At 34.4% G+C, this 72,089-nt stretch overlaps 2 protein-coding genes and 2 long non-coding RNA genes across 7 annotated transcripts; 2 read left to right on the top strand and 2 right to left on the bottom strand.

Moving 5' to 3' along the window:
• Positions 1-23,996: 23,996 nt before the first annotated feature.
• Positions 23,997-24,872, bottom strand: LOC145002929 (succinate dehydrogenase assembly factor 2, mitochondrial-like). Its single transcript, XM_078962105.1, has 5 exons — positions 24,863-24,872; positions 24,747-24,792; positions 24,539-24,665; positions 24,383-24,451; positions 23,997-24,257 (listed from the first exon to the last, which is right to left on the bottom strand). The coding sequence occupies exons 1-5, from the start codon at positions 24,870-24,872 to the stop codon at positions 24,219-24,221; spliced, it is 291 nt and encodes a 96-aa protein (XP_078818231.1). The 3' UTR covers positions 23,997-24,218.
• Positions 24,873-25,915: 1,043 nt separating this feature from the next.
• LOC145002928 (uncharacterized) lies at positions 25,916-26,362 on the top strand. Its single transcript, XM_078962104.1, has 2 exons — positions 25,916-26,050; positions 26,111-26,362. Exons 1-2 carry the CDS (start codon positions 25,916-25,918, stop codon positions 26,360-26,362), a joined length of 387 nt encoding a protein of 128 aa, XP_078818230.1.
• A 6,602-nt stretch (positions 26,363-32,964) lies between these two features.
• LOC145000607 (uncharacterized) lies at positions 32,965-52,676 on the bottom strand. 3 transcript variants are annotated; one of them, XR_013661312.1, is made up of 4 exons: positions 52,483-52,676; positions 52,292-52,369; positions 34,340-34,424; positions 33,925-34,246 (listed from the first exon to the last, which is right to left on the bottom strand). It is a non-coding gene; the product is annotated as an uncharacterized LOC145000607 (long non-coding RNA). The 3 variants fall into 3 exon arrangements; XR_013661314.1 differs by lacking the exons at positions 33,925-34,246; positions 34,340-34,424 and adding an exon at positions 32,965-33,501; XR_013661313.1 differs by lacking the exon at positions 34,340-34,424.
• A 6,015-nt stretch (positions 52,677-58,691) lies between these two features.
• Positions 58,692-60,972, top strand: LOC145001423 (uncharacterized). 2 transcript variants are annotated; one of them, XR_013661565.1, is made up of 5 exons: positions 58,692-59,000; positions 59,753-59,842; positions 59,946-60,198; positions 60,313-60,384; positions 60,691-60,972. It is a non-coding gene; the product is annotated as an uncharacterized LOC145001423 (long non-coding RNA). The 2 variants fall into 2 exon arrangements; XR_013661564.1 differs by having other exon boundaries at positions 59,946-60,384.
• Positions 60,973-72,089: the final 11,117 nt, after the last annotated feature.

Raw genomic sequence — 72,089 nt, 5'->3', positions numbered from 1 at the left:
GTGACAGGTACGACTATACGAGAAAAGTCTTTAATGAATCTCCGGTAATATCCCGCGAGACCTAAGAAACTTCGAATTTCGGAAGCATTACAGGGCACTTCCCAATTTTGAATGGCTTCGATTTTGATAGGATCTATGGATACACCGTCTCTAGAAATAACATGGCCAAGAAATTGAACTTGACGAAGCCAAAATTCACATTTCGAGAATTTAGCATAAAGTTTCTCCTTTCGAAGAAGTTCTAAGATTTCACGAATATGAACGGCATGATCAACTTCAGACTTGGAATAGATTAGAATATCATCAATGAATACGATGGTAGACTTATCGAGCATTGGGTGGCATACTCGATTCATCATATCCATGAATACAGCAGGAGCATTTGTCAAACCGAATGGCATGACAAGGAATTCGAAATGCCCATAACGAGTACGGAAAGCAATCTTCGGTACATCTTGCTCTTGTACTTTCAAGTGATGATAGTCATGTAACATCTGGAATCCTAGGTATATTATTTTAATATTTTATTTTGGAATTTGTGAAGGAACTCGACGAGTTGATGCTTAGACTCACCGAGTAGGGTCGCGGTTGATCATCCGGGTTCGCGTTGGACTCGGCGAGTCCACGTTGTTTAATGAAACCCTAATTCTCCGGGGTTGGAGCTTATTTAAAGGCCCTTATGGCTGTCCATTGCGGCTACCACACCCCAAAGAGAGTCTTAGATCGCTTGTGAAGAGAAGAGAGGCCATTGTTAATCAATTGTTGATAAAATTTGAAGGAAAAGGTGACCAAGGCAAAAGAAGGCTGAAGGAAGTGCAAAGCTGGTGTCTTCAGAGATCAAAGGCTTCATATTAAGGTATTCCTTCGGACCTTCTCCAGTGTTGGGTGTTGATTCATAGAGTTTGAGTTTTGTTGTGGCCTTTAGAAGAAGAATATGTAGAGTATTTAGTCCCCTCTCGAGTTTGTGTTTGGATCTGGACTCAAAGGGGTCCAGAGACTTCAGCCCATGAAGCTTTATGCGTCTTTGTGGGGTGATTGGACTTACGTTGCCATTTTTGGGACTAAATCACTATTTGATGCCATTATGTGTGTGTGTGTGTGTATATATATATATATATATATATATATATATATATAAGCATCAAGTTTCGAGCTTTACATGATTATATTGCTTGGGAAGGTCAGATCTATGGATTTAAGGAACATATCTGACCTCAGGAGGTCAATAGAACTTGTGCATGGCATGTACTCGCCGAGTTGTTCTTGGGACTCGGCAAGTTGAGTCGGGGTAGCCTCGCGATTCTTACCTGGGAACTCGTCGAGTAAAGGGAGGGACTCGACGTGTTAAATGGGACTAAAAGAGTTAAGTAGACACAGGTGGACTCGCCGAGTTGCCCAAGTGCACTCGTCGAGTCGGGTTAAAGTTTGACCGTTGACTTCGGTTGACTTTTAGGGTTTGGTAAACAACGAGGGCCTTTGAGCCAAAGGAGGGGTAAAATGGTCTTTCACCCTTCTGAGGGAACTTAGAGAAAGTAGAGTTTAGTTCTGAGAGTTATATTTATGAGAATATTTCTTTATGTGTTTAGGAGGAGGCTAGATCGTATTTCTACCGAGTCAGTGATTTACCGAGATATCAGAGGTGAGTCTTCTTACTATAATGTACCTGGAAGGGTACCTATGTGTGACCGGAAGGTCGGATATGCTATAAGATATATGTATTGTATGTGATTAGTTACCCGTTTTGTATGTTCTATGTATGCTATGCTTGTAATGGGCCGGAAGGCATTATGATGTTGACCGGAAGTTCAGGGAGTTATGGACCGGAAGGTCGACACGGGTAGGACCGGAAGGTTTAACAAATTTGGGGGGAAGTCCCCTGAGACACATGGACAGGAAGGTCATGGCCTGGAAGGGCGTATGTGTGTAAGTGGTATATTGGGGAACTCACTAAGCATTTATGCTTACAACTGTTGTGTTATGTGTTTCAGTACTAGCGAGGACCATGGGAAGGTGGCGGCATGATCTATACACACCGACGGAAGATTTATTTTATGATCTTGGGATGTAATTTTATTACGATGATATTTTCTAAACATGAGATTTGAGAATATTGAATGATGGTTTATGTTGTTTGAAAAATGAAAAATTGTTTTGAAAATATACGTTGTTACAAGTCAGATCTCAAATCAATCTTTGAGAAATAGCTAACACCCTGAAGTTGATCAAACAAATCATCGATGCGAGGTAGCGGGTACTTGTTCTTGATAGTCACCTTATTCAGCTCACGATAATCAATGCACATTCGCATGGATCTGTCCTTCTTCTTGACAAACAATATTGGAGCACCCAGGGAGAGGTACTTGGTCGAATAAAGCCTTTTTTCAAGTAATTCCTGTAGTTGGATCATCATTTCTTTCATCTCAGCTGGTGCAAGATGATAAGGAGTCTTTGAAATTGGAGCAGCACCAAGCACAAGGTCAATTCGGAATTCTACTTTTCTGTTCGAAGGAAGTCCAGGTAGATCATTGGGGAAAACATCAGGATATTCGTTAACAATGGGAATATCATTTACAGTTTTATTCTCCTTTCTTGAGATGTCAACTGTATAGGCTAGATAGATAGGACAACCTTTCGATATGAATTTACGAGCTTTGAGGAAAGAGATTATTTTTAAGATCCTTTGTTCACCATAGACATGAATAGAATCTTCCCCTTCAATAGGAATGCGTACCATCTTTTCGTAACACAAGAGTTCTGCATGGTTCTTTGACAACCAATCCATGCCGAGAATAATGTCGAAGTTGGGCAAGGATTTAGGGATTAGGTTAGCAAGAAAATTATAGCCTTCAATTTCTATGACTCAATCCCTATAGATTTTATTAGCACGTAATGATATACTTCCCGCAGTATCTACATGAAATGGTTACGCAAGTGCATAGCAAGCAGTTTGAAAAGAATGCGCAAATTCATAAGATATGAAAGAATCTGAGGAACCAGAATCAAATAAGATGTGAGCAGGTCTAGAGTTGACAAGAAATGTACCCATCACAACATTCGGGTCCTCACGTGCTTCCTCTGTGGTAATTTGGAATGCACGACCCTTAGCTTTTGGCACCTCCTCCATTTTAGTTGGAGTACTCTTTGGTTGTTGGATAGAGATTTGACTTCTCACCGGTTGTTGAATAGAAGCTTGACTTCCCGTCACTTGGCTGGTAAGAGAAAGGCAAAAACGCTTCTTGTGGCCAATAATGTGACAACCCAAGTTGTTTCGTTACATTTCCCGTCACCATTAACGAAATATCCCACTGTATAAAAGTTCCGTTAATTAGCAGTCGTCAAATTTAATATATATATATATATATATATATATATATATATATATATATATATATCCCAATTAATTACATTTAAAATGCCGTTAAGTCGTGATGAAAGGGAAGAAAAACACAGGACACACATTTCCATTTATTTGGAAAATGTCAAGTGTTATTATTACGACCACTAAATCAGGTGCAACCAAAAGCCCCGTTTAACGGCAGTATTGGGTAGAATTCCACTGAGCCCCGACTGAAAACCCTATGTAAGGGTGAGTGGAGTCCATTGGAGACTTTTTACGCTCTCTCTCTATACTCTCTCTTTAGACTCGTTTTAGCCCCGAATCCGTAACCAAACGCTTCCAAATTGTAAGTCCGCTTACCCTAGCTTATTCTAAACATATTGAATCATGTTTATAGCCCAAAAATTGGACTTAGAAGCTATGGAAAAGGAGTTTACGGCCTAAGCACCTCCTTAGGCCGTAAACACCCAAATCAAGGCCAAAATGACCTAAACTTGTCCCTAATGGCTTGGAAATAAATTGAGGTATTAGCCTAGGAGTGTTTAAACATTAAAACTCATGGATTTGGGGGTTAAAAGTGAGTTTACGGCCCAAGCACAAGCTTAGGCCGTAAACACCTCAAAATCATGTTAAAAGGCCCCAAAAACACTCCCAAACCACACTAGGGCTTAACACATAAATTAAGGGCTTATTTATTTGGGTTTAGATCACTTAAACACATCAAAATGAAGGATGAAAATGAGTTTACGGCCCAAGCACATGCTTAGGCTGTAAACTCCCCAAACATGCCCAAAATGTTGGTTTTTGTCCCCCAAATGGCCTTAGACTATTTCTATAAAATGCTAGGAAGGATTTAAGGACTTAAACACAATAAATGGAGGGATAAAAAGGAGTTTACGGCCCAAGAAATTGTCTAGGCCGTAAACTCCCCAAAACCCACTCAAATGATGGTTTTAATCCTCCAAAATAGCATCATACTTCATTAGAAATCACTAGAAAGGCATTAGGGGCTTTAAACTTCCCAAAACACTAAGGATTAGAGTTTACGGCCGTAAACTCCTTTAGGAGTGGTTCCTTGGCCGTAAACTCATAGATCAAGCCCTTAGAGGCCTCAAACCCACTCATACCTTTTGGGAAAAGTGCTTAGAATAAATCAATGAGCAAGCTAGAAGCATCAAACACCCAAGAATATGACCTTGGGAGTTTACGGCCGTAAACTCCAAAATGGTCCATGTTAATGCTTTAAACCCATTCACACACTTGATATTTGAGTTTAGCAAAGTTCCACAACTGATAGGAGACCCGCAGCACCCTTAAACGCTACCCGGGACCCCAAACACTTAACCAAAAGTGTTTTCCGCTCCTTTGAGCATGTATATTTGTGTAAGTAGCATTAAATGTACTAATTGTATGTAAACATATGTTATCATATGTTAAATAGGTCATTGAATGTGTTCGAGTCCTTACGTGGCACCGAACGCCCAATCAGCACTCTCGTCGGACCTACTTACACCAGGTGAGTTCATACCCCTAAATGAACCTTTTTAAAGGCTTTTAAATGTTTTATAGGGGGGGGGGGGGAATACAAGTTAAACATGCCAGTTATCAGGTCAATTACATGTGATTGATAACCCGCATGCACAAGATTTTACCACTTTACACTGTTTTACCGAGTGGGACACTATAATGATTTTTACTTATTTCATAACTTTTACTTATACTGATTTATCCAAATTCATTCTAAATTGGTTTATGAAGGATCCTCTAAGGTTTTTAAACATATTTTACAAAAGAATACAATTTGTGATTTTCTCTGTACATAGAGGCTTTTCATTAAAGATTTCCCTTTTAGACGTATACTTTTACTTGTTAAATACTGCTGCTTCGGTTATTCTTATTTTATACTCCGACTCGGTAACATTTTCACTTATACTTATAGTCGTGTATACTTGATGACGCTTATACTTATTCACGCTCTTACTTAGTGATACGATTCTTCTTCACTTATACTTGATAACGACTTTACTCCACTTATACTTGATAGATGTTCTTACTTCACTTATTGTCGTCTCTGCTTCGTGATACACTTATACTTGGTGCACTTATACTTCACGATTCGATTATCCCACACTGTACACTTATACTTCACGACTCGAATGTTCCTCTGTACACTTATACTTCACGACTCGAATGTTCCTCTGTACACTTATACTTCACGACTCGGATGTTCCACTGTACACTTATACTTCACTGAATGATACCACTTGATACACACTCAATCATAGTTAGATGTATGTTTATGCTTGTATAGATGCATATAAATAATGATTGAAGGACTTAGGAAGGCTTGTCCGCCCTATTTCCTTTTCTTCGTTGAGATGTGGTCTGGTGGGATCGGGTGGCCGTCCGAAAGTCGTTTGGTTCATTAGTTATATACTATGTATATGAGTATGGACATACAGGAAATTCTCCAGTCAGTTCTGTTAAGAGTCTCTACCTCTAGTGTACGCTTACATTAGAAACCCACTCCCTCTTAGTAACACACTATCCTCTATTTGGGATGCATCTTCGGGACGCGGCCTTCTCCGTCGTCTAGTTGGTAACCAAAGTCTCCTGTAGGGAGAGCGGACGTTGTGTGTATAGGCCTATACGGGATTGACAACCCCGCACCCTGACTGCTAGCTACAGTCCACGGCCTACCAAGCCAAGGGGTGACAAATGTCACATTATATAGATGCTTGTAGGGCATCTAGAACTCTAGTTAGTATGGTTACGAGTGTCCTGGTTTGCCTTATAATTCATGGCTTTAAGGTAACGGTATTTCGTCAGCGATTTACACTGTATGCTGATGTCACCTTTTTCAGAGTCACACTATTTGACCTTGCTAGATGTGTCTTTCATGTGATACTGTCTGCGGTCTGTAGTCTCTGTTTTGACCTTGCGAGATGTACCTTTCATTTGGTATCGTCTGCGGTCTGTCTTCACTGTTATGACCTTGCAAGATGTACCTTTCATTTGGTATCGTCTGTGGTCTGTCTTCACTGTTTTGACCTTGCGAGATGTACCTTTCATTTGGTATCGTCTGCGGTCTGTCTTCACTGTTATGACCTTGCAAGATGTACCTTTCATTTGGTATCGTCTTTGGTCTTCGTTCACTGTTTTAGACCTTACCATATGTACCTTTCATTTGATACCTTTTGGGGTATGTGTCTCCATTTGTTAGAATGAACCAGGCGTGACGTTAGTTCGATACTCCCCTGGAGTCTATGATTCTTTTGCCTTAGCCAGTAGTCCTCACTGCTGAGGCATATGTTATTCCCTGATGCCTCTTGCTTTATTTGATAATCAAATTCAGTATTTTGATAATAATAGCAATTAAGGGAAACTTCTTTTTACCATATTACACTTACCAGTCTTGGTAGAAGGCTGCTTTTGTTAAAGAAAATATAGGATTTTCTGGAAAGAACACAAATACACTGAAAACACTTAACTACTGCTTTATAAAGTTATTTGACTAAATGACACTAAATACTTATGAACTCACCAGCATTTGTAAAAATGCTGATACTCGCTTTTCAAATAACTTGTATTCTCAGGTTAACATTAGATAGGTACATCCCCGGAGCTGTTGATGAAGATAGCTTTGTACCATGCTGTATTTATTCTATTACATGTATTACTTTAAATTGTTGTAATGTAACCTTGTAAGACTATTACTATTAATGCAATGTTTTGTTGTACTTTGATTACTATAATGCATGTGTTGTGATACTTGACATGACGTCATCCACCCCAGAACGTTTCCGCCGTTCCAGTTTTGGGGTGTGACAAATAATACCACAAGCATAGCAAGTCACATCCTTCCTTGGGCAAGCTGGCTCTATATGACCCGTTCCTCCACACCCATAACAGACAATGGATTCCTTGTCTATTTTGCATTGACCTGGATGATTCCTTCCACAAACGTGACATGAAGGCGATTGAATAGAAAAATATTGTGACCTGCCGCGGCCACGAAAAGCACTTTGAGATTGCGCTTGCTTGTTATGATTAGTTCGAACAGATAGGGCTGGTGGAATAGTGTAAACAGGAGTAGTTCTTTCAGTACGTGGATGCTTTGGAATAATAAGAGTGGCACCACGTATCTCTAAGTCATGCTCACAACTTTGAGCATACTTAATAGCTTTATCAAATGACAGAACATCCCGATTGACAATGAAATCTTGGCTTTCGTGTCGTAGTCCCTCCATGAATAACTAAATTTTCTCTTCTTCAGTTGGAATATACTTCGTAGCAAACCTTGCTCTTTGATTAAACTGAGTTTCATACTCATTCACAGTCATTCCTCCTTATTTAAGCTCGATGAATTCCTTCTATAATCTTCTCCTCATATCTAGAGGACAATACTTCTCTAGCACACGAGTCTTGAACAACTCCCAGGATAAGTTCTCTTGGTCACATATATTGAGAGCTTCATATGTTGCTTCACACCAGACTAAGGCTTCTCCGATGAGCATTGCAAAAGCATAGATAGCCTTTTCTTCATCATCCATATGAGAGACACGAAATACTTTCTCGGTGTTCTGCATCCAATTTAGAACAACTATAGGATTAAGGACACCAGAAAACTCCGTAGCACCACTACTCTTGAAATCTTTGAACGAGGGATGCTTCACCTTTCCGCTTGAAGATTCTCCATTGGCTTTCTCTTTTCCTTTATCATCATTCTTTTTTGTGTTCTTCGAGAGTCTGTCGAATAACACCGGTAAGTTTACCTAAGAGTCGCTCCTCACGAGGAGATACTGGAGTATTCATTTCCTCGGGTTGAGGATCCCCACCAACCTCAGGGGTATGGCTACTTACTTGTTCAGCCATCGATCTGAAATACGGAGTAAGATAGTATTTTAGAATATTAGGGTTTATTATTACCCAATACTTTTACTTATATATTTCCTATGGTTTGTATCCCTATACTTACAATGATTAAGTTCATATATTGAACTTCCAATAGTTTAAGTCTAAATGCCAATCCGTGGAATTTAATTCGCTTAAACTATTGCTCTGATACCATGGTTGAATGACCTGAACTTTCATATTTTTGAAAGACCCAAACTTTCATACTTCACAATATTATTACTCCAAAACATGCTACTTGCATATTCATAAAAGCAATATTTTACATTGATAAAGTGATTACAAACTACTAGATACAAACCGACTATTACAAAGTGTTATATATTACAAAATACCCAGGATATTGTAATTTATACAAAAATAAACTGAAGTACAAAAGTACTATTACAAACTATTCTAAATCTTTCAACAGTATGTGAACATACTAGTTACTTATCACCAACAATTGTTAAACATTGATAGGGTAAGTGGTTATGCTTAGTGAGTTCAATAATAGATACAATATAACGTTATGCCATATATATACATATATATACATATATATATATATATATATATATATATATATATATATATATATATACACTTCAATATGGCAAAAGCAAAGAGGAACAACAAGACATGTGTTAAATCATGCGACAAACGTTTATATCAATCAAAGACTTTATTCAAAGATATACTTTTCAATGCTTGATATATATCAATAAAACTTTGGCCCAAATGGCATAGAAGACATGCAATTTTTGATTAACATCTTGTTAGATTTCAGGCTTATAGTCCCGTCTAACTATTTGCCAATGCCATAGAATAGAAGTCATTCTCTTACGGAGACATGCTCTACATGGCCAGAGGCTACGTACCAGTACCAATGTGAATCTAAGTGTTTTCACTGAGCACATGGTCAAAGGTATTACATTTGCTATAAACATAGAGAATAAAATAACACCGGAAAATAACTCAGAATCATAACACTGAAAAGCACAAAGCACATATAACACATAACATACAATTGTTCCTATATATTGAACTCACCTTAAATTAAACGGGGGTTAAAATAGTAATTTGGACAGCACTTCGGTTCTAAATATGACTTTCTATGTTGAAAACCAAGAGCTTAATTGAAAACCGGGCTCTGCGATGGTGGGGCTTCAAAACCAAAAAGATAAAATTTCCGGGCTTCTCGGGAGCTTCGGGACGTGTTTCGGGTGCTAAAATTGATACCGTGGCTTCGGGGAAAGTCAAAATAGCGAATATATGGAATTAGGGTGAAAAAGTGTCAAAATTTCAAAGTTACCACCCAGGAAGGCTCGCAACCTCCCTTTATATAGGGCCTAGGGTTCGGTCCTTGTGGCTGAGAGGAGTCCACGTTGCAGCTGTGAGGTTCAGTCAGGAGGGGTGACGAGGCAGGCGCGAAGGCTCGGACGTGAGGAGGCGTGGAGGAGCGAGGTTCGGACACCAAGGCGACGCGCATCGGACTTTCGTTGGACTGCACTTCAGTCGAATCAGTATGCGACACGCGCCGGCTTCGGATTGGGCCATGTCTCGGATACGCTGATGCTTCGTGCGAGGTGACGTGGCCTGGCACTATTCATGCGAGATTTCTCGGAATTTGAGCCCCGAACTTCTAAAATCCATAACTTTCGCATATACGCTCCGTTTTTGACGTTCTTTATATGCACACGTAGCAAAAGTTACGCTCTACAACTTTCGTTTAGACTTCATCGGCTAATTTTGAAATTATTTTTAATATTATTATTTTTAACAAACCAGGACAGGAAAATCCGTTAAAAAATCATAACTTCTTCATCTGACATCCGTTTTCGTCAGACTTTTTACCATTGTACTACAAATGATGAGACCTTCGATTCTCGTTTAGGATGTATTGGTCAAATATCGTTCGATCTAAAATTCGAGTTTTAGATGTCTACTGCTAAGTTGAAACTTCGAAAAATCATAACTTCCTCATATGAAGTTAGAATTTGGCGTTCTTTTTATTGAATTTCTCGGTTTAACGAATAGTACGACTTTCATTTAGATCACTAAGGCTGAAAAATATTTTATCAAAAACTCACTTTTTACGTTATTCGGCGTCGTGTCGGTTTTATCGTGGATCTTCGATTGGTCATAACTTCTTCGTTATAACTCGGATTTCGACGAGGTTTTCGCCTACAAGTTTCTAATGAGATGATTTACAACTTTCAATAATAAAATTTTACTTACTTTCAATTTTATATTTTCGCTAAATTTCACTATTTGGCTTTTAATTGGAATCTCATAAGAGTTCCAATATTTTTTGAGTGATTCTAAACATAGTTTTACTTCATTTCTAGTAAAAACCATCTGTTAGAACTCAACACTCAATTTCACATAGTATTTCACAATTTTATTCATTACAAAACACGATTTCAAAACGTGTATATTACAGCAGCCTCTGGAGATTCCCATGTGGAAATGGGTGCAGATCATAATGGATTTTATCACCAAGCTATCGAGGACGACGAATGGATATGATGCTATATGGGTCATCGTGGATCGATTGACCAAGAGCGCCCACTTCTTAGTGGTACAAGAGAGTTTATCGACCGACAAGCTGGCCAACTTGTTTATCTGCGAGACCATTTCTCGCAATGGGGTGTCGGTCTCTATTGTGTCAGACTGTGATGTTTGGTTCACCTCTCGTTTCTGGCAGAAGTTCCATGAGGAACTGGGCACGCGACTACACTTCAATACAACCTATCATCCAAAGATAGACGACAAGAGTGAGTGGACCATACAGACTCTCAAGGATATGTTGAGAGTCTGCATTATTGACTTCGGTGGGAGCTGGAACTCCTACCTACCCCTTGCAGAGTTTTCCTACAACAACAACTTTCATTTTATTATTAGTGCCCCACCATATGAGTTGTTGTATGGATAGAGATGTTGCACCCCAGTCTGTAGGTGTGAGATCGGTCACATAGTGATGGGACAGACAGAGGTAGTTTTGCAGACTACCGAGACGATTTAGCAAATCAGACAACGACTGCAGACCACTCAAATTTGGCAGAAGAGTTACACCGATAGGCGCCGATATGAGCTGGAGTTAAAGGTGGGTGACATGGTATTAAAGAAGGTCTCACCCTAGAGGGGGGTGATTCGCTTTAGGAAGAGGGTAAAATTGGGTCCCTAATACATTGTACCATTCAAGATCATTACCAAGGTTGGCAAGGTGGAATATATGTTAGATCTTGTGGAGGAGCTTAGTTATATCCACAAAACGTTGCATTTGTCACAGTTGTGAAAGTGTATATTAAATGAGGAGGCAGTGGTACCATTGGATGATATACAGGTCGACGAGCGCCTGAATCACATCGAAAAGGCCAGTGGCCATTCTTGAGAAGAAGGTGAAGATTCTATGGAACAAGGAAGTACATTTGGTAAAGGTACAATGGCAGCACCAGAGGGGATCCGAGTGGACTTTGGAGCAGGAGGCAGAGATGCGGGAGCATTACCCCGAGTTATTTACCGCAACAAAACTCGAGGACGAAGTCTAGTTCAAGTTGGGGAAAATTGTAACACCCCGACTCCCAGGTATAAATTTTAAAGCTTATAGTCATATTCTTGGACCTACTGGGCGAGTTGGATGCCCCAACTCGTCGTGTAGAAGCAATTTAGGCCGCGTGATTTAGGATGTCTACTCAACGAGTTGGAGGACCCCAACTCGATGAGTAAGAGATGGACAATGAATCCATAATTTCTAGGTTTTTACACCATATTTAAAGGGTCATTAGCCTCCCTCTGCCTCCCTTACCCCCTTGAGCTCAGAAAACCCTAATTGCACCTACTCTCCATTTTTGTGTGTTTAGAAGCTTGGAAGATGGATTTTGTAAAGAGAGCTTGAAGTCTAAGGAGCTTGGAGCAAAGAGAAGCTTGTAAATCTGATTTCTACTTCATCTTAGCATCATCTTTAGGGTAAGAAGTCGTTACCTTGATTTCTCTCTAGCTATATCTCTTCATGCAAAGGTTTAGGGCCATTTCTAGTTGGTTGTGGGTTATTTCGGGTATTCAACATGATCTGAGGTTGTAACTTCAGATATGGACCCCTCTAAGTCCTTATAGTCATAAATTTCTATTCTTTAGCAAGTTATATCCTTCTCCTTACCTAGAACTTCTTCTTTGGCTTGGTTTTGGCCTTTAATACCTTGCATGCACTTAAGGTTCGCAACTTTACGTGGTAACTATGCCTTAGGAATCTAGATCTACAATTTGGAGCTTTGGGTAGCTTAAAAACGTCTGAATGAGAAATGGACTGAAGGTACTTGAAGATTTGCATGGTCGACTCGATGAGTCAGATGAATATTGGTTGTTGTTGGTTTCTGCGTGAACTCGGCGACTTAGTGAGATGACTCTACGAGTCAGTTAGGGTTTTCCCGACAGTTGGACACTACATGGTCTCGACAAGTTGTCTGGAGACTCGGCGAGTCAACCACGGTTTTCACAATTTCTCGAGTTCTGGAAGAACTCAACGAGTCAGTTGACTATACTCGACGATTTAGGTCAAAGTGGACTGTTTACCTTGACCGTTGACTTTGACTTTGACCAAAGGTTAACTAGTTGACTTCTGAGGGTATTTTGGTAAATTGGGTATTTATGGAAGTGGATCATTAGTGGTTATAGGTGTTGGTGTTTGAAGCCATATCTCGGGAGTTTGACATTTCAGTTTTGATCGCCATTATGAGGTAAGTTGTCCTCACTATACCAATAGGGTCGAAGGCACCGATGCCGGCCCTTTTCGGATCTGTATCTGGGTTTATTGCATGTTCATGTTGATATGCTAGTGACCAATTAAGTTAGTATCTTGGTATATAGGGTGATGTTATGCTAGTGACCTGTTAGGTCGGTATCCTGGTATATAGGATGATGCTATGTTAGTGACCTGTTAGGTCGATATCCTGGTATATAGGATGATGCTTTGATTAGTGATATGTTAGATTTGTTTGACTAATATACATGCTAGCATATGATATTTATGTGCACATGATCGTTTGATTGGTGGTTGGGTTGAGGTGATCATTCTTTGTGCTCTGGGACAACATACCCAGGGCGGACCAGATAGACTGTAGACCCAGTTAGGGTGTACTAGTCAAGCCGAAGGCTTGACGAGCGGTCCGGATAGGATGAAGGCCATAAGAGGCGGTCTAAACTTGCCGATGGCTTGGAGAGCGGTCCAGATAGACTGATGGCCCTACGAGGCGGTCTAGTAGGCTGATGGCTCATTATGTTTGTTGTTTATTTTTTTGCTATGATATAGCTATGACTTGTATGGCGTTGTTATTTTTGGGGAACTCACTAAACTTCAGGCTTATAGTTGTTGATTATAACTGATGTACCTCTGATGATCGTGGGAATGCGAAGGCGTGATCATGCACCTCCTTATATTTTTATGATTTGATTCTGGGATACTCTGACATGAAACCATTTTGAAAACAAATTTGTAAGAATTATTGGTTTTTAAATGTTTTAAAAATTTTTAAATTGGCTTGAATTTTATGGATGTAACAAGTTAATAAATTGAAACATTGTAGAATCCCTAAAGGGATAAGGTGGGCCTAATTTTGAGACTTTTTAAAAAGAGCTTTGGAGTTGCTTTGGTACTAAGCAACTGTTGCTAATAAATAGGGCGCTAGGGATCAAACCCCATTTGCTCATTCCCCCATTGAATTTTCATCCTCCCCTATTTTTTTTAAGGATGGACAACATTCTTAACCCTTCTAGGATTTGTAGAATTTTCGATCATGCTCCTCTCTCCTAGTTTTTTTTTGTTATACTCTTTGGTGTTCTTGGGTGTAAACTAAAAGAGGGATTATGGTTTGTGTCCTTTCATCCAAAAAATATGGAAAGAACAAGGTCTCATGTAAGGAGATCATTGTCATAAAAGAGGTATGCACTTTCTTTTCATTCTTAGTAGTTGCGGTAACAAGATGAAAATTAGATCTTTTAGGTTGCATGCACATATAGGAATTATTTTTTGTTTTTGTTGCACATAATTATGTGTTTAGATGTAGAAAACCAATTTGTGGTATTAAAACCTTAGTTCATGATTAATTGCACTACTAAAATCCAAATTGATTTGAATTGATCTTATTTGTTGCTAGAGTTTTTCAAATTTAGGGTTTTTAGGGTGCGGATGTTTTATTTTCGTTTCTTTATGGTTATTTTTTGTTTTGCTTGTGAACTAAGCTAGAATTGAATAACCATAACCCTAGAACTAAAATTGTATCGTCCTAAAAATACTAGTAAACTTTTCATTTTTCAAAAACCCAAAAGATACAAATAATTGTGCCAAACCAATCGTAGTATAAATATTCTCAACATCAAAGTGAAACCAAATAACAATGCGGAATAAAATCAAGGGAATGTTGTGCGATTAGGCTGTGCTCTTCTCTTTAGAACTAAAGGTACCTGAAAATGTTTAAATCATAAATATTAAGCATAAATATTAGTGAGTTCCCAAAAATACCTTATACCATACAATGTGCCCAGCCAACACATAATTGGACCCAACCCGACAAATCAAAGGGCCTAACCCATCATATCATTGGGACTAGCCCAACAATGCAATGGGCCCAACCTAACATAACAATAGGCCCAACCCTACACATCATCAGTCCCAACACAACATATTAGTGGGCACAACCCAACATATTAATTGGCCTAACCCAACATACACATGCAAGAGTCACAAAGACAGCTAGCATCCTACACAATATAGTGAGAAGACTCACCTGACTCCCATAATCAGCTAAACCATAGCTTAATGCCACGCAACCAGTAATACAACACACCTAACAAAACATGCAAGGTCCAACCTTAGCATATATCCTGAATCCTACAATTTGAACCAAAGTCAACCACGTTAAAAAGTCAATGGTGAAATTCAAAGTTAACGACCACCAATACCAACAATTGAACCTCACTTCACGACCTGACCTTGGTCATCTCATGAGAATGAACTCATCCCTATTCCAACTCGGTCTTGCACCAACTCATCCAACTCAGTCACAAACAACTCACTTAGGAAGCATCAAGACGTGAACCCTCCTTGGCCACGTCGTGAACACAACAAAACAAGATAATCAAGGAATCCACACTCATCACTTCGTGACACCCTCCATGTCATGTCATGACCACCTTCTAAGGAAAAAGCTTAATGGTTTGTGTCCTTAATCCATTAAGTATTCAACTCTAGTTTTCCAGAAAGCTTTAAGCAAATCCATAGGTTTATTAAAATGAAAATTTATGAACACGCATGCTCTATGCATGTCCTTTACATAACCTAGGTCAAAAGACAAGAAAATAATCTAAAACTCATGCAAGGTTGATAATCCACAACCAATACTTAGATCCATAATATATGATGCTCTAGGGACACTGGAGGACCATAAAGTTGCCAACTTTATTCGATCTTTTCACTCAAATCAAAACCATGAACCAAGAAGGACTAAACGAACTTAGATCTAAGAGAACAAACCATAATGGTAGAAGCTTGAATCCTTATAAATGGTCCAGAATGTGATATAAAAGATGAGAAAGCGTGTGTTTCTTGATCCTTGCACCAATTCTTCTTCCACTTCCTTAAAATAGCACCAAAACCACCAAAATGAGACAAGAACCACCAAAAGGAATTAGGGTTAGGGTTTATGAGGTTTGGGAATGATGGAGGATTATAATGACCCTAAATTTGAATTAATGGGGTTTAAGTAAGAAGGAAACCCTAAAAGATCATGTGCTTGGGCTTCAACACTTTTCACGTCATGACCAAGTACATGTTACGTTGTGACTAATACTCTAGATACATGTTCTTCAATTTGTCTTGTCACGTCGTGCTCATCCTATGGACACGTCGTGACACATTATTTTTTTTTTTATCAAAAATCATAACTCCTTTAAGCCTGACTCTAACCTAATCTAGAAAACAGATGTTAAAACTCTCCATCACTTAAAGTATATTTCATCCTCGAAATCATTCCTTACAACTTACTCTACCATACCAGCCTGCCCTGCTAAAACTTCCTGAATTCCAATTAGGAGTTAGAAGTTATCTCACATAGATTTCCGCCTTCCAACACTACTATCGAAGCCCAATATTTACAAAAATCACATCCCTTTATGAAGAAATGAACTTCAACGTGCCGCCCTTGGCCAACAAAAGAAAATCCAATTGCTCTGCTTGAAAGCTGAAACCCTTATACCATCTCTAACTGCGAGACAAACATAACCATTCCAAACCTCATCCATAATGACCCCACTCCACAACCCGAAGCAGACAAACCCCTTTGAACTTGAATTATCTCACTAATAACTGGAAAAACAGAATCCCTGACCATTTACCGATGTTGATAACCTTGCACACGAAAACAAAGGCGACTCTCAACACGAGTTTCAACCATTGGTAACAAACCAACACATAACTCACATCCTCATAACAAAAAATGCGCATAACCAATATATCCAAAATCTATTGATCTCATGTTGGCCTTCAATTAAACTGGAATGCAAGATCCTTGACTATTTGGTGAGACTCACAACCTTACGCACGGTCACACAATGCAACCTCGACCAAGATGCTAACTATTAAAGGGTTCCCTAGCCTATCTGCCATACCGATCTAAATCGTTGATCACTAAGCTTCCAACCATGCTAGTCACTACCAGGTGCTACCTACACGAGTCATAAACTCACCGATTCACGATACACCATGACACTATTTAACCCACTTGAATGTCAAGATAATGAAACCAACTAATCTTGCCATCATTCCATCATTGGCCTGGAGACTCACGACAAGCGCCACATTCCCCGAACATAACGTCAAAAGTCTGAATGGTCCGTTCACATAAGATAATATAACCAAACATGCCTTTCATATGGGTCTCACATAAGCTAGCATAATCAAACAATCCTTGACCATGGGTCTCGTCCAAGCTAGCATATTTAAATGAACCTCATCCTCAATTGGGAGTTATACAAGTCCAACCACCAAAACAACTCTAACAGCCCTCCCACCTTAACATGGAGCGACTAGATAACAATAACAATCCTGACTCAACCCGAACGAAGGTTGTGATCACCTCATGGTCTTACAAACATTCCTGCAACGATCAAGATCATCCTAGAAGATGTTGGATTAGTGTTTATGTCATTAACTATATTTGGTATATACTTAACGTGGTTGTGCATGGTCCTTTTGGGTTGCCTTCATGAAAGCAACTGGACATGATGATTTATGGAGAGAGAGAGCTTATTATGGTTTATTAATATATTATATGAATAATATATTAAAAGAGAAATCATATTAGTAGTAAATATTAATCTAGAATTAATTTTGTGATTAAAAGAGATTAATTAACCTAAGGGGACTGGTTTTGCGAATTATAAGATAGTTGGATTTGAGCTATGGAACTGATGGGATGAAATTAGAGTGGAAGCCTACAAAGATTTCTTCCAAGGGCCCTATTATAGAAGGTTCTTGGAGCTGCTTAGGGCCTAAGCTATCCAATTAGGGTTTTGAGTGGAACCCTAGCAGCTTAGCTATTTAAGGACCCCTAGGGCTATAGATTTCAGCCACTTGAGAAAACCTAGAGTTACTATAGCTGAAATGGTGCCTTCTCGCCCTCTTTCCTCAATCATCTTCTTGCCTTGGTGTTTGTAAGGCATTAGGGGTATTACACTTGTGATACTAAGCTCTTAAAGATTGAAGATTCTTGCTGCTATCAAAGGTAATTATCTAAACTAGTATTAGATATAGATTTCGATTTTTATAGTATTCTAGAATAGGGTTTACAAGCTTTGGATAAAATTGCATATAATATAGAAAAACCTAGATCCAAAGCTTTAAGGTTATGCATGTGCACATAGGAATGTTCTTTTTCTCAAAACTCATCAGTGGTATCAGAGAATTGCTTAGTTTCTATTGTATTTGATGCATGGTGTGTTTATTTATTTCTTAAAGTCATTTTTTATGCCATATTCTTGATAGACTCGTTGAGTCCTATGAGGTACTCGACTAGTAGGATGAACTCGATGAGTTCTGTAAGGGACTCGACGAGTCGGGCTGCCAGACAGACGGATTTTTGGGATTTTGGCTTATTTTGACTTGGGATAATTACCAAAAATGTTGTTGATTAATAAAATCCAAATTTTATTGATTCTATGTGATCATCTTAGTCAAAAATTAAAGATATTTATCATTTAATTAGATAATTATTGCATCATATGATAAATCTTAATTATTTGAATTATATGATCAATTATCTTGGATGAAATTGGATTAGGTCAAAATTACATAATCACCAATTAATAGTTTAATTGTTTTATTGGAATTTTGATCTAGATAGTTTTGAAATGTTTTGAAAACTTTCCCTCAAGTTTTGGAATTTAAATTTTTGATTAAAAGTTTAATTTTGAAATAATTAAATTCCAAACCCCAGAATTTTACATGTTTAAAATTCAACCCTATACTATTATAATATTATAAGAATTATTATTATATATGTATAATATAAATGTTAGTCTTACCGTTAGTATGCCTCATTCATGAAGCCTATGTATAAGGGGGGATAAGGTTGCTGCCTATAAAATGACAGTTTAATCGGTGTCGACTCTCACCCACCGCTTCCTTGATTGGTGGAGGATCGTTAGCTGAACGGGTAGGATAGGGAAACTAATTCCTCGTTAAAAGTACAATGATTAATAAAGTAACTAAATGTTTTTATAAAATTCTCATTCTTAGTTACTTTAGGTAAAATGTGAATTTGATATTATTCCATGAAATTACACTTTGTACACTTGCTAAGATGTTAGTAAGCATGTGTGGTTAACCGACACACTAATTTGGGTCTAATCAAAGGTGGAAAAGGGTGACTCAATGTTTTTCATAGATTAATGGAGTGTGTGTGCCTAACCAACACATTGATTAGGTGATTGTAACATTGAGGGCACCATGTACATTTGCATGGTTATTCACACCTTGTTTGTGATCCTCGGTATCCCAGTCACAAACTTGAAGGGCATATTGAGATTTAAACATGCCATTGAAAAGTTCAATGAATCTAAAAGGATCTAAGAGTTTCAAAACATTTAAAACTTAATTGATTTTGTTTTTCATGGTGGAAATTAGTGAATCGTCATTAACTTACCTTAAAATTATTTTGCTGTTTAGATTACGGCATCCCTTTTCTAAACTGCAAATAATGTTGTTGGGTCCTAACCCTAATTTCTCATTTGGGAGTTTAATTGGGGATTCTTATCTAATCAAACTTTGTCTCTTTTCTTTTTCAGATGTCTAACCCAAACAATAACGCTTCTTGCTTAAACTCTTTCGGCTCATTCTCACCCATGAATTTGAGTGGAATGGTGATCTTCGACGGAAACAATTTTAATGATTGGATCCGAAACATAAGGATGGTAAACCGCTACAAGGACAAAGAGTATGTCCTCAATAAGGAGTTAAAGGAGGTACATGTCAACACTGCTACTCCCAAGGTCTCGTTGCCTTTGAGGCCCATGAGTGTGATGCCACGAAAGTCCATTGCATCATGCTGGCGAACATGACTGCTGAACTCTAAAAGTGGTATGAGGACTTCTATCCCTATGAAATGCATCGAGATCTACTAGACATGTACCTCTAGAGTTCCAGGCAGGAGAGGTACAAGATCATCACTTTGATGATCACGAACAAGATGAGGGACGAAGAGTCTGTCACTACTCATCTGCAGAAGATGCAAAGATATGTCGACCACCTGTAGAAGTTAAATGTTAACTTCGATGAAGTGCTGGCGATTGATATCATTCTTCAATCCTTTCCTCCTTGCTACAACCAGTTCCACATGACCTACCACATGAACACAGAGGAGGTCACGTTGAGAAAGCTTTAAGGCATGTTGTGGACTGCTAAGAGAAAACTCAAGGATAAATCCGTTACGCAAAATCTTACCGCTACATCTTCCCTCGTCTTGGCTATTGGGCAGGGGATGGGTAAGAAGATGAAGGATCCTTCAAAGGGTCACCATAAGGTAAAGTCCCATGATGACACCTCTTCTAGTGGAACCAAGGTTGGTCTTGCTGAACCCACCTCCAACCCAAAGGACATAGAGTGCTATTACTGCCATGAGAAGGGGCATTAGAAATGTAGCTGCCCAAAATATCTATATGATATCAAGGATGGAAAGATCAAGCTGTCCTACGCAAGTATTTATACTATTCAATCTAATGATTTATCACATGCTATTTCTTGGGTTCTCGATACAGGATGTGGTTTTCACATCAATTTTGATTTGTAGGGCCTAAGAAGAAATAGGGATGTGGAGCATGGGAAGTTAAACTTGATCACGGGGAACAGAAGAGCATCGCCTATTACCAAGATTGGGGTTTACTCTTTAGTGTTTATTAATGGATTAGGACTAGATTTGAATAATTGTTACTATTCGCCTAAAATGGCTAGAAACATCATTTCTTTTCATGGTTTGTATAGACAAGGATTTAGATATTCATTTGATAATGAAAAGGGTTATATTAATGCTTATCTTAATGGTGTTTTCTATTTTGAAGCATCGCCTTGTAATGGAATATATGTAACTGTGATGGTTGTAGATAATTTAGGAAATGATGTGTTATGTATCAATTCTTCCAATATTTTGGATAAAACATGCTTGTGGCATTATCGTCTTGGACACGTCAACAAGAAATTCATAGCCCAACTCCAAAAGGATGGAGTGTTGGATTCATTCGACCTTAGGGAGGATGACGTGTGTGAGTCTTGTTTGATTAGAAAGATGACCAAGTCACCCTTCACTGGTACTTGTGAAAGGGGTTAGGGTTTATTGGATCTCATACACACCGATGTGTGTGGTCCCTTTAGATCCACCACAAAGGATGCAAACCGCTTCTATGTGACTTTCACCAATGATTATAACAGATATGGGTATATCTACTTAATCAAGCACAAGTCAGAAACCTTTGAAAAGTTCAAAGAGTTTAAGCAAGAAGTGGAGAATCAGCTGGCCAGGAAAATTAAGATGCTTCGATCTGATCGAGGTAGAGAGTACCTGAGTCTTGAATTCCACGACTACCTCAAGGAATGCGGAATCATGTTACAATTGACGCCTCCTAGGACACCGCAGTTGAATAGTGTGGCTGAGAGGCATAATCGAACCTTGCTAGACATGGTTCGTTCCATGATGAGTCGTGCTTCTCTACCTATCTCATTCTGGGGGTATGCCTTAGAGACTACCACCCATATCCTTAACTTAGTCCCTACAAAGAAGGTTACCACTTAGTCCCTACAAAGAAGGTTACCATATCCTTAACTTAGTCCCTACAAAGAAGGTTACCAAACCACCTCATGAGATGTGGACAGGGAAAGCTCCCTCGTTGGCACATATCAAGGTTTGGGGTTGTGTGGCTTTTGTAAGACGATAGACTCACGACAAGCTCGAAACTCATAGTGAGCGGAGTATTTTCATCTGCTACCCACAGAAGTCATTTGGATATCTCTTCTATAGACCGAGTGATGATGTTGTCTTCGTTGCGAGGAGAGAGGTTTTTTTAGAGCGAGAACTCATAAGCTAAAGGGATAGTGGGAGGCAAATTGGTCTTGAAGAGCTTCAAGAGTCAAGTGATGAAGGAACCTCTGATGCTGGTGCTCAACCCGAGGAGGAAACTCCGGTTGAACTGATTGACGAGTCCTTACCTCTTAGACATTCTAGTAGAGTTTGTGTTCCACCTATGTTATATGATTTTCATATAACAAGTGAAGGTGATATGTTTATTAGTCACAGTACACTAACAAATTTGGATGAACCTAACAGCTACAAAGAAGCCATGGTAGGCTCGATGTCTGCAAAATGGAAAGAGGCTATGGACAACGAGATTCAGTCCATGTATGACAACCAAGTTCGGAATTTGATTGAGAATTTTCCAGGTCGTAAGTCGATCGGGTGCAAGTGGATCTTCAAGAAGAAGACCGACATGGATGGGAAAGTACACACTTATAAGGCGCGATTCGTTGCCAAGAGCTTTACTCAAACTCCCGGAGTTGACTATGATGAGACGTTCTCATCGGTTGCAAAGATAAAGTATATTATGGTGATGCTAGCAATTGGGTTTTTTCGATGGGTAGTTGGTTGAGGATGTTTACATGATTGAGCCAGAGGGTTTTTTCGATGCAAAGCATCCTAATAGGGTGTGTAAGCTTGAGAAGTCCGTTTATGGATTGAAATAAGCATCTCGCAGGTGGAATCTTTGTTTTGACGAGAACGTCAAAGAGTTTGGCATCCTGCGAAGCGAGGATGAGTCATGTGTATATGTCAAAGCCAGTGGGAGTGTAGTTAGCTTCCTCATACTGTATGTTAATGGCATTCTGCTCATAGGAAACCACATCACTACCCTGCAGGAAGTTAAGTCCAAGCTTAGGAAGTGTTTCGTCCTGCAGGAAGTTAAGTCCCTTCTTACCTAAAAATACTATTTTCCCTTTATTTTTTAATTTATTTAAATAAACACACCATCAACCCTACCCTCTCACCTTATCTTACCTACCCCACAATTTTCTAGTTTTTTTAGATAAGACAAGGCCCAAGCGCGTAACTCAAATAAACAGTATGGACCAAGCGCATAACAAAAACAAATAGTAGGGACCTTCTGTGTTAAAAAACAAGTTACGGACCAAATACGTAAATTATCTCAAACCATTAGGAACATTCGTGTAATTTACTCTATATATTTAGCTAAGAGAGGTGTCCTGCATAATTTATTATTATTACTATCTTTATGTTCCTTGTGCTTTTATTTTATTATTTCTTCATTGAAATTTTCAGTTAGTGCGTTTCATGGTCATCCATAACCTTATATATATATATATATATATATATATATATATATATATATATATATATATATATATATATATAGAGAGAGAGAGAGAGAGAGAAAGAAAGAGAGAGAGAGAGAGAGAGAGAGAGAGAGAGAGAGAGCAATTAAATATCCTTTTACTTTTCTTCCTATATATCTTCCTACACATTTAAACTAATGATAAGTGTATTAAAATATCATTAATCTTATATAAATATGACACATATCATCATTTTACATGGGTAAGAAGATAAGTATGAAGAAAATGTAGGGGGTATTTAATTTCTCATATATATATATATATATATATATATATATATATATATATATATATATATATATATATATATATATATATATATATATATATATATATGCTTAGGTTATTCTATTTAAACTAATTATTGTGTGATTGTATGCATAAATGTGGGCCAATCATTTTACTTATTTTAAAAAAATGATTAATACATTCTATTAAATTAAAGTTAATTGAAAATTACCATCTAATTTAATTCTAATGGTATTTTAGATAACTGAGATCAATTTAAAAAAGGAAACTTCCATATTTTTAGGGATAATTAATTTTCTTAATTTTAAAATTCTGAATATTTTTAGTTAATTCAATCTGAACTATATCATAATTTTTAATTTTTAATTAAGCCTGATTTTATTCTGTTAGAATGACCTTTCGTTAGAATTATATTCTCTAGGAATGTCAGTATACATATTTCTGTTATAATGAACTTCTATGAGAATATCACTGACTAGTAACAAATTTTTGGATACAACTTCAATTTTTTATTACCTTCTTAAAAAATAAAAACATTATATAATATTCTATGAAAATGATATACTCACTAATAAGAAACAAAAACATGTATATTATTCTACCTGAATATTCTATGGGAATATATTATTACATATAGTCCCATCATTCTATTGTAGACTATTATATCAAAATATAATGACGAATAGTTATCCCATTCTGACGGAATTGGAATTCGATATTCTATTCCGGCAGAATTGCTGTTAGAAATGCTGAAATGCATCCTTGCAGAATACATAATTTTCGGTCTCCACTTCACACACTAACCCAGACACAAAATTGCTTTATCACAGCCTGAAACAAAAAATATCTAGAATATTAACAAACTGATGATAGATAGCCATCTACACTATACACAATACATACATAAGAAACAAACTAGTACATGAATTCAGGTTTTTCAATAAAGTTTAACTCACAGGATTCGTCTCGATTGCTTTAAGAGGTTGCTCCTGTCCAGTGAGCCATTTCCACAAATCTGGATTTTCCTGCAATTCAAAAGGAAGTAAGATGGATGTTAACCCTAGTGTAATCTGTTACTGGTAATTATTAGCAATAATATTTGTGGAATTTACCAGGTCGAGGACAATAATAAGTGATTTGATCCCCTTTACATCTAAAGATCCAATGTGATTCTCCACCCAACTTCCTAGAACTAAGTCTAGCTCCAAAAAACCCCTTTGTTTGCTTATATACAACAACCTACTCCGATTTACAACAAAAGCCACAAATCAGAAATGAATCACGCTTCTGGGAGTCAAATAGGGATATGAAACATCAAACCTGTTAGTTAATCTTCGCTTGCTTTCTTCGTTAGACAAATTGAAATCTAGGGATTCGACGCCATCATTAGAAGAATAGAAACGAGATAATTAATTAACATAAGGCCTGAAACTCACAGAAAACCATCGATAGAAGAACAAAATTTAGCAAACCACATGCACACATACAAGTACAGGATTATGAACCTGTAGAGAGTTTGATACGGAATGGTGGCGTTTAACGATGCGCCGCCGAGTACACGAGTCGGGGCGGTTGTTGAATTAAGGACGTGTGATATGCCAAACAACACAATTATGAAGAAGACGATGAAGGGCAACCCCACAAAGGGTCGCTGGTGTTGATTCGTCGCAGAACTCATCGGGATTCGGTCTGGGATCGCCAACGATGCATTGTATTTGAAGAAGCAACATCCATCGGGGATGTCGAAGAGAGCGAGGAGTGATGGTCCCATTAGGGCAACGATTATCCATGAGTCGGATTAGGCTTGGATCCAACAAAGGTCTTGGATTCCAAGTTTGGAGTTCTGATCGATTTGGAGGAAGAGCGAAGGGGCTGATTTTTGGTGAATATCGATGAGGCAGATATGACGTTGGCGGTCGCAGGTGGCAATGAAAAGATGAGGAAGACCGACTAATTTATTTAGGTTTTAAGGTGAGGAAGATCGGTGATTATCCCATGATTATAGGGATTATTTTTGGAAGTTACTTAACAAATTATTAAATTACTCTTATATATTTTTTTAACTATTAAATTTTTTGTTTAATTTTCATTGACCTACATTTATGCATACAATAACACAATAAATACTTTAAACACATGAACCCCTCTCTCTCTCTCTCTCTCTCTCTCTCTCTCTATATATATATATATATATATATATATATATATATATATATATATATATATATATATATATATATATATATATATATATATAGTTTCAGTTATATAGGAGCGTCATCGATGTTTGCGGAGCACAAATGTAGGTGGCTTACCACCAAAGAACCATAACTTAATTAGGTGAACAACAATTTCAACCAAACCCCATTTCAGCTCACCCCCTACCAAACCTATTTCGTCTATAAAACCCAACAATATTGGGGCGCTACCAAGCATTCAACTTAAACATCAATACATACAGCTGACAAAAGAAAAAAAGAAAGAAAACAATGGCAGACGAGAGAGCTGGGGCCGAGATTGTGTACGGTGCTGAAGAATGTCATCGCCATTCCATTGATCTCCTTGAAGAACTCGGTTTCCCAAAAGGTGTACTCCCACTCAAAGATCTTGTGGAGTGTGGGAGGGTTCGTAAAACCGGTTTTGTTTGGATGAAGCAAAAGGGTCCATATGAACACTTTTTTTAGGGGACTAATACACGTGTTAGCTATGCAACTGAAGTGACTGCATATATTGAAAAACATAAGATGAAGAAAATGACCGGAGTTAAAAGCAAACAACTGTTGATGTGGGTGCCTATTGTTGAGATGAGTATGGAAGATGAAAAAAGTTCCAAGATTTACTTCAAGATTCCGGTTGGAGTTGGAAAATCCTTTGCGGTGACTGCATTTATGACCGAAGAAGAGAAAAAGAAATATGTTCTTGAGCATTCAAAGTAAACCAGGTTTAAGTTATATTATCATCACTGTCTTCTTATGTTATAATTTTATGTAAACTGACATTTTTATTACATTTGAGAATCATACATATATACGAAACTTTATAATATGCAATTTAATAAAAAGTAAACAATTAGTTGGTTCTGTGAATGGATATTACTTTATAACTATTGTATTTGCTATAATACAAATTAATATATATATATATATATATATATATATATATATATATATATATATATATATAGAGAGAGAGAGAGAGAGAGATGGGATCAATAACGAACTCAATGGATGGAGCGAACCTGATCCGTATATGGATAATGAAGGCCCAAAAGGTTATGGGTAGCTTAATATTGGGCTCGAAAGTTGTTTGGAATTAATGGCCTATGGGGTGTGCATGGTGACGTAGTTGATGGATTAGGGGTTTCTTAAGTAAATTAATAAAAGTTTAATAAATCCAAGACTTCATTGATTGTTTGATTCAAAGCTTGGGTGGTTATGGAAGCATTTGGAAGGTTATCATTGATGACCCTCTTTAAATTTTGGGAGTTACACTCTTATCATTGATGGCTCTCTTTAATCATTGGGAGTTACACTCTTTACATCTTCTCATAACCAATTACTAGCAATTGAAGAACAATTGAAGACATGGACGTTTTTTTTATTATTCTTAAGTGTGGTAGACGTTTTTTGTGTTATTTCAAGAGTTTCCTTAATTTTCATTTACTAGTTTAAATGAGTAGTTGGTTGGTTGGCTTGTAACCACCAACTTTGTAATAAAGGCTTCATATAAAGCCAAGTTTATGCATGGGAAAGTGAATAGACGAATTTTTAAGAAAAAAACCTTTGTTCAATTGGAATTATTGTTATAATTCACAAATTATCTTGTTAGGATGCGTTCTTGACTTGATACGAACTCAATCCAATAGGTCTTGGATTGTTTTCACCGGTATACAACTTAATAGGTCTTGAGTTGTTACTAATCTATCCATTTCTTTCCATTCACATATCATTTGTGGTTGTTATTCTCTCTTAATTTACCTAAACATTACTCCACTCACTAAATCGAGCCCATACACGTATCAGAACCAGCGGGCGTACCCGTTAAACTAGTCTGGCAAATCATTTAAGCAACTGATTGCCTCCAATTAAATAAAAAAACAAATAATCTGACTACAAAATCATTATTCGATTACAAAGACCGAAACTAATGTTCTGCGTCTTGAGGAGATTAAAAATAATCTTATGCATTTGATTGATGTATTGTTTTTTTTTCTTTAACAAAATTATAACTAAACTTTTCAAGCTTTGTTTTTAATGAAAATCAATACAAATCCTTCGGATTACTTTCAATTAAAGAAAAAACTAAAAAATAGATTACTAAATCATTGTTCGATCACAGAGATTAAAAATAATCTTATGCATATAATTGATGCATTTTTTTCTTATTTCCTTTAGAGAAGCATGACTAAAATTTTCAAGCTCTATTTTTCATGAAGATCGATAGAAACTACTTTGTTTTAAATTGTAAGTGTCATGATCCTTGAACTTACTTTTTTTTAAATAAAAAAAATTATACCATTTAAAAGAAGCTAAATCCATCCCACAGTCAGAGAACTCCATTCCACAACTCACGAAGGTGTATTGCAGTTCCTCAATGAGATCCTTTAGGATTTATGAAATATGAAGGTGACATTGCTCCTACAATTCATAAATTGTCAACAATAAACATGTCGATTTGAAGCCACACTATTATTTTTCCTTTTTTACATACCTTTGGTTTAATTACCAAGGTTTAAATTGATAAAGAACATGGTTGTTATTAATTGCTCAATATGATGATAAATGTCAAATTTCAATCACCATTTAGATAAACTAACAAAAGAAAGAGATAAATAGGCAAAAAAAGAAACAAGTGCCAAGTTTATATTATGATATGTAATAATCATATCATATCATATCATATCTATCTATCTATAAGCAACAACACCCAATGAAGAAACCTAAACCTAAACCTAGAATGACAGAAAGGGTATACATTTAAATCAGTTTTTGTCCCTAGTGGTGTTGTTTTCTTTGATTTTTGATCTGTTACAAAGCTTTACAAAACTTTGAGGTGTTTATATGGAAGAGTTTAAATATTCTCCCTTCTATGCTAACTCAGTGTAGGTTTTTTGTCCAGGAGGTGCCACAACCACTTTGGATATTCATAGTCCACAAGTATCTTAGGATTAATCCCCTCCTTGAGGATATTTTCCCCCTACCGCTATTGCAGATTTCCCTCCTTTGCTTCAAGTCATCTACTTTGGAGCATCAACAACCCTTCCACCTTTAGCTTTTTTGCTTTACATCTAACATCAAATGTTCTATAACTTCCTAATGTATTATTGCGGTTGCTAACACCAATATTTCTCAAACACTTGATGCAGTTCATTGCCATATATATATATATATATATATATCAATTTCCTGAAACATAACCAAACAATACTTAATACTTATTATAGCAAAATCATATATTATCTGCTGTAATTTGGTTACTTGTAGGAAATTCCACGTATTGTTCAATAACCTCTTAAACCTCGATCTATAACACAGACAGAAGAATGAGAACACCAAATTGAATGACTTTCGTTAAGAAATGTTGTGAAGAATCAACTTGATATATTTACAAAACAAGTATTAAGATAAAATTCAAATAATGTTAAGTTCATTTAGCATCTATTCTAGTTAGAAGGATAAAATAGTCATTCACTCTTTCTTCCAGTCAGAAAAATAAGACATACTTACAAAGGGTAAAATGGTATTTATATATTTCTGTAGGTTCGATTTGACAGTGCATATGGACATCTATATGTTCACGGATATGCATATAGATATATGGATATATGCCTATGCATATGATATACATATGGATATATGTATATGCACATGGATATATCTATATATGTATGGATATATACATATGCATATGGATACATGCATATACATAGAAAATGTATATACATATGTATATGGAGAGCTAGGTTCAAGTATTCTAACTAATTATTGTGCGGATATCGTATGCTATGAGAATGATAAAGAAAATATGTTGCTTGATAATATAAAGACGTTCAATCTTACATAACTATTGTCATTAACACACATTCTCACTAATTAAATCGTATATAAGGTTATTATACACTTAATATTATTATTCTCATTTTTGTCAGAATGTAGTCAGAATGTTTATTGGGTCGTATTCTGTCAGAATGAAAATGAGTGAAAAATGATGTGTGAGAACAAAAATAAATAACAATTAGTGAGAATGCATGAAAATGATGATATTTTTGTAAGGTTGAACGTATTCACATTGCTAAACAACTTATTCTCTTAGTAATTCTCATAGCATACGATATCCGCACAATAATTAGTTAGAATAGAATAACCTAAGCCTATATATGGATATATACATACACATACGCATATACATATACATATACATACACACACACACACACACACACACATATATATATATATATATATATATATATATATATATATATATATCTTTATACATTAATAAGCATTTAGCCTCAAATGTTGAATTTTAAGAGGTACAAGCCTTATTGCGTTATTTACAATCCGTTTATGCATATGAATCTTATTTGGTCAATAGCTGAAAAAGTTAAGTATTGAGTTGAGTTCTTATCTAGCCCGTGATTTAATGAATTGATCAATACCAAACTCCCTTAAATCTCGACCATATCTCCTTGACTCCTTTATCCTGGAACAATCTACTCCTATATTTTATGATCCTCCAATTTCACCAGCCTCTTCTCCACAATCAATTGACCGAAGATCTTCACCATGACAACCACTCACGCCATCTCCAACCTTTGCAAACCACCACCGCCTAAAAACCACTTCACCGAGAAGCACCAACCACCGCCAGCATCGAGCTTCCACTGCCATCAACGAAGACAACCATTGGACACCCCTCTCTACTGTCGACCAAACTCGCACCACCAGTCACGTGAACCTCCACCATCGAATTTCTGATTTCATGTTTGACTAGTACACCATCTCTTCTCGCCTTTTATTATTCCTATGTTCTCTTCTGATTCACAAAGGCCTAATTGAAACTCTTGCAGCATTTTGAAAATCAAATGATAAATTGGAAAATAATTAGACTTATTCATTAAATTGACTAATTCTTGGCTTATGATAGGGGAAAAGTGCATTCTTCACACAATATCGAAGGCACATGGAATGGTAGTTTTATGACATTTTCATCTGAGGTATTGTTGTTTTATCCCATATTTTTTTTAACATTTCTACTCATCTCAGATTTTGGTTATCAAGAAAAAATCAGTCAAGTTTAGATTTCGATGAAAAAAAAAATAAGTGTGAGGAAGCAGAAAAATGGTGAACATTTCGCGTTAATCACATTTATTTTAACATGGGTCCTATTTTTTCCCTACCTGCGTAATTCGTCTGGTTCCTCCTATCGACTTGGCTCATCCAAAATAAGTATTTTACAAATTTAAGAATCCCGATTAATCCCTAATATTATTTTATTGTATTTTTTTATTCTATACATAATAAAAATACAAACCATAAAAGAGACTTCAATTACTCTGTTTAATCTAGAATCGAACCTGGAATCTATAGAATTGTATAATTGAAGATTCGTTTTTTTATCATTCAATGATCATCTTGTATTTCATAAAATTTGGGAGCAATATAATCCTTACGTAAAGGCCATTTTTTTTCTTTCTTAAAATATGTTATTGTCCCCATAAGATCTTCGAAATTAGAGGTTTTGAGTTTCAACTATCACCTCTTTTAAATGATTTCTCAAGCTGATTGTATGGTCAATGGAATGTTGGGTTTACACTTTTTTTCTCAGGTAGATATGTTGGAAATCCTTGATAAACATTTCAAGATCTCAATTTGGTTCCAAGAAAAAGATTTTATTGATGTAAATATTTTTTCTTAATTTATTTTCTTAATATCTATATGATGTTTTTTTTCTGGTTGTCATCGTAACATGGACAGCCCTCAATGGAACTGTTGTCTCTCCTAATCTTCGTCTTCTCTCATAGACACGACCACCATGCTTGAACCTTGTATTCCTATAAATAGGTGGTCACCATTGGTGCATCTTTAATGGAACAAAGAAAAGGACTGTAAAGACTTGAATATTTCTTGAATTGCATTTAATTGTAACTAATGAGTTTGTAAAAATATTCGGTTATAGTTATTCATTGATTTTAGGAAGTGGTACACGCAAGGAAGCATTGAAAAGCAAGTCTTGAGGATGTTATGTAGGTAATAATTGTGTTACATGCATAGGAGCATATATGACAATGTATCTTTGTGTCAATGTTGCAAAGGTGTGTGTTTGGTTTTTCATGAATTATGGTTGAAATATTATTGGTTTTTTTGCCTCAAGCTTCAGGCGTAGCTGCTATGTTATCAGTCGGAGGTATATTGCTTCCTATATGAAGGTATAGTTATTAAAATTCTAGCATATTCATTATTTTTGATGCCACACCCCCAAACCGAAATGGCGGAAACGTTCGAGGGTGGAGGATGTCATGTATAGTATCACAACACTTTCATCATAGTAATCAAAGTAAAAGAAACCATTACATTGAAATATAGATATTTACATATATTTGATACATAGTTTGTATAGATCAAAAGTATAGCAAAATATAAAAGACGTGACTCTATACGCTCCGTCTTCTCAAAAGCGTGCAGGAGTACTTGTCTACTGATTTCTTGAGAATACAAACGATTTTGAAAAAGTATCAGCATTAAGCTGGTGAGTTCATATAAATGTTTTTGTAATGTAAACATGTCATTGCATCTGTAAAAGAATATTTGTGTCCTTCTCAAGAAAATCCATTATTTTCTAATACATAGGTTCGTTATAGTGTTTCATAAGGTATTAGTTCCTATGTTTGGTTATTACCAGCTGTTTTGTATCATGTTGTTTTGAATGAAAACCCTTTGTATAAAAACCCTGACACTACAACAAAATGAAGCTAATGCAACACCGCTAAAAGGTTGCATTAGGCCTTGTAAAAGTTGCATAATGCATAAAGCAACCTTTTACCAAAGGTTGCATTAGGTAAAGTTGCATTAGATCTAAAGCAACTTTTTTTTTTCGAAAATGCAACCCTTTTTGAGATAGTTGCAAATCTTTTTTAAATGCAACTTTTTTTATTGCAACGTGTGTTATGCAAAAGCAACCTTTTTAATACTCATATGCAACTTTTTTACACTTGGATGCAACTTTTTTAACTGTTTTAGTTACGAAAATACAACTTTTTTTTTTTTTTTTTTTTTTTTTTTTTTTTTTTTTTTTTTTTTTATAATCAAATGCAACCTTAATTATGTTCTAGTAAAAAATTGCAACCTTTCTATATGGCATATGCAACCTTTGTTATGTCTTTAATTGAAAAAAATGCAACCTTGTTTATAGTCAAATGCAACTTTGTTTTTGTGATTTTTCTAATTTCAATGCGACATTTTTTTTCCTAATCATATAGACGCCACATATGTTTAGTACATTGCTACAAATATACATTACTACTAAAATTACACCATAAAAATAATAACATAAATATATTATATAATTTACGGTCTCCTTTGACATATCTAAATTCAAAATAACAACCATAAATCAAAACAAACACAAAGTTGTCAACTATAATCACAAAAAAAAATATTAAAAACATTATAGACGTGTATTAAACATAGTCGATAAATCATATTAGCAGCTATCAACCTTCTCGAGGTTGTTGTTCCGCTAACTTTCGCATCCTGACGTCTAGGTTTTCTTGTTGTTTTTTAATATCTATTTGCATAGCTTCTAATTCGGTTTTTTTTCATGGTCCTCTTGAATCTCTTTCTGCATTTCAATCAACTCATTTCTTTCAACTTCATTTGCTTTGAATGATTCCATAAGTCCCGTCGGAATCATGTATGATGCATCACCACCATCCACTTTTTTTTATCAATATATTAGTAACGCCTCTATCATAAAGTCGATGGTATCCAACATTCTCTTTTGTCATCACAATCATATAAGGATTTATGACATCACTTTCATCTTCTAGATGTTCATACTTCTTCATTTGTTCCTATAATATTATTAAAAATGAATATGATAATTTTACTAAAGCATCTACCGTTAAAAAGTTGTTTATATTGTAAAAAAAGTTGCATTTAAATGTAGAAAAGAACAATTTTTTTATTGTTTAAAAGACAACTATTTGATGTCCAAAAATCTGCTATCAAAAGATTGTTTTTATGTAAAAAAAACTGCATTTTAACATCTAAAAAAAACTGTACTTAAAACATTTTTTTTCGTGTAAAAGACAGTTATTTGATGTCCAAAAATCTGCTATCAAAAGAGTGTTTTTATGTAAAAAAAAAAAAAAAAAAAAAAAAAAAAAAAAAAAAAAACTGTATTTTAGCATCTAAAAAAATTGCATTTTAACATCTAAAAAACTGCATTAAAAACAATTTTTTTATTGTGTAAAAGAAAACTATTTGATGTCCAAAAATCTGCTATCAAAAGACTGTTTTTATGTGTAAATAAAAAACTGCGTTTTAACATCTATAAAGACCGCATTTCAACATCTAGGAAATTGCATTTTAACATATAAAAAATTGCAATTTAATGTCTAAAAACTACAATTTAATGTCTAAAAAGATAGTTTACTATTAAAAGGGAAAATTATTGTAAAATTGAAATACAAATTTACAATTTTATTTGCCGTGTCATCATATATATCGACATATACATGCCCATCTGTCATTTTACGTGTACGTTCAAACATTTGACTTAGAGTTGGGAATTCCTGGTTTGGATCTTCATTTTTTCTATACACATGATAACATAAATATCAACAAGAAAGTATCAAAGTGTGGGAAAATAAAAACACAAATCACAAGCAAAGAGAAGACATTAATTACCATTTCGTCCCGAATTCTAGCAAAACTTTTTGGACCAGCCGTGTGCATATTTTTTAGAGACTTACGTATTTCTTTTGCCACTTTTCTACACACACATTAATATATAAAACTCAATTGAACTAATACACCTAAAGTCAAATCGAATATTAACAAACACTAGTAATAAAGAAAATGTTTTTGAAATTACTGCCACATCTTTTTTATTCCATAACACTAATAGTTTTGAGAACTCTTCTTGAGGAATGCATTTAGGTCGATTCTTCCATCTTGTTTTATTGTCCTTAAATTGATAGAAGTGTTTTTTCTTGAACCTACATTTTGTAACGGCCCGAAATCCAGGTACCCTTCTATTTAGCCCTTCATCTTTGATATGTTGCCATTTAGGGTTTTGCATGTTAGGCGAGTACGCTGGGCGTACAAGGCATAGGATGCGCGTACTCGCGCGCTTCATTTGAACGCGGTCACCCTCGGGTATGCTGGGCGTACCCAAGGTTACGTTGGGCGTAACTGGTCCAGACCTAAAAACCCTAATTATTTCGGATGGCTATAAAAGGAATGTGTGGCTCGAATCCTCAACCACCATCCCTCAGAAAGAAACCCTAAAGAGAGTGTTTATTCGTTCTTAGGCCATTTGTGAGAGTTGTAAGCTTGGTGGTGCCATTTCAAGGTAGCAAAGAAGAAGAAGAGTTCGTTGGGAAGGCTAGAAGTGGTGTTCAAGTGTGGATCCGAGCTTTGCAAAGGTTGAAGCTCCATTCTAAGGTAAAAAGTTCGAATCTTGACATATAGTTCTTGTGATATGCTTTAAGTACCATTTTCTAGGGTTTTGGTCCCAAAGGTGGAGACTTTATGAGCAAATGGTCTCCATAAGCTTAGATCCATCATATTTCTGGTCTATTTGAGTTGTAGACTCATAAAAATGTAATCTTGGACGTGAATGTTTCACCATGCATGTGATCTAGATCCTTGAGTTGGAATAGAATGATGTTAAGGAGTGTAGGAGCCTTTACAGCCATGCCAAGGCTTAAAGGTTTCGACTTTATGGGTAAAGATGCCTAAATGAAGCTGGATCTAGAAGTTGGAGTAATGGCTTAACCGATTAAGACCAGAAATGATGAATGCTTAAGTCTGATGGTTACACTGGGCGTAACTCCCAGTACGCGCAGCGTACATAGTGGGTGGAGACCCCGATCCTTGGGTTGGCGATGTACGCCCCGCGTACATCAAGCTGTACGCCCCGCGTACTCAAAAGGTTGACTTTTGTTGACTTTTAGGGTTTTGGTCAACATGTAGACTTTGAGTCAAGGAAGGGTAAAATGGTCTTTTACCCTCGGAGGAATGATGATAAGGGGTAAAGTCTAGTTGTGGAAGTCTATAATTATTAAAATGATATTTATTATGATTAGGCGAGGTAGAGTCATCGTTGGGATTTGGTGATAGCGAGTACGCAAGATTCTAGACTTTCCACGAGGTGAGTTTTCTAACTATACTGTACCCGGAAGGGTTTTTATTGTGTGACCGGAAGGTCGAATATGTTATGAGCTATATGCATTGTATATGATAAGTTAATCGTTTATAGTGCTATGTATGATATGCTTGATATGGGCCGGAAGGCATTATGTTATGGGCCGGGAGGCATATATGTTATGGGCCGGAAGGCGTTGTGATGTGGACCGTAAGGTTAACGCAGGTAGGACCGGAAGGTTTACCGATGATGAGTTATTAAAACTCTTTGATCGATTAGATCTTTGCAACAGGTAGATAAAGAAAGTAAAACAATGAAACAATACTCAAGAATGGATTTGAATGTGTTGAATGATTAGAACGTTCAATCCTCAGCAGAGCTCGATAAAGAACTTCCGCTGTAGAGGATTCTAGGGTTACAAAAGAGATCTTCTATAATTACACGTAAAAAGCCACGATCTATCAGTTATGAAAAAGATGCATGCAAGCATCTATTAATACACAAACCCTAGAAAATAAGATACGGATGGACAGGCCCATGCCGTATACAAGATGGGCTAGGAAGCGAGCCCAAGACGCAACATCAAGTACCCAACAATCTCCTCCTTTGCGTCAATTGGGGCGAGACTTCACTCCAGCTTGCTTACCCCCGCATCATTTGCTTTCTTTACGGTCTTGAACAGGCAGGGGATGATAGCAAGAAGTGTTTGTCGGAAGTGAATGTACCAATTTATCATATCATTGAAGTACTTTTTATCACTATCCAAGTTCTGCTTGCAACGATTGATAATACCCAGAACATGCTCCAAACAGGTAGTAGTGTAAAGATGTTTGTCAGTCAAAGCAAACAGGCATTTCTGACCTTCTACTATGGTGAACATGACTGAGTTCTGTTTCGGATCAATCTTTCCCATCTTCATTCGGTTTATATCGCTTGCAGAACCGACTGGAGTGATGATGGGCTTCTTCCTCAGAACATTGGCAACCTCTTGATCAAGCTTAGCCACCTCCAAAATATAGCAAACTAACATTCTCTTGAAATGGTCTATGATCGGACCATATTCTACTTCATTGACAAGAAGAATGTTGTGCAAGACAATCCAATCGTGAGGGTTAAGGTTGGGAAGATCAGCCAGAGAGATGGAATGCTCATATTTTTCAGATCCCCTCAAGACCTTGAATCTAACATTAACGAAATTGCCTTCACGAACAGGTTTGAGAACCCGAACGTTGGTTATCTTCTGTGCGCTCCATGTCTGGTGTTGAGGTTGAGCGGTCCTTAGATAATAGTCTATAAGCTCCCTATCCACCTTCGGGTGAGGATGGGGAACTTCAGCTATATGAGCGAATGCATGGAAGATGAAGGCCTTTCGGGTCAGGGGCATGTCGAACTGGGAATCGACCGAATTGACGCGGTCTAAGGAGATGACCGGTTCTAACCACACAGTGCAAGGGGACTCAATGGCTTCTTTGATAAGCACTTCGAGAGTCCAAGGAGGAAACAAAGTTTTCCTGCTTTCAAGGAGATCATGAGCCTCCTTTATCTTCCTCTCCTTGGCCTCGGCTTCCCTGACGATGCAAGCATTTTCATCCAGCTCTCTCTCTCTGGTCTGCTTCCTGACTAAGCTGACAATCGGTTCTTGATCATCACTTTCATCACTGTCGTTGGCAATTTGTTTGGCTTTGGTTTGAGCACTCAAACCTGATGAAGGAACAGGTGTTGGTTTGGGTGCTTTCGGAGGGACAAGTGATGAAAATGGAAGAGATTGAGCTTTGGAACTTGGAGGGGGTTTCGGTTGAGCTGTGGACTTCTTTTCTCCCCCTTGTTTCGGATGGTCCTCCTGCTCAGGAATGCCTTCAATATGGCTAAGCAGGGCAAGAGCAGGAGCGAGCTTCTCTGCAAGACTACGCCTCACCGAATAGTTGAGAATCGGATCATGGGCTTCAATAATGTTAGACAAAGCTCCGTGGACATCTGAAACACAACTCTTTACCACAGCTTTCTCAGACCGAAGAGAATCGATCTCCTTCTCGGCTTGGGAGAGCTGATGAGTTGCCAAAGTAAGCTCGGAAGACTTTCGAGCAAGCTCTTCCTTTGTGGTGGATTCGGCGGCAAGAGTGGCTTGGAAGGAAAGAAGACGATCCTCAACCGAAGACTGAAATGATTGGTTGTCTTCTTTGAGTTTTTGGCGAAAGCTGGCAAATTGGTCTTTTTCAGTTTCGAAGGAATGGACCAGCTTCTCCACAACGGTGCAGATCTTCTTAGTGTTTGTCTTTGATGCCGCCGGTAAAGACTCCAGCCAGATCTGGGCGTCTTGAAATAGTTTTTCGACTTTTTCGGTCGCAACAGCACTAGCCTTCGTGGATTTGTCAATGGCAGCAGCAGCTGAGCTGATAGAGGCTTCATGTGCTTTGGAGAGAGACTCCACCATACCCTGAATGGCAGCCTCCGAAAAGTGAGATGTTGAGGAAGAGGAAGAAGCTACAAGATTGTCAATCTTCTCGTGGAGTTCCTTGATGTGCTTTTTAGTGACTGGAGCATCATCATCATCATCACTCTGAAGTTGATAGGAGCTGTAGTAGATGGAGTCAAAAACGGTATCCTCACCTCCCAAAAAGGTTTCGGTTTCAGCAGATGGAGTGGGAGATAAAGGTGCGGTTTGTGGTTCGGTAGTGGTAGTGGGTTCGGGAACAGAAGTAGGTTCGGGTTGTGAAGTAGGAACCCCCGTATCAGATACGTTGGTTGGAACCTCACGGGTGGTAGTTGTGGTGGCTTCTGTGAAAAGTGGTGGGGGAATGGAGGTTGTTGTGGTTGGAAGAGAAGTAGAGGTAGTTATGGGGGGAATAGAAATAGGGTTAGATATGAAGGGAATGGAAATGGAGGAGGTTATGATGGGAATGGAAGAGGTGGTTATAGGAGAAGGGGAAGGAGGTTTTGATGAAACCTGTACCTCATGATCAGGCGAGTGAGGCGGAGTTTCGCCTCTAGCTGACTCATCTGAGTCAGAATGGTTCTCTTCCGAATCGCTGGAGGAAGAAGAGAGAATAAGTTTTCTCTTTGGCTGTACTTTCTTCTTCTTCGCTGGTGGGGAAAGATATTGTTTTGAGGGTTTTCGCTTCTTAGGAGAAGGACCCTTTGCCCCCTTTGCTGCTTTCTTGATCTTCCCTTTCTCGGGTTTCTTCCCTCTAGCAGCAGGTTTATCTGCATTATTAATGGACTGAACCATTTCAGCAGAAAGTTCCCTTCGACTCGAAGGACGAAAGTCCTTGTAGGCTTTCATTATTACGCTCTCCTTTGACACCCCAGCGGACATAGAGTCTGAAATGGATCCGACGAAAGAAAATTTAGTCGGATCGGTAACAATTATCTTGGTGGTGTGGAAGACACTGATGGTGGAGAGAAGGGAACCTGCAACAGTGGGAACATGAAGTTTATCCATGGCCCACTCGGTGATGAGCATCCAGAATCTGGCGTAGGATACCTCAGTGTGTCGAGAGGAGGAGGCTAGGCTCTTAATGAGTTGCTGCCAGAGAACCGAGCCATAGTCGAGGTTGAGGCCATGATATAGACCATAGAGAATGGTCATAAACAATTTGCTGGCCCCATCAGAACCAGAACTGCGCTCAGAGAGCCCTTTGAACAGAATGGTGAAGAAACCATTCCATGGAGGAGGGAGACACGACTTCTTGAACTTGGTGACCGTCGTGAGAATCTACATGTAACCCATGTTGTAGAACATCGAAAATAATTGCCCGACGGTGATGGAATCAGGATTAACCCTAGATTCATCGGCTTCAAAACCTAGGAGCCAACAGAATCGTTGCTTGGAGATGGAGGTCTTGTGAGAAAGAAGATCAAAGTAGATGCGATCCAGTGATCTATCATAATGGGCTGTGGAGAAGACCTGGGAAAGGCATTCCATAGGCACAACCTCGACCTTGGAAAGAGCGAGCACCAATGGAGAGTATTTAAGGCACTCCACCATGGGATACATATAATTCTCGTAAGCTTTAGCGTTGAGATCGATCACCAGGATTTGTTGAGCGCGGATAGGAAGAATATTTGTGCGTGAAGAGGTTTCCTGAACTGATGAAGAATCCGCCATTGTTGAAAGTAGAAGATGATGAACAGTAGATTAGAAATCGCCTGATTTTGCTCGTTTGAGTTTTGATTGTGGTAAGTTTGGAATGAAGCAGATGTGTTCCTTTTATACTGTGGGTAGAGGAGAGAGAAAGATCATCTCCCAAATCTTCTTGATACACGAAACGGTTTCGGATTTGACAGAAGCGCGACGGTTGGCACCCCCGATGATTACGCATGAGAGAGAAGAACTGTTCCGTTTTGCACGCGTGCCCGTCACCTCACTATTGAGGCTGTTACTCTGTCGGCTGAGTCAGCATCTTATCTGTTTAATAGCTGTCATCCAAACATAAGATTATAATGGAACCGAACGAGAGTTTTGGAAAATCAAAGATTTTCGTGCATAGAGTGTGAAAGATAAGGAAATAAAGCGAGATATATGTGGGAATTTGTGATGTCAATATAGACACAAAACAGTTGATCCCGGGCACGAATCACTTTCTTCAAGGTCAAGAGAGACCTTAAAGTGTTTGTATGGATTCCCGTTGAATTACGATCAATCACTTTCTAAGAAGTGTTGAAAGGCATCTTTTTGTAAGGCTTAAAAGGGTGGCTTTCGCTTCAGTTTAGAATTCTGGACCTTGACATAAGACCGAGACTAAATGAAGTACTTGAGAGACCGATGTGGTCTGTTGAACAAGTAGGCTGGATAATATATATAGTGACTTGTTGAAGATGTGTGATGGTGAAATCTCAAAAAAAAAAAGTAAACTGGATTCTAAGGGAAGAAATGTTATGGTAAATAACAATTTCATAAGAATCGCACAACAAAAAAGAGATTTCATGTTGACCGTCAATTCATGTTAGGTATTGAATTTTGGGTTTCACTAAGCACGTAGTGACACGTGGCTTAGATCATAAACACAGAGATTTTGTAACCATAAACCTCAGTGGTTAATTCTGAGAGTCTGAAGGGTTACGATATGGGACCGAAAAATGATGGAGAAGAGTATTGAGGTGGTGAAGAGTAACGATAGTACCTCTGCTGAAAATAGTGACCAAGCAGTAAACTCTTAACCCATATGAGAAAAGAGTAAGGTAGCTCAGGATTAGAATAAATGGAACAACCTTATTGGGAAGACAAGGTTTGTATATACCTAGTCATTAAGGCTTTTATTCAAAATCAGTTGAGGCTTTGGACAACATGCAGCAGCATGCTTCTAGAGACGCTTAACTAGTTACTATAAAGTGTGAGAACCAAACCTGTCCCATCGATATTTAAACAAGAATGAAAGAGAAAAAAATATTTTTGGAGATTTTAAGTTTTTGAAAAGAGAAAAACCAAACAGAATAAGTAATAAAAAAAATTTGAACTGAACCCGAAATGGACGAACGCTCGATTCATTTCGGTTCCTAAAAAAATATTTTTGGATTTTTGGAAAACAACTTTACAAAAGTTTACAACCATAGACAACACCTTTTTGAGATTGAGCGGAAATATGTGCAATGGGACCGAACCCGAAATAGACCGAACGTTCGGTTCATTTCAGTTCATTTCGCTTCTAACTTTTAACTTTGGGATGGTGTCTTTGGTACCGATTCTGATTCCATCATTCCTAGACCATGAAGGATTTTATTGAAACTTGCTTCAGGTAGGGCTTTGGTGAAGATATCGGCCAGTTGATCAGTGGTTCGTACAAAGTGAATTTCGACATTTCCATCCTCCACATGATCCTTAATGAAGTGATACCTCAGTGCTATATGTTTGGTCTTAGAGTGTTGCACTGGGTTATGACAGATCCTAATTGCACTTTCTGAATCGCAATATAGTGGGATCTTTTTCATGTTGAGTCCATAATCTCTAGGCTGGCTTTGGATCCATATGGCTTGAGATGTACAGGAGGCGGCTGCGATGTACTCTGCTTCGGCTGTAGAAAGGGAAACGCAGGTTTGCTTCTTTGACTGCCAGCTGACCAACTTCCCATCAAGGAATTAGCAACCCCCTATGGTGCTTTTCCTGTCTAAACCACATCCTCCAAGGTCTGCATCAGAGAAGGCTTGAACGAAGAAGCCTGAGTTGGATGGATACCATAGACCGAGAGAGGTAGTTCGCTTCAGATACCTGAGTATATTTTTCACTGCAAGCATATGTGGTTCTCGTGGGTTCGCCTGAAACCTAGCACAATAACATACGGAAAACATGATATCAGGCCTGCTAGCAGTAAGATACATTAAGGACCTAATCATCTGGCGGTATAGCGTAATGTCAACTGCTGGTTTTTCCAGTGAAGGAGTGAGTTTGGTGCCGAATGCCATTGGAATCTTGACCTTTGAATCTCCCATCATACCAAATTTGGCAAGAAGAGTTTTGGTGTATGCTTCCTGGTTGATAAAGATGCCTTCGGGTCCCTGTCTAATATTTAATCCAAGGAAAAAGTTAATCGGACCCATGGAGCTCATTTCAAATTTAGTCTCCATCAGCTTTCTGAATTCAGCTGTTAAGCTGGGATTCGTTGAGCCAAAGATGATATCATCGACGTAAATTTGTACAATCATAAGGTGGTTACCTTCCTTTGTACGAAAGAAGGTTGGGTCAATCGAGCCTTGTTTGAATTTAGACATCTTTAAAAACTTTGTTAGCGTTTCATACCAGGCCCTAGGAGCTTGTTTCAGACCGTAAACCGCTTTGTCCAGAATATAGCAGTGATTTGGGAACTTCTCATTGACAAAGCCAGGAGGTTGCTCCACGTAGACTGTTTCTTCGAGTTCTCCATTCAGAAAGCGCATTTGACATCCATTTGGTAGACCTCGAAGTTTTTGTGTGCTGCATAAGCAAGAAATATTCGAACATATTCCAGCCTTGCAACAGGAGCAAAAGTCTCTTCATAGTCAATTCCTTCCTCCTGACAGTATCCTTTCACTACCAGACGTGCTTTGTTTCGTATCACATTCCCTTCCTTGTCCATTTTGTTCCTGAATACCCATTTGAGACCAACAAATGATGCATTTTGAGGAGTTGGAATGAGGCGCCAAACTTTGTTTCCTTTCGAATTCATTTAGTTCGTCTTGCATAGCTTGAACCCAATCGGAGTGATCAAGAGCAGTGTTAACTATCTTTGGTTCAACTTTTGAAACGAAGGAATTAAACATACAGAATTCTACTTTTGAAAATAAGGAAGTTTGTTTTGCCTTAAGTTGTGATTGGGTCAGAACCTTTTCAGAAACATCACCCACAACTTCAGAAACAGGATGATTTCTGGTCCATTTGACGAGAGGAGGGTAATTTGGATCATAGGATGGATCCAATTCAGCGTTTACCATCTCTTCTAGTTCGGATTGACTTTGATCGTCATAAAGCATATTGGCATTCTCCCCCTCGAATGATGAGCTTTCTTGAGTAGTGGGACTTTCGGGTATAGTGAAGAGTTCGGGTGCTACTGTGCCTTCAGATGCTGTGGAGTGTTCAGGTGCTACAGTACCTTCGGGTGCTACAGTACCTTCGGGTGCTGTGGAGCGTTCGGGTGCTACAGTACCTTCTGGTGCTGTGGAGCGTTCAGGTGCTACAGTACCTTCGGGTGTTGTGGAGCATTCGGGTGCTACAGTAACATTGTGCTCCCCCTCGACTGAAGCGTTGGAACTGGATACTCCTTCATTCATTCGCCTTGTAGCATCTTCTACTAGTTGCTTCAGATGATCCACCTTGTTCTCTGCTGCGCTGGCTTCCGAGTTAATGGCCTTCTCTGGTTCATCAAATAACTCGACAAATTTCTCAAAGAGATTTGCAATTGATACTGTGACTTGACCTGTTTAAGGAAAGATTTCACCAGTTGTGTCTACGTTGGCTTTTAACTTTTTGACATAGCTATCATCAAAGGTCACGTAATACGTCTCTTCTATTTTCCTCGAATGTTTGTTTAATACCCTGTACGCTTTAGAAGTGAGAGAATAGCCCAGAAAAATCCCTTCATCGGCTTTGACATCAAACTTGTTGCGATGTTCTTTAGAATTGAAGATGAAGCACCGGGAACCGAACACATGGAAGAATTTAACATTCGGCTTCCTGTTGTTGACGATCTCATAAGGAGTGAGCGTGAATCGCTTATTGAGATATGACCTGTTCTGTGTAAAACAAGCTGCAGAGATAGCATCAGCCCAAAAATATAAAGGTAAAGAAGCAAAACTTAGCATGGTTCGAGCTGCTTCACACAAAGATCGGTTTCGTCTCTCGACAATTCCGTTTTGTTGAGGTGTGTAGGGAGCTGAGAAGTTGTGATTGGTTCCTCTTTCTGCCAAGAATTCTTCGAATTCTTTATTTTTGAACTCCAGCCCATTGTCGCTCCTGATGTTGCGAACGACTTTCTTCAGCTGTACTTCAACTTGCTTGATGAACATCTTTAGCTTGTGAGTCGCTTCATATTTAAGCTTCAAAAAGAACACCTATGTAAAACGCGAAAAGTCATCAACAATAGCAAGAATGTACTTGCTACCGCCGATGCTTTTGATTGATGATGGACCACACAAGTTAATGTGAAGTAACTCTAGTGGTTCAACAACTTTTGTGTTTATGATTGATGGATGGCTTTGACGACTCTGCTTCCCCATTTCGCATGCCGCACACAAATGTTCTCTATCGTACTTGAGCAATGGAAGACCACGAACATGACCTCCAGTGACAAGTTTGTTGATATCCTTAAAGTTGAAATGAGAAAGCCTTCGGTGCCACAGCCAGCTTTCGTCAGATTGTGCTTTTGATAACAAGCAGATTGCTGGATTCCCTTTGATGGGTTTGAGGTTTAGGGGAAACATTTCACCTTTGCGCTTTGATTTGAGAATAACTCTGTTTGTTTGCTTCTCAATTATTTCCGAACCCTCATCATCGAATGAGACCTTGAGACCGGTACCTCCAACAAGCTGAGATACACTGATGAGATTATGTTGTAGTCCTTCTACGTATGCAACATTCCTGATCGTGAAATCACCATTTGTAATCATTCCATAGCCTTTTATGGTTCCGAAGGAGTTGTTCCCGAACTTGACATTTCCACCGTTTGAAAGAGATCTGAATTCCCTTAGCTCTTCCTTCCTTCTTGTCATGTGACGTGAGCAGCCACTGTCGATATACTATTCTTCGTCAAACTGCTCGTCACTGATAACCTGCACAAATTAAGCAGATTTAGGAACCCAAAGTTTCTTGGGTCCACGTGAGCCTTTCACAGGAACAGGAGTAGTAAGAGAGATGTCAACAAAATATGTTCTTTTTATTAACGTTGTTTCATCTTTCTTTTTGATGGTGAAAACTTTAATTTTATTAGGATTTGATGCTTTTGGTTTGGACTCGGATTTAACTGACGAAACCTTTGATTTCCCTTTCAGGTCAGTTGAAGATTTAGGTTTTTGAGTTCGAGCAGAATTGGATTTAGAATGGGGTTGAGAAGAAGAATGACTGAAAGAATTAGAAGAGTTAGAATGAGAGAATTTAGACTGAGATGATTTCTTGACTTGATATTCTAGGTGACCCTTTCGACTTTGATTATCAGTGGGACCGAACCTAGAATTTTGGTCTCTTTTGCTCTCTGAACCGAACCTCTGCTTTTGGTTGACACTGTTCTCTGAACCGAACTTCTGCTTTTCGTTGATGTTTCTCTCTTGTGGTCTAACATTATTTTTCTCTAACTTTAAATTTCTATCACGATATGAGAAATAGGCATTTTGAGACTGCCAAAACTGTTTTCTTTCAGAAAGATTCTTCTTGTATCTCTGATTCCTTTGTTGTTTTTGGTTTCTCATCTGCTTCGGCTGATGATGGATGTTCGACTTTTGTTTTTGTTTTGTGTCAACAGGTCCACTTTGAACTGATGAAGATTCACTTGAATCCGCTTTTCCTTTAGGGACATCTTTTGTACCACTAGTACTTGGTACGTCAAAGTTATCAGGCTTGTTCAGTGGCTCCGGAATATATCTTCCTTTTGTTTTCCAGGATGTTTGCTCTGATAGACCAACTATTTCATCAGCATTGTCGATAGGGGCAGACCAGAAGAACTCATCATAACCATCAGCATTATCTTCGTTTACAATGGTTGTGAGTTCGGCTGTCAGATGTTCGGTTACACCTGTGACCTTATACACCTGATTTGGTGTTGTCCTTGCCTTTTGGTAAACAACAGCCTTTTCTTCAAGGTTCAGGGACTTTTTTTGGGACAAGCGATCAAACTCCACCAAATTTTCTTAGATGAGATTTTTGTGGTTTTCTGGTTCGCTCTTGACAAACTCAGAACAGTCAACTTCATCCTCTACAGAAATTTCACTCATATCATCATCCTCATTAAGCTCAGATGCATTTTCAACATTAATTTTATTTTCTGAGCTCAAATTGGCATTCAATGAGTCAAACTTTTGTATGGTTTCGGTCCTTAGATTCAGTTTTTCATTTTCATCCAAAAGGTTTTTCAGCATATCCTTATGGTCCTTGGACTTAATGAAAGATTTAATTTTGTCTAGACCATACATATATGTCGGATTAACATCCTCAGACGAAACCACACTTTCACAATTGTATGCTTCAGCGTCAATTTCATCCTCCTTAAACTCAAGGAAGGGCAAAATCATACGATGAATTTTCTGCCCTATTTCACAGTTTAAATGAAGTTGAGTAATATTATTGTAAAGACGCTTAGCAATCAAACAAAAAACATTTCGCTGTTTTAAAAGTTTTAAATTGTCTCTTTGCAAATAAATGTTTTCGTCCTTGGTTTTGATTAACTCCAACTCCTTAGTTCGATCCACATCCTCCGTTCCTCACTCTTCGAAGACACCCTGCTTATTTGGTCAGTTAGGATAGAATTGGTGACTCGAGTTTGAGTTAAACTGCTGTCTAGATGAGAAATTCTTGAATTAACATTTTTTAATTCTTTTTCATATGAGCATTGTGGGACTTTGAATGAAACAAAAATGGATTGTACCTTCTTGATCAGTTCATCAAGCTCGTTGAATTGCACGCTGAGTGGTTTTGCTGTAAAGCACATGTCCTATTGCTCCTTCGTGTCTTCATTCCCACCATCTGTGTTGTATTCCCTCATCTGAGATACATCAGACACCATCAAGCATTTTCCACCGCTATCCTTCTCTTTCGCCACATAAGCCTTTCCATGAGAAGGCCTCCTTACTTCATCATCTTCGGAGTCGGATGACCAGACCTCCACTCCTCCGAACTCATCATTCGCTACCGAACCCTGCACAATTAAAGCATTCATAGAAGGGTTAGCAGTAGATTTCTTCTTCCTGATCTCATCCAGCTTTTTCAGCAACAAAGCTTCTTCATCTTTTTCCTCATCCTTTTCTGCCATTTTCTTGAGGACACAATCTTTTGCATAGTGATTCTTTCCTCCACAGTAATAGCAGCTCACTCCCGAATCTCCTTCAGCTTTCGGTTCCTTCTTTGATTCTTCTGCCTTTGGTTCGTCTTTGACCTTTTCAGAACTATAACTTCCCTGCCAATTTCGGTTCTTATTGGTGGGAAATCTTTTCTTGATGAACCTCTTAGGGTTTGATACCATCATAGCATAGTCTTCAGAAGTAAGATCAAAGTCCTCCATGTTGAGGTCTTCATCTTCCATAACCGCTTTACTTTTGGATAGGAGGGCCAATGAACCCAGGCTTGAAACTACATTTTTCTCCTGTAGTACGATCTTTTCTTGAGATTTCAGAATGCCTACCAGTTTCGCCAGAGAATAAGATTTGAATTGCTCATGCGTTTTAGCTGTGGACACTACAACTCTCCACTCAGATCTGAGGCCGTTCAAAAACGTAACCTTCTGCTCAATTAGCTTCCTTTCAATATCATGTTTAATCATCTTGCTAAGAAGATGATTGAAGCGATCGAACGTTTGAGTCACGTTTTCTTCGGCTCCCTGCTTGAATTCACCAAACTCGGACAAGAGTAACGTTTGAATGGAGTGTTCAAGATCTTCGTCCGTAGAATACAATTCTCGAAGCCTGTCCCATATTTCTTTGGCAGTAGTACATGAACTCACCAGCCTGAAAGTGTCAGATTGAAGAGCGAATCTGATTAATCTCAATGCTTTAATATTGCACTGAAATTTATCTTTTTCGTCTTGGGCAATATCTTTAACATCTTTCAAAAGATCATTATACTCCTTTTGAGTTTTAATAATCCTTGAAGTTTCAGAATGAGTGAAGGGTCCCGATACGATTGCTTCCCAGATGAGGTATCCATTGTCCTCAAATCCTATAACATAATCTTCAAAGTGAGGTGCCCAGACTTCATAATCCTGGGTGTAAAGGATGGGAATCTTCGTTGTTGATCCAATGTTGTTCGAAATATTAATGGGATTGGATTGCGACTCGTCCATGTTTGATCGAATAACCTGTTTGAAAGATCAGACTTGTAATATATAATATTATGGCAAGACGAATAAGTAATGAGATACGTCAATTATGGAGTGACGGCTCAATAAATATTAGTTAATGCGGAATAAACCCTAATAGCTTCTTTCACAGAAGAGATGTGTATGAATTACACAGCCTCCCGCTCTGATACCAATTGATGAGTTATTAAAACTCTTTGATCGATTAGATCTTTGCAACAGGTAGATAAAGAAAGTAAAACAATGAAACAATACTCAAGAATGGATTTGAATGTGTTGAATGATTAGAACGTTCAATCCTCAGCAGAGCTCGATAAAGAACTTCTGCTGTAGAGGATTCTAGGGTTACAAAAGAGATCTTCTATAATTACACGTAAAAACCCACGATCTATCAGTTATGAAAAAGATGCATGCAAGCATCTATTAATACACAAACCCTAGAAAATAAGATACGAATGGACAGGCCCATGCCGTATACAAGATGGGCTAGGAAGCGAGCCCAAGACGCAACATCAAGTACCCAACAACCGAGTCGGGACGGAAGTCCCCTGAGATACACGGACCGGAAGGTCAGGGCCTGGAAAGGCGTATGTGCATAAGTGGTATTATGGGGAACTCACTAAGCATTTATGCTTACAGTTGTTGTGTTTTGTGTTTCAGGTACTAGCGAGGACTGTGGGAAGGTGCCGACGTGATTGTACACAATGACGAAGGAACTATTTTTTTATGATCATGGGATGTATTTTGTTATGATGACATTGTTACACATTTGAATTCGGAATATTAAACGATGGTTTTGATGTTTGCAAAAATGAAAATTTTGTTTTGAAATTTACGTTGTTACACATTTGTATACCTTATACAAATTTCCAATTGTCCTAAGAACCCAAGTTTTAGCATCACCGGGCACATCATATTTTCCCTTAAAAAATTAGTAATTAGTAAAAAGAAAGGAAAATAAAAGAGGATGGAAGAATAAAGCTACCTAAAAACTTACCAAGACATACTTCCATATCTTATCTTTATGTGGAACTTTGTCATGCATACCAGCTCCATCATCGTCTATGGCGATATTAGGCATAGATTGTGAGGATTTTTCTCCATGAAAAACCCATACATAGTAGTTTTCTACAAACCCATATCCTTTTAAATGGTCGAATACTTAATCCCTTTGATACCAATAACGGTTCTTACATCATTTGCAAGGACAACAAATTTGACCACCCTTTGCTACCTTAGCAAACGAGGCATTAAGAAATTCAATGACACCAGATTCAAACTCAGGTAACCGTCTAGGTAAATACATCCAATCTCTAACATTCCCCATGTCTCTCATACCCTGAAGTTAATAGAACATTAAACTATAGTAAAGAGTAAAGATCTACTAGTTAGAAGCCAAATTTTTTATTGCTTAAGAAACATCAAAAGAACCTAGACGGTTTCAAGTTTGGCTTTTGGAAGTTTTAAGATATTTATTGTATCTTTATTATGGGTCAAGCAAAATAATATATATATATATATATATATATATATATATATATATATATATATATATATGGAGTGTACAACTCCTAATGTAATGATACTGCTATGCATCAAGTTTAGCCATGGATTTTATCCAGGGGTATTTTGGTAAACTCGGTGAAATAAAAGGTTTGCATGTAGAGGGGTAGTTTTGGTATTTTTGTTATGAAGTTTGTTACAACCAGATACTTACAATCTAAGGAGTGACGATTATACATGGGTATATGTGTGATTGTCAGTTACAAATAACATCATGCTTTTATTTTTCTTTTATGTTTATCACATAATAGCACCATAATTTCATTTTATACCATAATGGCATCATACTTACTTTTTCAACCAATAATAGCAACATAGTTTATGTTTTTATCAGATAATTCCATAAAAAAAAACCAATGTGAATCCAATGATAACATTTAAATATGAATTATGATGCCACGTTACACAAATTCACAAACAAAAGCAACAACAGTAGCAGGGGTAAATACAATAATTCTATTGGACAAAATTGATTTTGCAATCTAACATAATAAAAACAGTACAACAGTAGAAAAAGTTGAAAATGGAAAAAAAAAATTGTGGGCGTTTTTAGCAGTGACAGGGGTATATGAGACATCATATTTGACAACAAAAACAGATTATAAACTTTATAACTATCACAGGGGTAAAAATTATACTTTATAATTGTTAAAAATCAAAAGTTTATAAAGTACAATGCTATATTATGCATATTCTCTAACGTTGGATTGTTTAATTCCATTTATGTTTAAAAAATTCAGAAAAAAGAAAGATAAAATACAGAAATATGACTTATTATAAGGTAGTTTTTATGAGAGGGGTAAAACAATCAAATTTGTTGCAATATGTGTATTTTATTACAACACATATGCAAATATGAAAATAGTTGAATCATTTTTTTTATTGTATAGGAAGAACCGGTAAAATCTTTGGATTTGGTAATTATTGTGATTGGAAAAATTGTAATTTGGTTAAATTAATCAGAAATTTGTTATCTAAAGTGTCTATGTGTGTATTTGTTTTATTATGAATAATGTCAATTCTGGATAAAGGTCATTTTGGTCCTACTATTATGATTTTTTTTATAAACTAAGTCCGGTATAGATAACTTGTAAAATATTTTATGTTTTATTGGTGACCTTAATGAAAATAAATTTATGCGACAAATCAAGTTGTCTAAGTAGCATGACATTTTTTGCAGCCATGAATCTGTAATACTCACAACCAATATAAGCTATATTATAGAAAATTATAATACAATCCAAGTAAAAATCCACTATTTTCGTATAAAATTAGTGTCAAGCCGGTTATAAAAGTCTTTGTTTATACACCTAATTAAGACATAGTAAAAACAATGAGAATGGTGTTTTAGGAAACTGAAAAAATTTAGAGGCAAATCAGTAACACACATAAAAAGTGTATAGATTCTTATGAAAAAATAGTTAAAAGTAAAAAATTTATAAAGTACAATGTATATAATGCAGAAAAAATGTTAATACGGCAAAAATATGGCTTTTTATAAAAAAAAATTATGTAGCGGCAAAATAGTCAAATCTGTTGTAATTTGACTGTTACAAATATGTCCGTGAGCATATTTTGGGTTTAAGAGGTTGAAAATAAAATAAATGTGTTGGACTTATAATATGCTAATCATAGTTGAATAATACTCAAATCTGTTTTTATATATCCATATTGAAGAAGCTTCCTTTTCGCAACATCTCCCAGTTTATTGGAAACTATTTTTTTAGTTGATTAAGGATGTTCAGGAGTTTGATTCCAAGGTAAAAATTACTCATACTTTTCTGTAATATATAATATTATATTATATAAAAATTATATTTCTAACTTTTTGATTACTTCTCATGTTATATGTTGTTTCTCATTTTAGGTTCAACTGTTAAACACAATCTCTGTGTTAATTGCCTATGTTGGTGATATCATCCCATATGCTCTTGATTTGGTTCAATTTTTTTAGAAGATATTTAATCCAAATACTACATGATCAACTTATAAGTTTACTCTTATTTGTCTAACTGGAAAACTCTCCCTTTTTATGTCTTTGGGAGGAATCTTCTATAGAAAGCCTTCTGAAGATACAAACTCTAACCGAACTCAAGAACTTCATAGTTGCACTTGGGTATAAGTCCCATATATGCTATAATGTTCTACTCCCTGTTTTAGTATTATGGTGTTTGGTATTGATTTATGGAGGGCCTGTTTAGTACTTATAACTTGAAAGCATGGATTATTTTTGCGAATTTGTGTAGGGGTTGTTTGGTATTTTTCTATTATAAATCAATGTAAATAAATATCATATGTTCTGCATGTACCTTTCTTTCAAATATGATCATGTTTAACATGTATATGCATGGTAAATCATTAAACAAACAACTTTGAATCAATTAGCTATGCTCTGAAGGAAAAATCTACTGAATTATATCAAGTAGAAGAGTAATTTGAGAAAAAAAAGGTACAAGGTCATACCTGGTTTGGGTAGACATACTTAAGCAAGAAGCTTTGATGAAATTGACAATTAGATGAGGGTATTCCGCCTCCTAGCACCTGTGGAAGATTAACCGAGAGTAGAGAAAATATTTAGAAAGTCAAATCGGAGAGACAAAATAGCTTGGAATCGATTAGGTTAAATGAAGTTTCAGTTAGCTATTATCGCTTGCCTTGAATAGAAAAGGTACGAAGATACCTAAGCCTTGGAGCCTTCAATGGTGTGAATCGAAACTTTAGAAACGAGATGAACAGTGCTAATGAATGGCACTGTGAGCCTGCTACCTTCAATGACATTGATTGCCTGATTCCCGACTTAGGGTTGAGAGGAGTATGACGTCGATTGAAAGATCAGATGTAATTGGGTATAGCGTGCTTTTAGTTGAAAAGTCAAATATTGGAAATTATATTGTATGATTTAGTTACAGGGAAATAAAAAAAATAGCGGGAATTGAAATAAAATGTTATTTATTGAGAGGGAAAATGAAATTAGATAAGATATGTAAATCAAATTTTTTGAAAATAAATTTACGAAAAATATATTTAAAGAAAATTTGAAGTTTATTTGATAATAATAATTAATATCTTGGATATTATATTTAAATTATATATAGAAGTGCTTTAATTCAATTTTGTTTATTTTATTTTATAATTTAGATTCAAAATTATAAAACATGGACCTTTACCCTAAAAATTGCATTCATGTTTTAACAATACAACCTTTGTAATAAAAGTTGCAATTTTTAACAAAATTTGTAACCTTTTAGAAAAAAGTTACAATGTTAAATATAATTTGCAACTTTAAAAAAAAACAAGTTACAACTTTTAATATAACTTGCAACTTTTATAAAAAAAAGTTGCAATAAATCTTTTAATGCAATCTTTTTGTTGGACAGGATCTTATTTATAATCAAATGCAACTATTGTTAAAAGGTTGCATCTAAAAGGCTGCATTAGACTCATTTTGTAGTAGTGTAGCTACTACTAGTAATATATAGAATGTTCTATTTGAAAACCTTGGTTACCACCAGTACATATAGTAGTTTCAGTACATATAGTAGTTTCATTTCTTAGAATAAAACCATGTATTGTATCCCCTGGAATCCTCTAGTAATGTATAGTAGTTCCATTAATTAAAATAAAACTAATGAAGAATGAAATTCCGTAAACAAAGGTTAGTTTATACTATTGTGAGTTGTATAACCATGCTTGATATGACTGATAACCTATATGATGTTCTTCAGGCATCGGACGGTATGATATTTGTCTCCCCAGGCATGTCTGCCTAACTGTAGCTAGTAGTTCAAATGTGGGATTGTCAGTCTCGAATAGATCTATTCACAAATCTCACGTTCTCCCTCTAGGAGACTCTGGTGACACTAAATGATAGGATTTATTCCGTACCCTGAAGGGTACAATTGAAGAGATGTCTTATAATCCTATATTAACTAGTTTTCGTATGGTTCTGTATTGTTCCCTTGAATTTGAATTCATTTGTATGCTTTATAGAGTAATAATAATTATACTTAAATAATTATTTAGTGTTGTACTCTTGATATCTGAGAACCGTTCTCAGCCGTGAACTGTTCTTGGCCGTGAGCAGATTTCTACTTTTGAATGGTTTACGACCCCTGAGTGGTTTACTGTCTGTTCTTGGTGTTCTTGAAGAAAATATGAAGGTTTGAAGGGTTCACGGTCGTGAACTCAAGTATGAGGAGTGTTCAATTTTTATGAACCGATGAATGTTTGATGCTCCAAAACAAGTTCCAAGGTGAATTGGATGAATTTTAGGTGATAAATGAGAGAGTTCTTGAGTTTTCAGGTGGTGTTTTTAGAGAGAGAAAGTAGTGCGTTTTGGCCAGCCTTGAAGAAATAAGGGTATGAACATATCTCTCTCTCTTTCTCTCTCTCTCTCTCTCTCTCTATATATATATATATATATATATATATATATATATATATATATATATATATATATATATATATATATATATATATATATATATATATATATATATATATATATATATATATATATATATAGGCTGGGTGTACCGCCCTGAACGGTTTCAGGGCCGTGAACACCATACTAATCGAATTTCGCTGATTTTCGAAGGAAAAGTCCGGATTTTCGTGGGATTTAGTTCCGACTCTTATATAAATTTAATTTATATAAATTAAATGATTTTCCTAAACCACAAGAAATTAACGGAACAAATAAAATTCAAAATTTAAATTTACGGAATTTTATTGGCATTGATGGAAAAAGCTTCGGGTTGTCACATTTAATGTTTATAAAAAGTAACTTCACTATTTCTTGATTTATGTCAAAAAATGGACATGAGGAAAGATAATATTTTCTTTATGCATATATCTAGATTAATTTTAACAGAAGAATGATGGGTTTTAGAAGTATTTCATTGTATTTTCCAAAGTTTTGTTGGATATTTAATCATCATTTTAAGATGATTATGCTGTCTAACTTCAAATATATGTTCAGATTTTAAGCAGTAGTGAAAAAGCTAATTTAGGAAAAACTGTGTGTGTGTGTGTGACACTTTTCAACTAAAGTTGCTACAATGATTCTTCGAATTGATTACATGATGAGAAGCATGAAGGATGACATATACAACACCTCATTCACCAAAAAATCTAAATTTTAAGAGTAAATTATGTTATTGGTCCTTAGGTTTTGCCCTACTATGTGTTATTAGTCCAAGTTTTGATTTTTTTACATGGTTGGTCCCTAAGCTGTTAAAACAAGCAGCTTATTTGTTATACCAACAATGTACATTCTTAAATTTATATTCTATGGTAAATGCTTCCATTTCTTTTTGAAACTAGATATTGTTTGTCCATTATTATCTTTTAAACTATTTGTCTTTTGATTTTTTTTAACTCTCGGTAATATGTTATATTTGCACAGGTACCCATGAGACCAATGTTTTTTTGCTTCTTACTTATGTTCATGGATTCAATGTTGTGTCCCAAATTTGTTTGTTATTTTCATCTATCGAGGTATGACTCATAGATTTAGACATAACACATTTGTGTGTCTGTATGTATATGTAGGTGTGTTTGTGTATGTGGTTGTGGTTGTGGTTGTAAAACAATTGGTATATGTTGCTTATTCTATTACAAAGAAGCTAAATAAGATTTGAATTTTTATCTTTAATTTATATGTTATCAACACTGAAACTACAGTTTTGGTACCTAAATTTATATAAAAGGATGGCTGAAATGATAGGTTTGGTCCATGACTTAGAAGCTCTGAATCAGAAATGGCTTACTTTATTATGTAAAAGTGTAAATTATAGTTTTAGTCCCTAGATTCAAAAATCGACGTTAGTTTTGGATAAAAATGATTTAATTTATGAATACCTTACCATCTATCTTTCATTTCTTTATTTATGAGAATAATCTACTTTTAATTATTTATCTATTATAGCAACCTTCTTCCATTTTCCGTATTATGGCAATATACTCTGAAAATCTACTCAACCATAGCATTATACTTTAAAATTGTCTTATTAGGACATTATATTCAGGAAATCTACTCAAATATCATGGAAAGTACGATTCAAAAATATACGTGCATTGCTATGTGTTATGTATCTAACATGTGTCTGTTGGGTAAGTATGTATGTTTCTTATGTATATTCATATGCATATGTATATCAATAAGCATATGTATATGCATAAGAATAGGTATATGCAAAAGGAAAGTAAATCAATATGATTATGAATAAGTATATACATATGCATAATAAGAAATATATGACATGTGCTTATTGATGTGCCTATGAATAAGCATATGCTTATGCATATGCATATGTATAAGAATATGTATATGCATAAGGGAAGTAAATACATATGAATAAGTATATGTATAAGAATAAGTATATGCACAAGACAGTTAAATGACGTTATTGAAATGTACCATGGATTTAAGCCCAAAAACCCTGTTAAGCACACTAAATGTCGTTCATGTTGTAGCTTTTTTCACATAATAAAAAGACTTAAATAGTAGAAAATTAATTTTTAATATTTTAAATTACTACCGTTCTAGAAGTTGTTTGATGATGTAATGGATTCTGGTTTGAAAGAACCTAATGCAATGGAATTATGCACTACTGGCAAAGATCGAACCCTATAAGTATGTACTTCTAAATATATAATGAAATTGAGATGGTTCAATTTAGACATAGTCTAAATAAAGGAGTAAATTACACGAATGATGCCTATGGTTTTGGATAATTTGCACATTTAGTTCCTAACTTATTTTTTAACTCGGAAGGTCCTTATTGTTTGTTTTTGTTGCGCGTTTGGTCCCTGTCTTGCCTAAAAAGACTATTTTGCCCTTAATTTTTTAATTTATTTAAATAAACACACACCCAATCCCATTTCCACATCACCTCGCCTTACCTTTACTACGCCACTTTATTAAAATAAATTTAAAAAATCAATGGAAAAATAGTCTTTTAAGGTAAGACAGTGACCAAGCGTGCGACAAAAACAAACTATAGAGACCTTTCGAGTTAAAAAATTAAGTTAGAGACCAAACATGCAAATTATTGCAAACCATTAGGGCCATCCGTGTAATTTATTCCTGAGTAAGGTGTTTCGACTATTCAAAAGATAACTATATAGTACCATATCTATGTAAAGAAGATTTTATACGCTTTTATGGTCACTCTTCAAAAGATAACTATATAGTAACAAATTTAAGGCACGTTTCTTATTCATTTTTTATATTCTGGATGAACGATGATTAAAAAATATTTAAAAAATGAAAACATTCTTTGTTTTGCAGGTGCAAACAGAAGGTCATGTACAAAAGGTTTCTAAACAAGAAACGAAACATTACTTTCATAGTTGCCATAGAGGAAGTCAGATTGGATCAATATCTATCAAACACGTTTTCTATCTTCTTATTTTGTTATTTTCTTTTTTAATTTTTACTTGTTACACTCACTAACAGTTTGTTTGTTTTTTCTATTATCTCAAATCATCTTAATTCCAAGACACGATTTTCTCCATCAAGGGTATAAAGATTTGGAAGCAAAGTTCTCTGAAGGGTTAATGATTTATATATCTGAATTTAAATTGTTCTAACTGTTATTTTTTATGCTTTATTGATAAAAATTTTGTTTTTTTTTTTTTTTTCTCATATTAGTTTCTGAAACATAATCAACCAATACTTAATACTTATTATATAAAATTTATATATCATCTGTTGTAATTTGGTTAATTGTAGGAAATTCCACATAGTGTTCAATAACCTCTTGAACCTTGATCTATAACGCAGACTGAAGAATGAGAACACCAAACCAAAGTGACTGATTTTGTTAAGAAATGCTATGAATAATCAATTTGATGTATTTACAAAACAAGTGTTATGGAAAAATTCAAATCATGCAAAGTTCATTTAGCATCACTTCTAGTCAGATGGGTAAAATAGTCATTCACTCATTCTTTCAATCTAAAAAATAATAAATACTTACAAAAGGTAAAATGGTCATTACATATTTGTACATGTTCGACTATTTGACATTGCATGTGGACATATATATGTTTATGAATAAGCATATAAATATATATGGACATATGCATATACATATGGATATATGCATATGCACATGGTTATATGCATATAAGTATGGATATATCCATATGTGTATAGATATGTGCATATGCATATGGACATACATATGTTCATGCATATGCATATGGATACATGCATATGCATATAAAATGTATATATGTATGTATATGGATATATGCATATACATATTTATAATATGACATATGCATCATAATAAATATATGCATATGCATAATAATAAGTATATGAACTTGCATATGAATAACTACATTCATATGCATATACATAAGAATACGTATATGTAAATAGAAACGTATAAAAATAAGTACATTCATAAGGCATTTAAATATAATTGTTTATTCTTTTGTATATGCATGACATATGCATATTCATATGTATATCAATAAGCATACGTATATACATAAGAATAGGTATATGCGAAACGCAAGTAAATACATATGATGATGAATAACTATATACATATTCATTATAATAAATATATGAAATATGTTTATTGATGTGTATATGAATAAGAATATGCTTATGCATATGCATATGTATAAGAGAATATATATATATATATATATATATATATATATATATATATATATTATATACTTTATAAAGCATTTTTAATCAAATGTTGAATTTTAAATCGTTCAAGTACTTATGCAATATGTACAATAATTTTATGCATCCTATAATGTTTAGTCAAAGGCTGAATACATAGTCTCACTTTTATCCATTAGAAATTTCCACCTTCTAATCTCGATGGGTCTTGACCAGGTGCATTCCTTATCCGGTCCAACAACCTCCCCGTTATATCATCTTTTTTTCTGCCCTATAATTTTGCACATATGTTAATCTTCTTTGCCATTTATATAACATTCCCCCTCACCTTCACTCGTCTCTCATTCAACATTGACTACCTACCGCCTTTAACCACCTGCTTCCTTCACTACCTCCACACCATTCTTTCTCTCAATCTCAATCTCAAACCCTAATCCTCTTTATCCGGTCGATTTGTCAGCCTCGATCTTAGTTTGGCTTGGTCATTCATACGATATTGTAGCCATGAGATCTCAGGTAAGCATCAATTAAGATAAAGATACATTTACTTTAGTAGAGTTTTGTTTCGTTTCTCAATTTTGCATCAGATTTGGGTTGGGACAAGAACAAGATGGTGAAAGTTATTAGTTCTCACACACCCCTCACCAAAACTATGTATTGTCATCCGCTTACCACACACACACACACTCTCTCTCTCTCTCTCTCTCTCTCTAGGGGCAACCTTATACCTTTCTCTAATTGTGTGTGATTATAGGTACCGAAATAAAAAAATCTTTTTACTGGTTTTTGTCTTAGGTTTGTTTGGTTACATGTATGTCGATGAAGGTATCTCTCTCACACACACACATACTTCCATGTTTTTTCTTCTCTGATTATAATAAAAAGGTTGTTTGTTTTTTATTTAATAAAATCGATATATTAATTAGAAAACTCAACAAGAGAAATGCACTTAGCAACATGATACAAATGAAATGCCAGCTGGTGAAAATGTTGCTGATGATTTCCATATGACTTAAACTTACTCCAAAGGTAAGTTTAAGTTATTCCATGTCCCATATTCTGTAATCAGTTATAATACATGTTTTTGTTATGGAAATCGGGATTGGAATAGCTTTGTGTATAGAAAGTGTTTAAGCTCAATCTGGGGATGCTAGAGAATATATAAATGACATAAATACCCATGCTACATTGGTTGTTTCAGAGAATAAATGCTATAAGTTGTTGTTTTAGGGATAATTCTTGATTGGACCATAATTTTATCCTTTCAGATAATAATTCTGATGTTGTTTTTGGAACTACAACTATGTGAACGACTATCAAGAAACAAGTGGGAAATCAAAATTCTGATTAAAAAACAGGCTTGTCACCTACCCCTGTACAACATTATGTAAATCGATAATTACAATTGGTTGTGATCTTCTACTTATGCTTTCTTATTTATTTTTTCTTCTCCATTTGCAGGTCTCAGTTTGTGTCTGATACTTGATTGGATATCAAGCTGATGGTTGTAACTTTGAAAGACATGCCTACATCTATAATCGTTTAATATTTCACCATTTTTTCCCTTATTTTTTATTTGATTTTGGCCCGTTTAGCCAGCATTTGAAAAAAAATACCAGGTGAATGGGAAGAAATTATGGAAGAAGGATAATTTGGTCTTTCTTTTTATTTTCAGTTTAGGCACCCGCCTGTTTGATATAATGTTTAAGTGTAGGTAAGTTATTCTTCTAAAATTATTTTTTTATTGCATTTGACATTATGTATATTTTCTTTTCAAAACATTCGATTGTAACACATGTTTTTTTTTTTTCTTTTTATTGTTTTTGAGCATGTTGATGATACACCTGAGTACCCAATAAACATAGGAAGGCATATTTGGGCAACATGTAATGATAAAGAGGTAGTTCTAAGTGATTACAATTTTTACAGCTTTAGTGTTTGATGAATTAGTGCCCATGTTTAAGACTCATTTACTAAATCAGATTTAAAATATCAATTATGGAAATTAGAATATAGATAGGATGATATGGAAGAAAAACCATACCCATTCTGCCCTTAATCACATGTGTAGGTCCAAAATGGGTGTTGTAGGGAAAATGGATGACTTTACCCTTGGTTATATTCTTATATCTTTGACCTCAATTTATGTTTGAAGTCTTAGTAATGTGATTTTTCTTTTCTTGACCGATTTACATGGAGTGCTTAGGTACAGTGACCTAACATTCGGAGAAGGAACATTTTAGAGGTTTACATTAAAAAAATACTCACATTTGGATTTTCAAGGCTTCTTACTTGAGCTTTTTTACTTCGGTGGAGCCTACGGTTGTCAATTGGAACCTTTTAACCAAGGGTGTAAGTAGTATGACTTTTAATACTTTCCCGTTAAGTACCCTTGATCTATCTTTCTCTTTTATGAAGAATGTCTACCATAATTGGGGGAATAGATAGACAATATGTTTGGTTTATTTTATGAAAGTACAATGCCATAATATAATAAATATCGTATGTATGTCACTCTATTTGTGTGTGAAAGTATGATTATTTGTAGAAAGAAATGAAAGTAAGATACTATTTTTTGCTAAACAATGAAAGTCACTTGCTATATTTTGCAGTTACAAAATGAAATTAAGTTGGTATAAACGAAAATTAGTCACCTGGTGTTTTGAAACAAGTAAAAAACATAAGCTTAATCTTGGATCCAGTTATCTTGGCATGGATAGGTTATATTAAAGATTTTCCAAAGAAATGACCATTACGTAAACTACAAAAGAAAATTTCTTCATCTGTTAGCAAAGAAATTTAATAGTTATTTCAATTAGAAAGAAAGATTATAAAGCATTCGAAGTTTCCTGCCATTAAGGTAAATGATAGTTTTTCATAAGATATTTTAACATAACATTAGTGTTTTATTTTGGATTATTTTTTTTTAGAATTTTTATCAATCCTTTAGATATTTCAGCCTAAATGGTAGTTTTCCATAAGACTTTTATTCAACCCACTAGATATTGTAAGCTAAATTTGATTTTGTGTATGAAATTTATAGTTTTTATTAGAAATTCAATCAAACGATTCAAAAAATAACTTCATGTTTTAATAAACATGTACCTATTTCTAGATATATAAACTTCAATATCTATAAAATTCAAATTCAAATGAACACAACCCCCCCCCCCCCCCCCCCCCCCCACCCCCCAATAAAATAAAATCATTTTAATTAATACATTTTTCATTTTTTGCTTCATAATTTAGATATTACATTTGTAGATCGATAGATCATCGATTTGAATAGTATCTAGCTACATTTTAGATATCTATTAATAGTGAAAGATAGTAGCCGATAAGTGTTTGGTATGTAGGTATGACCAATTTTCTAAAGAGAACTAATCATCAAATGTAAACATTGACTGCCTAACGAAAATAATTAATCGCCGGAAGATATTCACTGCTTCACACATTTGTCGTCCACCACATTACATGGTTGCACTACACTTTTGGTCCATTATAAATTTTATTTTGGTTCTTTTTGGGATTAACATATGAATATAATTTAATTTGTAACCAAAAGTAATACGTTATCATTTTATTTTAACATTAAACAACGACATACTTTTGTATTTGACCAAAAGCATCATCAAACTTTTATCTTTACTTCAACTTGACAACTTACTTTACCCAGAAATAGGATATATGTTTCTTAAACAAAAACCTTGATAATCGTACTTCTAATTTTAACAAAAAAACATGTACAAAAAACTTTATCCTCAAATAGTAATGAACTTTTATTTTAACCGAAAACAACCTATTAAAAGGAAACTAAATGCGGTCTATAAACAACATGTCGAAAGAAAAATAATCATCTTTGGAAATTAACAGATCTGAATATTTTACATGCAATATTATCTACAAGAAATAATAGTATTGATGAGATTAATGATTATTTGATTGATCGATTCCATGGAGAAGAGAGAATTTATTATCGTTTCGATGAGTTAATGATTATTTGATCAGCCGATTCACGATTACAATCAATAAAGCTTAGGGATTAACAATTCCAAATATAGGTATTTATTTTCTAGAATCGATTTCTCGCATAGTCAACTTTATGTGACATTATCCAAATGAATATCACGTGCCAATACAAAAGTATTGGTGAACCCTGATGAACAATTCAACGATAATGAAGTCTATACATCAAATGTGGTGCATAAAGAAGTGTTCTACTATTAATAATGCACAATTAGTTTTGCATTCATGTATATTTATAAAGAATCTTAACTTTTCATTTTTCATTTTTATTGATTTCGTTTCTACTAGCATGACTCTTATTGATAACTGTTGAGATGTTATAAACTATTTGCACAAAAAAAACTAATCGCCTCTATAAATTAATTTATGAAAAAACTATTTACACCCGTCGCTTGGCGCAGGTAGACGGCTAGTATATATATATAAGGGAAGTAAATATATATGAATAAGTATATGTATAAGAGTAAGTATATGCATAAAGGCAATTAAATAATGTTATTGAACTGTAGAATGGATTTAAGCAGAAAAAAACTGATAAGCACACTATATGTTGTTCGTGTTGTAGCTTTTCTCACACAATAAATAGACTTAAATAGTAGAAAACTAATTTTAATGTTTTTAATTACTATAGTTCTAGAAGAGGGTTGATGATGAATTGCCTTTGGTTTGAAAGAACCTAATGCAATGAAATTGTGCACTACTCGCAAAGATGGCATCCTGTAAGTATCTGCTTCTAAATATCTAATGAAATTGGGATGGTTTAATTTGGACATAGTCTGAGTAAAGTGTTTAGACTTATCAAAAGATAACTATACATTATCACATCTATCTAAAGAGCATGTTGTATGCTTTTATGGTCACTCTTAAAAGATAACTATATAGTAATAGATTTATGGCCTATTTCTTTTTCTTTTTTTCTATTTTCGAGATGAACGATGATTAAAAAATATTTTAAAAAATGACAATATTCTTTGTTTTGCAGGTACAAATAGAAGGTTCTGTGCATAAGTTTTCTAAAGAAGAATTTGAACATTACTTTCATTGTCGCCCTACAGGAAGTTAGATTGGAGCAATCTCTATCAAACGTGTTTTGTATCTTCTTATTTTGTTATTTTCATTTTTAAGTTTTAGTTATTACACTAACTTACATTTTGTTTTTTTTTTCAGAGAACTGTAATTCCAAGACACGATTTTCTCCATCATGAGTATAAAGATTTGGAAGCAAAATTCTCTCACCGGTTAATGATTTATATGTCCAAATTTCAAGTGTTGTAAGACTCATTATTCATGATTTATTTGTGAAAATTTTGTTCTTTTTTTTCTTACAGCATGTATCCCAAAACAAAAATATTGGGGTGGATACTAGAGAACATTGTAATGGGTGAATGAGTTTAAAACATCGGTCAGGTCAGTGATGTGATTCATGCATTAGATCATTATCTCACAAATGTGATGAGGATGACATGACCTAATACATATAAATCAAAACTCATTCCTCATTCGTATAATCTCATATTTATTCACTGTGCATTTGATTTTAGAAAACCATATGAAAAAACATATACATAAATCCAATGCATATGTAGAATGAAGTAATGACATCGGAAATAAGTATAGCGATAAGTTTAGTGTTCCAATTGAACCATGAGGCTTTATTAATCTCATATTATAATTAAAATTGCATATAACAAGCTCAGTTATTTTTCAAGTAAACGTTAAAAAAATCTTATACTTTGATTGATGCACTGCTTTTTTTCCTATTTTTTTCACAGAAAAATGGTTGAACTTTCCAATCTCTATTTTGTTCATTAATTGATATTGACTAAATAGATTATCTATCATCAGACTGAGACATGTGACTTACAGAGAAAGCGATAGGAGTTGGAACAAACAAATTAGGTTTAATCGGAGCAACGAGGTGAGAGATGGTGTCGACATCTACAAATGTAGAGGATGAAGCTACAAACTTCCGAATCAGTCGAGCGATAGTTACCAGATCGTTGATTGTTGCATCAATTTAATTAGAAGAGAAATTGAATTTGAGGGTTATTAATGAGTTCGTTGGTTTGTTCTCATAATTTGAGTTCGGCGTTGAGCTTGATTATATATATATATATATATATATATATATATATATATATATATATATATATATATACTTATAAATGTTGCATTTTCATTTAAAATATGTTAGGGTGATTTGGTTACTATGTTGTTGTATTAGGCACTATAGTTTCATGTATTTTGAATGATTCTTACAAAAATGATATCCGTAATTTGAATATAATGTAATATCTTATGATGTTTATCTTCGATATTATCTTCCATTGAACACCATGTAATTGAAATCAAGTTTATTATAGTTCAAATTTTTGGCTCGGATTTTTCTTTTTCATTAGCTCTAGAATGTGATTTTCTTATATTAACTTAAAATATGTAACTATCTTCAAATAAATTGAGAATGAGATTTTTTTTATATTTATTTAAAATACAGCACCATTTTTCTATTCAATAGTAAAACTGACAAAAGTCGTTAAAAATGTATTTTTATGAGGTTCAACATAAATAGACGACTACAAATGATAATCCATATTTAATCAACTATCCATTAATTAAATTAGATAGTAATATGTACATAAAAATTACATTTAAAATTTTAAACTAATAGTAAAAATATTTCATTATTCATTATTATAAATTATCTGTAAATCAAAGAATATACATGTTATTTAATCGCATACAACTTTTATGTATGGTTTATTCACAATAGATTAAACCATATCAATTAATTACATGATGTTAAGATCTTATTTCTTTTAAAATAATAACTTCTCAATTAAGCATAGGCTTAAAAATAATGTTAACTATTCTTTTTACCATTATATATATATATATATATATATATATATATATATATATATATATATATATATATATATATCCAGATTAAACTAAATAATATTACATTGCGCAACGCGCGGGCATTCGACTAATATATATATAAAGGAGACATTTTACTTGCACCACATGCTTTTGAAACCACCATGACTTTTTAGTTTTTTCCTAATAATTATTATAAATTGGTTAATAATGTTAAATAAATGCAAAATCTAAATTCTAGTAATTAATTAACTAGGCTACAATACTTAAATATCATATTTTACTTTTATTTATAAAATTACGACTTTAACTTTTTAAAATATTATAGTTAACTTATTAGTTTAAATAAGTTTAGTGTTCCAATTGAACCATGAGGCTTTATTAATCTCATATTATAATTAAAATTGCATATAACAAGCTCAGTTATTTTTCAAGTAAACGTTAAAAAAATCTTATACATTTGATTGATGCACTGCTTTTTTCCTATTTTTTTCACAGAAAAATGGTTGAAGTTTCCAATCTCTATTTTGTTCATTAATTGATAATGACTAAATAGATTATCTATCATCAGACTGAGACATGTGACTTACAGAGAAAGCGATAGGAGTCGGAACGAGAGAATTAGGTTTAATCGGAGCAATGAGGTGAGAGATGGTGTCGACATCTACAAATGTAGAGGATGAAGCTACAAACTTCTGAATCAGTCGAGCGATAGTTACTAGATCGTAGATTGTTGCATCAATTTAATTAGAAGATAAATTAATTGAATTTGAGGGTTATTAATGAGTTCGTTGGTTTGTTCTCATAATTTGAGTTCGGCGTTGAGCTTGATTATATATATATATATATATATATATATATATATATATATATATATATATATATATATATATATATATATATAATGTTGCATTTTCATTTAAAATATGTTAGGGTGATTTGGTTACTATGTTGTTGTATTAGGCATTATAGTTTCAAGTATTTTGAATGATTCTTACAAAAATGATATCCGTAATTTAAATATAATGTAATATCTTATGATGTTTATCTTCGATATTATCTTCCATTGAACACCATGTAAATGAAATCAAGTTTATTATAGTTCAAATTTTTGGCTCGGATTTTTCTTTTTCATTAGCTCTAGAATGTGATTTTCTTATATTAACTTAAAATATGTAACTATCTTCAAATAAATTGAGAATGAGATTTTTTATATTTATTTAAAATACGGCACCATTTTTCTATTCAATAGTAAAACTGACAATAGTCGTTAAAAATGTATTTTTATGAGGTTCAACATAAATAGACGACTACAAATGATAATCCATATTTAATCAACTATCCATTAATTAAATTAGATAGTAATATGTACATAAAAATTACATTTAAAATTTTAAACTAATAGTAAAAATATTTCATTATTTATTATTATAAATTATCTGTAAATCAATGAATATACATGTTATTTAATCGCATACAACTTTTATGTATGGTTTATTCACAATAGATTAAACCATATCAATTAATTACATGGTGTTAAGATCTTATTTTTTTTAAAATAATAACTTCTCAATTAAGCATAGGCTTAAAAATAATGTTAACTATTCTTTTTACCATTATATATATATATATATATATATCTCCAGATTAAACTAAATAATTATTCCATTGCGCAACACGCGGACATTTGCCTAGTATATATATAAAGGAGATATTTTACTTGCACCATATGCTTTTGAAACCACCATGACTTTTTAATTTTTTTCTAATAATTATTATAAATTGGTTAATAATGTTAAATAAATGCAAAATCTAAATTCTAGTAATAAATTAACTAGGCTACAATACTTAAATATCATATTTTACTTTTATTTATAAAATTACGACTTTAACTTTTTAAAATATTATAGTTAACTTATTAGTTTAAATACGTTGTTGTATGTGAGCAATTGTCATTTTAAACTCACAACTTTTGTATAGTTTATGATTTTATGCAAAATAATTAAATTATTAATTTCAATATAATATTAAACGGTTAACTTAAATAAAAATTGAAGTCAACTTAAAAAAATCTAGAGACTATTCTATAAATAGCTAAAAATTATAAAATATAGTGTTAACTCTAAAATGTAATTCTAAATTAACAAAAAATAAAAACTATGAAACTATTTTTTATAATCATTAAGAATTTTCAAATAAGTAGCTTAAATATAATTTAAAATAAGAATAGTTAAAAGTAATATTATATATAAAATTATAATTTTTATCTTTGAAAACAAAAACAATGTTTGTTGTTTTAAATAAGTATAATCAAAGAAACTAACGATACTCATCAAATAAATTTTATAAAAGGTATTTTTTTTAAACAAAATTAAAATGATTATGACTTTCCAAATATGTTATTTAAAATAACTTATAACAACAATAGTTAAAAGTAATATCATATAAAAAATTTATATTGTTACCTTTAAAAACAAATATAATGTTAGATGATTTAAATAATTACACTTATCGAAATTAAAATGACAAGCAAAAAAACTTTTTAAAATTAATTAAATATAAGAACAACTACAAATATCATTAAACCATATATTATGTTTAGTTTTATTAATGAGTAACTCACATGTAGAGGCTATTGAGACATTTGAGACTATATAATTTAAAAAGATGTCTATATTATCATATAATTCAAAACAAACAATGTTTATACCAATTATTTATAAGATTTGTTATATAAGAGCAAACAAAACCGTCATTAATATATTTAAAAACATATATTTATAAATATTTCATATATATATATATATATATATATATATATATATATATATATATATATATATATATAGTTGTATTATACGTAACGCCGCGTGGGTAGTCGCCTAGTTTGTATCTATCTATCTATATCATACTATACTACTATACTTATAAATGAGAAATTTTTTGTATCACCACAATCAGTTGAAACTTCCATATCTTTTCATATTTCTTTATAGTAATGATTCCATAATATCTATCTAAACCTACATTACTTTTTAATAGCATCTAATTAACAAATACCACTCAATATTTTTTTTTTACTTATGATACTCAATGGCTCTTATCACACCAATTGATTAATATATACACACACACACACACACACATATATATATATATATATGTATATATAGTTGACAATGGGAGATTTTTTTTAGAATGGTTTAAAGCGTTGTGCGAATGGTTGAGAGGTAGATTAGAAACTCCTTACAAAAAGTTTGTCAATAGGGAGTATAATTAATAAGAAAGAGGAAGATTAAGATAAGAAGCAAATATGAAAGTTCATGGTAAAAAATATTGCTTCATTTTCTTTTTTCTTATTACCCAAATTTATACTGTGCAATTATGATTTTGGTTGGAATGAAAGATATTATATATGAATATGCTCTAATGATTGCCTATACATTCATATGAGCAATAGACTACTTCACAATAATACAAAAAAAGTATGGATAATATTAGGATAGTTCATGCTTCTTTATTTTAAAATTTTGGTGTTTCAATTTATTTTAAAGTTTTTCATTTTCTTTTCATGAAAGTTATAATCATGTTATTTGGGGTCTCAAAAGGAAGCTATGCAACTAATTGTCTAAAGTCTAAACCTAATGGTCCATATCGTATAAATTATAATTGAGTTTGCACGATGGTGCAAGTTAATATTCATTCCACTTTAAATTGTATAACTAGACTTTTATAAAGATTCATTGGTTGTAATTTCTAGGATGATGTAATGGAGTGCATATCGGCATTTAATTATATTAGTCTTCATGTTATGTTGAATATTCCATAAAAATGGAAAATCTGAGTTATTAATATATCATTACAGACTATTATTTGATTGTAAATTGTTTAACCATTCATGATCTTTTTAAACGTGATGTTTATGATTTAACTATAAGGTAATCAAAAGTGAAATAAGATTTAGCCATTGCAATTTGCACCTCTAACTTTATGTTATGCTAATGAAAAGCACAATGATATGAGACTCTCACAAACTAGAAATCATTTAGTTGTTCTATAACTTATCTTTTCTAATAACATATGATGGCTAAAACTCATTTTGGGTTTTATAATTATTATTAGTCTGGTTAGAATCTATTACAGAATATTTTGACATCAATTATAAACATCTTTTGTTTATAATTTTAACTTTTCCTTTAAATCATTGTATTTACGTTATCAATAATTTATATGGTTAATTATGTTTTCATATGTTGTGATAGTCGATCAATTTATTCCGTAATAAAAAACTAGAACATCAATATCGATAATTTTAGGAGCGGTTTTGAAATATTAAAAAACGACATAACATATTCCAAGACCGGTTCTAATATTTTAGGGTCGTAGGTTCTAGTTTTAATAGACCTATATATAAAATATGACCAAGAACCATAGATAAAATTAGATATTTCAACATACTTTAACTATATATTTAATTTACTGCGCAACGCGCAGGAACAAGCCTAGTTATTATATACTTATAAATGAAGCATTTTTCGTTTCACCGTAATCATTTGAAACTCTTATGTATTTTTCCATTCACCACATTCATTTGAAACTCCATCACTTTTCAATTTCTTTCTAATAATAGTTATAATTTGCTTAAATTGGTTAAATAAATAACAAACTTAAAGTGTAATCATATACAAACTAAATTTCAATATTAAAATAATATATTTACTTCTAATTATAAAGTCACGTTTCTTTAACTTTTAACATATTATACTTAATTTATTAGCTTTAATATATTGTTGGATGTAAAACATTATCATTTTAAAGATACAATTTTGGAACAATATGTATAAAATACTTAAATTATTAATTTAAATATAAAATTACAAATATAAATTTCAGTTTAACTTAAACAACTCAAAGAATATTTTGTGAATAGTTAAAAGTGATAAATTTTAGTGTGTTTCTAATAATGATTATAAGTTGGTTAATAAGGTTAAATAAATATCAAACCTAAAGTGTAATCATAAATAAACCAAATTTCAATTTTAAAATAGTATCTTTACTTCTAGTTATAAAGTTATGTCATTAACTTTTAACATATTATACTTACTTTATTAGTTTTAATATGTTGTTATATGTAAACCATTATCAGTTTAAAACTATAACTTTTAAACAGTTTTGACAAAATACTTCAATTGTTAACTTAAATATAATATTATAATGTTAACCTAAATATAAATTTCAGTTCCACTTGAAGAACAAAAGAATAATTTTTAAATAGTTAAAAAAGTGATAAATTGTAGTGATAAATGCAAAATTTTAATTGTAATCTCAATTTAACTAACGTATTTCCAAAAGAGATTTTTATAATCATTAAAAGTTTTCAAATATGTAGCTTAAAATAACTTACAATAACAATAATTAAAAATAACTCTATATAAATGATTATATTGTTACCTCTAAAATCAAAAAATTATGTTTGGTGTTTTAAATAATTATTATGATAGAAATTAAAACATTACATAAATAAATTTTAAAAAATTAGTTAACAATAACAACAACTATAAATAACATTAAACCATATAATTTATTTAATTTAATTATACATATGTAACTCATCGGTAGAACTCCTTCAAACGATAGAGATTAATAAGTTATAATAGACGTATAATATACTAACAAATTACATGAATGGTCCCTACGATTTATGATAATTTGCGTGTTTGGTCCATAACTTATTTTTTTAACTTGAAAGGTCCATACTATTTATTTTTGTTACATGCTTGGTCCCTATCTTACCAAAAAAAACTATTTTGCCATTGATTATTTAATTTATTTAAATAAACACACCCGCAACCTCACCCCCTCACCTTACCTTACCTACCCCATCATTATTCTCTATTTAAATTATAGTCTTTTTAGGTAAGACAAGGACCAAACGCGTAACAAAAACAAATAGTAGGGACCAAGTGCGTAACAAAAACAAACAGTAGGGGACCAAACATGCAAATTATGCTAAACCATAGGGACCATTCATTTAATTTACTCTTCAAAATAATTAATATATTATATCAATTTAGTATAAAAATTATTATATCGAATTTAACAACATTATTGTTATACTTAAAAAAAAAGCATATATTCGTAAAAACTTCAACTATATAGATGTTTCTGCGCATTAAAATTTCAACTTAAATATAAATTTCAATTACACTAAAAAACCCAAAAAATATTTTGTAAATGGTTAAAAGTGAGAAATTGTAGTGTTAAACACAAAAACTAAATTGTAATCTCAATTTAACTAAAATATTTCCTAAAGATGTTTTTATAATGGTTAAAATTTCCAAATAAGTAGCTTAAAATAACTTACAATAACAATAGTTAAAAATAACTCTATATAAATGATTATATTGTTACCTTTAAAATCATAAAATAATGTTTAATGTTTTCAATCATTATAATCATAAAAATTAAAGCATTAAGCAAATACATTTACAAAAATTAATTAACAATAACAACAACTATAAATAACATTAAACCATATATTATATTTAATTTTATTCATGTGTTACTCGCGGGTAGAAGTCATTCAAACGATTGAGATTTTGAAGTTATATTAGACGTGTATATTATCATATAATTAATAATAATCAATCTATTATATCAATATAGTATATAAATTATTATATCAAATTTAACAATAGC

Source organism: Lactuca saligna, chromosome 6 (assembly GCF_052625555.1).
Source record: "Lactuca saligna cultivar CGN05327 chromosome 6, ASM5262555v1, whole genome shotgun sequence".
NCBI lineage: Eukaryota > Viridiplantae > Streptophyta > Magnoliopsida > Asterales > Asteraceae > Lactuca > Lactuca saligna.
The sequence above is the reverse complement of the archived record's forward strand: the minus strand, read 5'-3'. Positions and strand labels throughout refer to the sequence as shown.

Bases quoted from the DNA above. Each gene is read 5' to 3' on its own strand.
- LOC145002929 (XM_078962105.1), bottom strand. The intron at 24,452-24,538 runs GTAAATTCCACA...TTTGAATTGCAG, and splicing joins TTATTATTGTCCTCGACCTG to GAAAATCCAGATTTGTGGAA. The intron at 24,258-24,382 runs GTGAGTTAAACT...TTTTTGTTTCAG, and splicing joins AAGCAATCGAGACGAATCCT to GCTGTGATAAAGCAATTTTG.
- LOC145002928 (XM_078962104.1), top strand. From the start codon at position 25,916: ATGGCAGACGAGAGAGCTGGGGCCGAGATTGTGTACGGTGCTGAAGAA. The intron at 26,051-26,110 runs GTTCGTAAAACC...CACTTTTTTTAG, and splicing joins ATCTTGTGGAGTGTGGGAGG to GGGACTAATACACGTGTTAG.